The sequence below is a fragment of the Mya arenaria genome, chromosome 6 (assembly GCF_026914265.1).
Source record: "Mya arenaria isolate MELC-2E11 chromosome 6, ASM2691426v1".
Taxonomy (NCBI): domain Eukaryota; kingdom Metazoa; phylum Mollusca; class Bivalvia; order Myida; family Myidae; genus Mya; species Mya arenaria.
The window spans coordinates 48,898,470-48,970,558 of record NC_069127.1 but is presented as its reverse complement, the minus strand read 5'-3'; the positions used below and the strand labels follow the sequence as shown (position 1 = coordinate 48,970,558).

The 72,089-nt window shown below is 36.6% G+C and overlaps 2 protein-coding genes and 1 long non-coding RNA gene across 3 annotated transcripts; all 3 read left to right on the top strand.

Annotated features, from left to right (window-relative positions):
- The first annotated feature begins 32,903 nt into the window (after window positions 1-32,903).
- Window positions 32,904-37,087, top strand: LOC128237854 (zinc finger MYM-type protein 1-like). Its single transcript, XM_052953434.1, has 4 exons — window positions 32,904-33,181; window positions 33,927-34,889; window positions 35,040-35,934; window positions 36,866-37,087. Exons 1-4 carry the CDS (start codon window positions 32,904-32,906, stop codon window positions 37,085-37,087), a joined length of 2,358 nt encoding a protein of 785 aa, XP_052809394.1.
- A 13,565-nt stretch (window positions 37,088-50,652) lies between these two features.
- LOC128237853 (uncharacterized) lies at window positions 50,653-60,284 on the top strand. Its single transcript, XM_052953433.1, has 6 exons — window positions 50,653-50,693; window positions 51,325-51,439; window positions 52,973-53,139; window positions 56,855-56,962; window positions 58,164-58,337; window positions 59,367-60,284. Exons 1-6 carry the CDS (start codon window positions 50,653-50,655, stop codon window positions 59,617-59,619), a joined length of 858 nt encoding a protein of 285 aa, XP_052809393.1. The 3' UTR covers window positions 59,620-60,284.
- On the top strand, window positions 53,146-54,873 carry LOC128238492 (uncharacterized). Its single transcript, XR_008261711.1, has 2 exons — window positions 53,146-53,915; window positions 54,662-54,873. It is a non-coding gene; the product is annotated as an uncharacterized LOC128238492 (long non-coding RNA).
- Window positions 60,285-72,089: the final 11,805 nt, after the last annotated feature.

Sequence of the window (72,089 nt, the reverse complement as noted above, 5' to 3'; positions counted from 1 at the left end):
AGCTATGTTCCATGTACTTATGAAACGATAACCATCTGAACGGATATCATTAATTTCCTCCGTTGACACATTTCATATGTTTAGATTTTATCGTTCAAAATAAAGATAACCTTTCAATGCACATTTGTATTATTTTTAAATTCATAGATACATGATTTCATGAGTGTTCGATGCTGTCTTACTATAAAAAGTATTGCTGTATTAAAATCACGAGTTTCTATTTTTAGAGGTATCTGTAATTTATGTTCACCCGATGACACCACCTTTATCTCGGCGTCGTTCTACCCATTATAAGTTGTCTTTGAACTGATCATTTTGATTCAGCACAATGTTTAACATCGTAAAATTTGAAAGAAAAGGGACATCTTGTTTGATTTCATAATGATTACTGTATTGAAGGAATTTATATAAAGTTGATTTTTGGTAAATCCATCTTTAGTTGAAATACAGCAAAATCATGTAGTCTTCATGCGGCCAATGGCTATACAAGGTTGGACATAAACAATGAATATAAATTTAAGGTAGGTAAGAAGACTCTATGTCTGATTGCTTTGCAAAAAACAATTGTTTTCTGTTCATTGTAATTTATCATTAATAGTTATGATTTTAATGGTTGTGATAATAACTTCAATTGAACAGGTGCGTTTCAGATTTGCAATTTGTAAAGGTTCGTGTAAAATTTGTATGACTTGTACTATACCATGCATATTTTGTATATTTATTATTTAAAGGTTCATGTAATTGACTGTGAACAGAACTAGTATACAGCCTTGATGCGTGACGGTTTTGAGTGTCTTAAAACCGATAATGAATGAGCAACCAGTTGTTTTTGTTCCGATGCTGGGCGCCTGCGGTTCGACCGTAAAATGTTACGACACATTTAGAGAGGTAGCTATGCCGTAATGTCGACGTCATTTCTGAAGCTGCACCATACTACAAAAGAAGGTCACATCTATAATCTTCCTGATAGCAATTGATGACAAGTTATACATGTGTTCTCATCCTTTGGTGTTATGTGGAGTATGGTTTTAATCATAAGTTATCAACAGACGGATCATAACAATTTTTAATTATAAAATTCCTCGTAGTTTCCAGTAATACTTTTAAAGACACATCGTTTAACATCATTATACTAAGACATATTTACACAAATACGTAAATTATTTCATTCGAACGCATTTCTCATACCCATGCGCAGCAACAGCTGGAAAAACTTTTATGCTGCAATTGAAAGGCTAAAGAGTATTTACAATATAGTTATTTATGTTATTTTCGGTGATAAGATATTAAGAAACTATTATTGGATGTCTCTTAACAATCACTGTGGCTAATTGACCAAAACATATTGCGCTTGAAATTGAGACGCAACATATAAGCTATAGGCTGCACCTGTTCTAAAATAAGATATATAAACAATCTGGTATTATAACAAGTATGAATTGATGTTTTTTGTTTTGTTTTGTGAACACATAGGCTAAATCTATTTCTAGACTACCAGACATACTTCGATGATACCAGAGAACCTAGTTGAGGCTTAAGTAACAAGAGGATGCATCTGGATGATACCAGAGAACCCAGTTGAGGCTAAAGTAACAGGAGGATGCATCTGGATGATACCAGAGAACCTAGTTGAGGCTTAAGTAACAGGAGGATGCATCTGGTGATGATACCAGAGAACCTAGTTGAGGCTAAAGTAACAGGAGGATGCATCTGGATGATACCAGAGAACCTAGTTGAGGCTAAAGTAACAGGTGGATGCATCTGGATGATACAAAAGAACCTAGTTGAGGCTAAAGTAACAGGAGGATGCATCTGGATGATACCAGAGAACCTAGTTGAGGCTAAAGTAACAGGAGGATGCATCTGGATGATACAAGAAAACTTAATTGAGTATAAACGAACCAGAAGTTACAGGAGAACCTAAAGTTACACGAAATAATATGCTGATGATACAGGACCTAAACGAGTAAATCAATTATAATAGATGATAAAGGTGGTATGACAAGAGTTTACATCTCTTATTACTCTTTTGTAAAATAGTCAGTCAAACAGTGTGTCCTTCGTTCTGTCTTCGATGGTCGACATCGACGGTGTCCTCGTTGTTGATCTCCATGTTGCTGCATTTAACAGTGTGTTATTTTGCCTTGATATTTCAGCTCTTTTCGAAACAATGAAATCGCGATTCAAACTATCCGGAAATGGATAGTCTTTGTAGCGATCGATTTCTGTACGAAGTCTGGCTTTCAACGGCATCCTTTAAAGAGACTGTAGATGCGTAACCCATCGTGCCAAGCTATGCTTTGGGTATTGTGAAATCAGTTTAGCCATTATCATATATGGCGGTTACCCTCACAAGTCGAAGCGATTCTTAGGTCTACTATCTTTTATAAATGGACAGTTATTAATCCCCCCCCAGGAATAATCAGGGTAGGAAAAGTATTCTCTCTCTCTCTCTCTCTCTCTCTCCCTCTCTCTCTCTCTCTCTCTCTCTCTCTCTCTCTCTCTCTCTCTCTCTCTCTATATATATATATATATATATATATATATATATATATATATATATATATCATATTTATAACATTACTCGAAAGAAACTTATCAGCACTTTTATACCAAACTGTAGTACTGAAATATAACGTCATAACGTATGAAGATATTTCATCAAAACAATCATACAACATACTTTCTTAACGTTATTGTTATTGTTATAACTACCCGATTAATTGATTTAAAGTTTGATATAATTATTGTGTGTTATGTATTATGTGTTGAAGATTTGTAAACAGCTCAATCAAAATAAAATACGCTATTAACTTAAGAATAATAACATTTAAATATTTCACTTCGCATTTGTTCGCAAGTGAGTTTAACAGCAAACTAATTGAGATTAAAATATCTGTGTTCGTACGATTTGAACGCAAAACTAATTAACCAGTATTTTAACCGTAATTTAAAATGAAATTTAGTTGGGAAAGAGGACGGTTCAGAAACGTTCAGAAGGGATAGGTCCCGTCAATAGCTTTCAATCCTATCTCATTGCCAAAGCTAAAGGTTTGCGTAGTTGTTATTAGACGCGAATAGAGGAATTGATATTTGAGAGGTACGTAATAGGTCACATCTTAATTGTTGATAGCAACCAGACGCGCAACAGCTGCAACTTATGAAAAGATTGTTTTATTCAATGTTTGCATTGCACTGACAGACAAATACACAAATTAGCGCACACCTGGTGTAGGATGCTGTGATGAATCCTACATTAAACGTTTGTATTGCTTTATCTTTATTTATCCAGCAATGTAGTAATAATTGCGTAATACATGTATTTAGCAAATTTTGCAAGCATTGTGCTTATTTTGGTATTATCTTTTCGGAAAAAGCATTTATTCGTTTGGCTAAATTGTAAACATACACCTTATGTTTTCATGTTAATATAAATACAACGTACAAAACAATGCAAACTAATCTAGCAATAGCCTTGAAGAAAGTTTATGTTTTTGATATTACAAGGTATTGGTTTGCTATTAAGAAGATATGTAAGGTTTTGCTAACACGCGTTATGCGCAGCCTGGAGACCACTTTTATTTGATAATGCATATTAACAATATTAAACGGCTAAGCGTTTGAAACTAATTCGTGTCTGCTGCCCAAGCCCCTTTTTAAATCTACCGGTATGCCTGGACAGCATAAATAAATAGATCGGCAATTAGAAAACTTCTGTCATTTCATTTGACAAAATACAACTTCAAACACTAACATTTGTAATTTATACTTATAAGTCCAAAAGTAATTTGTTACTGGATGTAAAGTTAAGAATGTTTGTGATTTGGAAACCGAAATTAACACACATGAAATAACAACTACACGGACAAACCCGGCAGCCAAAAAAACTGACGATGACATTTTATTTATACAAAATCAATGTATTTTATGCATGTTTGAATTTAACTGTCTGACATATACAGCTGTTGCAACTAGGACTCAGCGATTTTGAGGCTTACGAATAGTCGATTTTGTACATACTTTTGACGATCAGATATTTGGAAGAATAATAAAAATGCTAATGCGTCAGTAATTGCTTATCACCACCTTGTGTAGTTCAAAACGTCAACGTGAATACAAGCTTCTGTGTGTGTATACCATTTTCTTATTTATTTTCTACGCATACCTGTCGTAGTTTTATTTTGTACTTCATGCACAATGAATAAAAGTTTAGATGCTTTCGTGACAGAATCAGACGAAGAAGGCAGAAGAGATCGTGGTTATGTCGCAGGTCTGTAGCTATGAAATGAGATACTACGAACAACGTAGGAGAAACGCAGAAGTAACTTGTGAATATGAATTGAATTGTGTACTGTTTGAGAATCGTCGGGAGAATTACACCAAACGTCTGTTACCTACGAATGGCATGGCATGTTGTGTGAGTATGTTGTGTAAATGTCCTAAGATCATTTCGTACGATATCAACACAACACTAGAAGAGTAGTAGAATTCTCCGTGAAATAAAGCATGGTAGTCCGAAGTTCAAGCCATGACAGAGTTTTCGTCATGAGACACCTGTTTTCACCTACAAGAGCGCAAGATAATACTAATGTGAAAACTAGCCAAGGAATCACATACTATTTTGTCGTGAGCCTACTTATTCTTGTTTATCTAAGCAGGATGTGTTGCTTCTGTAATTTCCATTGTATTATTACCTCTCCTGTGGCTTCCCTGATAGTCCCCAACACGTATTGAAATAAATATTAAATATTTCGATACTGAAACGTACTTTTTATGACCCTGCTTAATTAAAAGCAAATATCAAAAACCCAAAGACAATTGGACGACCTAACGAGGAACACACAAAGCAGTATTGCCACGTGCCAGTTTCTACAAATCATTTATATTAAGTATTGGCTTGCCCTCTCTAAATTACAAAGGAAACGCTGGTTGAGCCAATTTTTGAGTACTTCACCTCACCTGTATCCCAGCATCTTAACAAGCCAAAAAAAACAACCACTTACTGTTGTTTAGAAACTGTAATTGCAAGATGTTTTTAAAACATTTCTTGAAAATATTTCTAGATGTTTTGTAAGCAAAACCAACTTCCAAAATATGAGACTAGCTGTCCGCCTTGTTTTATTTAAACGGTTTCGATGATTTACAAACAAAAGTATTATCACCGAATGCACTAAGGCACGGACTTATTTATAATTGTCGTCGTTACCATTTAAAAATATTCAATGTCCGTTTCTTCGGTTGGTTCACTTTATGATATGTAACGTATAACATTGGTAACGGGTCATGATTGGTCACGTCGGCTTAATTTAAATGTATTAGTTATTTTAACTCTGTGATATTCGTTTTACCTTGTATAGTTCTTCTTCAACTGTGTTATCGAGGCAAACGTTTGCAGCTGCCGTTTCGTTTTTCAAAAGTGCATCAACAGCACTCACAAGCAAAAACAAATGGTAATAGTTTAATTTCCTACGTTTGAGTAAAACGAATTAGAAGGAAAATAATTTCCCTTGTTTATAATGAAATAACCGCCAGGTGGCGATTGATAAGCACGAGGAATTCGTGCGAATATGAATGTAAAGGCATTCAGCTTTGGGGAACCGATCCGTTCACATCGATTCAATTGATTGTTAAATTTTACAAAAAAATGTTTATTGTGAAAGGCTTCTGTTACTATGCAATTTCATCATATGAATGATTAATATGTTTTTCATTTATCTTCAAAGAACATAATCATGTAATATACATTTGTATAACTTGATAAAGTACGTATACATGAATCATTAAAATGATATGTTTTCTATACATCTTTGTTAAGGAAACTATGGGTGATGATGCCCGACATCTAGTGGTACGAGACAAATCCTGTAAATCTGGATGACAAACGGGCAGAGGTTTCTGAGTTTTCCCCAGAAGGAGGGTTTTATCTCAGTTTTTCCTCGGCCAGTCGACCACGTCTGTAAGCTCCATTTTTGTCAGGCAAGTTGTTACCAAGAAATACTTGGCTCATGTTGCTAGTTCATGCTGTATGTGTTTATCGGTTTCCCAAGTGCTTTACTGAGACTTCATCGGTTTCCCAAGTGCTTCACTGAGGCTTCCAACAAAATACCATTGAAAAGTATTGATTTTGTTGTTTTCTATAGGAGGTTATAGAATGGTATTCACGGAAAAAAACGTTTAACAACTTCTAAATTTTGAAATGTTTGGCTTTGATAAATCGACATTGAGAAAAGAAAACAATCAAAAAACGTGAATGGGTATGAGAAATATAATACTGGCTTGAATTTCAGGATATTAATTCCTTCTATGGTGCATGTGGCTACTACTTCTTTTCTTTGCTCCTATGATGGCCCTGATGTTTTGGTTCAACTCATGGGTACAAAAGAAGCTTGTCAACCATTGCTCATGTAAGGAACGTACAACCCGGTAAGAAAATTGTACATGTTTTAGGCGACGTCTGATCTCCGTATGTATATTTTTACTTCTTCACTTGGCAATACACAATAGGAAATACAAATGTATGCATACGCTCTGTAAAAACAAAGTTGATTTGTCATACTGACAAGTTCACAAAATATCGTTGAAGTAAAATAATTATGAAAAAAGACTTAAATGTATTACAATACCGATGAAGTCAACTGGATGTCATTGTTGTTTGCAAGTTGTAAAAAAACCCAAGTCGTATTAATAAGTGTCACGGTGAATTGAAATGATTTATGAGTATGTCGAAATAAACTTTGTCATGCTCATTTAGATAATACTGATACAAGGTCAAAAATAAAATCCTGGACATTGCGGGTAGAACATCATATTGGCACCTAAATACCAGGAAGAGTAAACAGACACTTTTACAACGATTTATGTCAAAACAATTGCATTACTGACAGGTTAACAAATATCAACATTGTAAGCACAAGTTTACTAGCGGTCATATATACCATCCTCTGAAAGAGGTCAGGTAATATCCATTTACTCGAATAGATATACTTGTTCCGTTTTTGTTTTGTTGTTTTTCTTAAACGAACTCCTTCACCTGTTGATTTTGTTTAATAATAATAACTTCAATGTGATACAAAATGTAAGATATCCAGAGAGAAGTTTTGGGGTAATTCTGAATCATGTAAAAATGCCGGGAAACGGGTAAAGTTAACTTCTTACAAAGACAAATTAAGTCCAGCCGATGTAAAGCTTTTAAATAACAAATCCAAATACGTTCGGTTAAGCCTTTTGCTTTCAAACAGGATCTTTCTTGATCTTGGGTGAAAGGCCTGACAGCATTTAACATGATAACTTGGTGTCAGATTTAGACGATAATGATTATTTACCAGATATATTTACGGGAAGGGCCTCCCAAGATAAAGTATGTAATACAAGGGGGATTCGCATGCTTGATTTTTGCAAGGCCACCAATACGCGCATTGTCAACGGGAGATTAAGTAATGACAATAACAAAGGGGCATACACATATTTAAGCCATAATACTTGCACTACTATCGACTACCTGGTATGTAGAGAAATTGATTTTACATTGTTAAATCAGTTCGATATAAACCCGTTTAATATATCTAGTGACCATGCACCGATCGCGTTTGATATTAAAGTACATACATGGACGGTCAATGATGATACGCGTGATGGGACCGATGAAAAGCGGACATACTTTAAATGGTGCGAGGAACACAAAAAAATATAAATTATTTAGACGGGATCTCATAGCGAGCCTAAATAATATTAATAATATATTCCATGACGCAGATTTTACTCAGCACCGCGACGTAGATAAAGTAGTTGATGATTTCTCATCTACAATACTTAAAAGCGCGGAGCCATACTTTAAAAAAGAATATACGCAGAGCAATGGTAATAAAAGTCGCCACATGCAAAGTAAATGGTTCGACCATGATTGTTATATTGCCAAACAAGTATATACGGACGCACTAAAGAATTTTAATCTTAATAAGTCGGAGTATAATAGAGCATCGTTAAACGAGCATAAACGCGCTTATAAAACGCTTATCAAAAAGAAAAAGCGAGCGTATAAAACCCGTAAGGCGAAGGAATTGTATGACTTGAGAAATAAACGGCCGAAAGATTTCTGGAATCATTTTAAATCTAGGAATAATAACAGTACTGGTAATATCGATACAGATAGTTTCAATGAATATTTTTCCGGTTTGTTTAATGACATACGCGCAACACAGATTGACGAAATAGATGAATTTGTTAATAATTCCGATTTTAATATTGGCGATCCCAAATTTGAAGAATTAAACTCTCCTTTAACGGCAGAAGAAGTGAGATCGGCAGTTAAGGGCCCTAAGCGGAATAAATCGGCATGCCATATAGGCAATCTATTAAACGAGTTTTTTATTGAAACTATAGATATATTGGTTGGTCATTAAACCGATTTGTTTAATGTCGTACTAGATAGTGGTCACTTTCCGTTGTCCTGGTCATATGGCTATATTGTCCCAATATATAAGAAAGGGGATATGAATGCCACCAATAATTACAGGGGCATAACTCTTGTCAGTAACCTGGGCAAAATATTTACTAGTATTTTAACCAAACGAGCTGAAACTTGGTTCGAAGACAATAATCTGTTATCAGACGCACAATTTGGGTTTAGAAAAGGGTCCAGCACAGAAGATGCAATATTTGTCCTTCATAATCTTATTGAAGACACACTTTGTTCGAAGATGAGGTTACCTTGTGCGTTTATTGACCTTAAAAAGGCATTCGATTCTGTTTATAGGAATGCTCTTTGGTATAAGCTTTTTAATATGGGACTTGACGGGAAAATACTTCAGAGCAATGTACTCTGTGGTCAAATCATGTGTAAAACATTGCAATTCCTTCTCTGACTTTTTCGACATTTCAATCGGCCTAAAACAGGGCCTAAATAATTCACCGATATTATTTGCGTTGTTCTTAGAAGACCTGGAATTATATTTACAATCCGATATTGGAAGTGGATTGTCACTATATGATTTATGTATTATGATATTGCTATTTGCTGATGATATGGTCAATTTGGTAACTCTCCAGAGGACCTACAAACTAGTTTAAACAAATTATATGAATACTGTCACACTTGGGGTTTACAAGTTCATATTGTCAAAACTAAAGTGGTAGTATTTCGAAAGAGAGGCCCAACAAGACCCAACGAAACTTGGTACTATAATAATGAACCCCTGGAGATAGTCGACGATTTTAATTATTTGGGTGCTGTTTTTAACTATACTGGATCATTTGTTTTAAACAACCAGTATGTAGTGGGTAAAGCACTAAAGGCGATGAACGTATTAACCAGAAATATAAGTAAATACGATGTCCCACCTAAAATAGCGTTAGAACTATTTGATTCCTTTGTCGGGTCTATTCTTAATTATGCATGTCCGATATGGGGGTTTATGAAGTCCAAGGACCTGGAAAGAATACACCTTAAATATTGTAAATTTCTACTTGGTGTCAAGCAAACAACGTGCACAGCAGCAGTCTATGGCGAATTAGGACGCTATCCATTATATATTACCCGATATTTAAAAATAATTAATTACTGGTTCAAGGCACAAGATTCCAATAATATATTGCTTACATCCCTTTATCGTAAATCCCTTCAGTCGTGTGAACATGGACGCAAAAACTGGGCATACAATGTTAAAACATTACTAGAGGGATATGGATTTTATGATGTCTGGTGCAACCCATGGAATTATAATGTTAAAACATTTGTTCCGCTATTTAAACAGCGCCTTACTGATACTTTTTTACAGAAGTGGCGCGCGGATATTACTAACAGTACAAAACTTAATACTGTATTTTTACACCTCCATGATAAGTTTGAAATCGGCAGTTATTTAAATTTGCTATATAATAAGACATCTAGAAAATATCTTACCAAATTACGTGTGTCAGCCCATTGTTTACGTATTGAAACCGGAAGATATGGGGCAAATAAACTTCAAAGAAACGAGAGAATATGTTTATTGTGTGATGCACAGGACATTGAAGACGAATTTCATTTTGTTTTAAGTTGTAGTCGTTATAACGATCTAAGGATACAGTACATTAAACGATATTTTAGAATTAGACCAAATATGTATAAGTTTATTGAATTACTCAACTGTTCTTGTAAAACAACTATTGTTAATCTTTGTAAATACTTATTATTTGCTAACGATAGACGTAATACAATCATTAATGATATAAATGAGTAACCACCTTTATCACCATTTACATTTCCACTATTTAGCTATTATTTTGTGGAATCAATTACTTTATATTACTATAATTTAGCTTATTGATACATTGTTAACAATCTCCATATAACAATATGATATCTACAGTTTATTGTTTACTCTATTATCTAAATGTACCATCTTTTACACGTTGATCACATATTATGACATTTGTCTTTTCTCTGTACGAATACTGTAACGAGATGCTTTATGCAAAAGTTGAAATAAAATCTGTTCTGTTCTGTTCTGTTCTTGATCAAGATAATGTAAGATATTATCATTGGTTTATTTTCTAAAGAATATAAATAGCAATTACGTACTTTCTTCCGATATTACTGGCCGACGTTAGCGCCGTTAAGGAGTATGTATTTATATAAAGTGTGCGAGGCGACACAAACAATTTTGCTGTTGTTTTTTTTCTTTCAGAGATCTCCCAAGCCAGGTTCTATGGGCGGACTGTGTAATCATTGTTTTTGCCCTAATGATCAGATAAGTATTGGCCTGGCGCGATTCATTGTTGAGCACGTCCATAACGTTCGAGCTGAAAAACAGGTTCTCGTTGGACTGGTCGTCATCAAATCAGACAAGTGTCTGATACGGAAGTAAGCAGACTGTATGCGGAGTTAAATATCTTTTTCTTCGAAACTGCAGCTAGCGAGGCGCGGGCGAGTGTTTGGGATGTGTTTGAGACGCTTGCGCAGCAAGTACGGACTATCTTTACAAAGACGGAGAAATTTATGAGTGACAGGAAAGGTCATCATTAAGAATAAAGTTAAAACACAATTTAGATTTGCAGTTTTAAGTATTGAATGTGCATTCAGACTTGAGACTTGTCGTAAATCATGGTACCAAAAAGATAAAACATGAATTAAACCATATATATTTGTAATATCATTACTTAAGTACAGCGGAAATGCTCGCTGCAAAAATCACTGATGTACAAGAAAATATCTCCGACGCGTTCAATGACAACATCTCGTGCCAGCTGTGCAGTTCTGTTTGCGTTTTAGCTGCCAAAATAAGTCTACAGTAATTTACAGCTGGCTCGCATATGTGGGACTAATTCAATTTTCATTTTTAAAATTAACCCGGAATTCATTCTAGAACGAATTCTTTGTCAGCACTATGTATATGCGAAGTCAAAATATAGCTCTGTTTTACTAAGTCATTTATTTATAAAACTGGTTAGTGTAATGCAATGTCGTCAACACTTACGAGTTCCAAGCAAGGTAACCTTTTTAATTTCAAGAAAATTCAATGATCCCCAAAATCATTTCAATGCGTAACTGCCATATGGACGAGTTCCGATATTTACAGAACCTTTTTAGACTGTCAATTCCATATGTACTTACGGAGTAAACAATTTATAGGAACTGCAAGGCGGGCCTTTTCTTATAAACACATTCAGAGCTATAATGTCAGTATATATTTACGCAATGCATACTCTGACTCTACCTCTAATCCCATGTTTAATATTTATAGGCTTTGAAAACTTGTCGTTGCTTTGCATAAATGCTCTACTAATTCCATGCACAATTAACCAAGATCGATTTGTTAACAAAACGCTGTGAAGTTAAACGCTTGTCTTTATTCCTATATAGTAATTGTACTCAAACGGTTTAATAACAGGTTAGATTTTTTCATGTCTCACACAGTGAAAAATAATCAGATATAATCAAATTAAACAAATTGTGGTAAAAAAGTCGGAGATCATACATATTTGATAAATTATACGAACACGTGCATCCCGAAAAACTGCTTCGTTTACGTGTATTCGCCAAAAAAAATTTTGCAAAAAAGTTCCTGATGATGTAGATTTTATTTTATGGATAGTTCCATGCAGAACCCATCACAAGAGGTCAACCAAATGAGGTCGAACGAATGAGACGAAATAATAACATCATTATTCAAACTGTTCTTTGCAATTTATTATACATACGAGTGGAAAAATGGTATTTTGGATACTAATAATATCAATTGTTCTGATTTTTCTGTTAGTTGCAAATCCTATGGTATGACCGTGAATAGACAGTCTTTATCCTTGACGAATAAAAGGTAACTGCATATTATGCAGTCGCGGCGTTTTAAGGATAAACATTTTTTGTGAAACAGAGATTATGAAGAAAGTTATGATAACTTCTATTTAATTACTTTCGTTGGCACCATGTTGCGCAAGAGGGTAGTCTAGTATTTCGTTGGAAACCGGAGGTGGGAACCGAGTGCACTAACCACTGCGCTAACCGGTTTACTAAATGGTAATTACTAGAACATTGTACCTTCTTCAAAAATCGAAACCAAGCACTTTTAAATGTTGATAACTACCAGATACGAGCCAGCTGCAACTTATCAGAAGGTTGTTGTATATACTGTTTGTTTTACTGACAGACACTTTTACAAATTAAAGAACACTTGAAATGTTGAACATATTTTTTTGTATTGTTTTTATCGTTTGGATGCTTTATTTATCAACAGACGGAGCAGAGTGATATATCATTGAATTTAGTAACAGTGAAAGAACAAAAGATTTGATTTACCGTAAAGCAATGACGACAATGTGGATAGAGTATATAAGCTGTACATTTCGACAGATGGTCTTGACGTTTATGAATTAGATTATTCTCTATTTCCCCGATTCTTAAATTGTTCGTTTTTTAGAACTTGGTTCAATTTTCTAAACATGTCTTTATTTCTGAATTCATGTATGAGCCCTTTGCCGAAGCGTTTGGCAACACAACTGATACAAGGTGTTTTGTGTTTAAGCAAGGTGAGCCATTTTTTCTTTCCACATTCGTCTAAATATGTAACATTTTGCACTCAAAAGTTATTGTTTTTGGACAGCCATTCTTTGGATTCTAATATGAACACTACTGCGGCATTATTCCTCATTCAAAAGGGTTGGCATTATTCAACAGTGAACCCCGTGTATTGCAATATTTAACTCATGAACTCGCATGTCATAACACTTTCAAATTATAGAACTACGTTCAATGCCTTATTGAATGATTTCACTGGATATAATATGACTAAATTGTTATCAGAATCAACTATTCAACAATCAACACTCTTTTTAATGTTTCACGCGAGATTGTTTTCAGGTGTTATACTCATACATGAACCCTTAAATTTAGCAATGTTTGGGGAGTAAATTATGCGTTTTATAGATACTGTTTCTCGGTAATAGTTTAAAACAGGTTAGGAGTTTTTCACTAACAAATGTTAGTTTTGTGGAAATAGAAGTGTACAAAACTAAATGTGCTCTGCCCAAAGCCCTATCCCGGTGTGGGCATTTAGACCATGACAAAGTATATATGTTCCCGTCATCCCCTGTAGTACTTCAATACGTTGCTGTAAATTTAGGTAATTATATTAATATATTTATATGTTGTACCAGGATTTTGCAGACCATTAATTTATTAACGACTACAAGGCTATTTGATGACTATCTTATCCCAAGCTTGTAAGTATTCAAAACAAGAACAAATATGTTTGTAACTGGGCATTTAATGAAAATGTCAAAAAATATATTTGTACAAACAATATGGTACACATTGATTACTTGTCCGGCGGCAAAAATCCACCAGCCAGATACAAACACAGATAAAAACAGACACATTAGACTTAAACAAAACCCCGACGTTAAACTCGAGAAAACAATTATCATTCAAAACAAGCATGTATGGCAAATGCAAACAGACTGCAAATAGAGTAAAAGTTATAGGACCTCCATACGAAATTTATGTTTAATTGTGGAAAAATAAAATTGTATCGGGTTCATGCGATGTTCATTCGCGGAAGACAAAGAAACAGTGGTGAATGGTATTCATTAGCTGCATGGGTATAGCACGTAATGACTGTCAGGTAATTTGATTGGTTAATGCTATCTGATAAATATAGACAGATACTTTAGCCCGACCACACGACAAAAAACGAAACCAATGAAATCGTTCACCTAGCAAACTACATAAATACAATTAAGCGTCATAACAATATATATATATATATATATATATATATATATATATATATATATATATATATATATATATATATATATATAACTATTCTACAAATATTCGAATAAATAAATCAAGTCGTTTCCATGTCTTAACAGCGATATGAGATTCCAAATTCAGGGAGCATCTTATCGGGTGGATGTTTGGATCCTTCCGGTACAGTGGACGCTAAAACATTTGAACAGAGGCATCACCACATGTTTTCATATAAAGTTTATATATAATTAAATCAAGTACAATAAAAATGCAAACAAATATTAAACATATAAATAAAATTGCTTATAAAGTACTATATTCCAAAACAATCATTATTTTTTTACCGATATATATATATATATATATATATAATTATATATATGAATTATGTTTCAATACATATTCTTACTTCATCCAGTCCCGCCTTGAGCCATCGCCTCATTGGTGGATTGTCATCAGTAGCCAATTCCACTGCAAGGGGCATCTCTTCGGGTAGATGGTTGGACCCTTCCGGAACAGTGGACGCTGAAACATTTGAACAGAAGCAGCACAACACTTGCCCATATAAAGTTTGTATTTAATTAAATCAAGAACAATAGTAATTTGAACAAATATCAAACATATGAATAAAAGTGCATAAAAACTAGTATTATCCAAAACAAGAAAAAAAATCAGGTTTTCTTAAGCCTTTCCAAGTGATGAATATAGTATTAATAACATTCAATCTAAAAGAAAAGGAAGCCACATCTAGAAAAACAATACTATATTCGTTGAAACACACAAACACTGAATAAACATTTTATGCTAGACGGGTTCGGTTAAAGAGATCTTGGGAACAATCCTGGTGCCTTTTAACATGTTCACTGTAAGATTTTAAAAACCAACAGAAAATGCCTATTCATTCATGTGTATTTCTTCTTCTTCTTCTTCTTCTTCTTCTTCTTCTTCTTCTTCTTCTTCTTCTTCTTCTTCTTCTTCTCACCCCTCTGCATCCTCATCACTATCATCATCGTCCTCACCTGTCATAAACTTCATCTGTCAATATCTTCATCTGGCATCATCATCATCATCATCATCATCATCATCATCATCATCATCATCATCATCATCATCATCTGCAGCAGTAGCAACACCACCATCATCATCATCATCGACAGCAACACCACCACGACCATCACCAGAAGCAGAAGCATTCTTCTTCTTTTTTATCCTCATCTCTCTGATCCTTATCTTCACCATCATCAGCAGAAGGAGCAGCAGCAGCACCATCATCATCAGCAGCAGTAGCAGCACCACCACCATCATCACCAGGAGCAAAAGCATTCTTCTTCTTTCTCATCCTCATCTTCATCCTTATCCTCACCCGCCTTTTCATCCTCATCTTCATTCTCCGAATACAAGACCATAATCACCGTCCATTACATATTTAACACTAGAACTATCACTAACTGTACGCATTTTACATTTCACTATTATCATTATTTTTTATCAATATATATTTTAATTAGGTTTTAACACCTATTCTTACTTCATCCAGTCTTATTATGAGCCATCGCCTCATTGGGGGGGGGGGGGAGTCATCAGTAGCCAACTCCACTGCAAGGGGCATCTCTACGAGTGGATGGTGAGACCCTTCCGGTACAGTAGACGCTGAAACATTTGAACAGAAGCAGCAGCACATGTCCCCATATAAAGTTCATATAAAATTAAATCAAGTACAATAATAATAATACAAACAAATATTAAACATATGAATAAAAGTGCATATAAACTAGTATTATCCAAGATTAGATTAATTAACTTTGAATGCCCCATCTAATAAACAATACTATATTTATTGAAACACACAAAAACTAAATAAACATTTTCTACTACTCGGGTTCGGTTAAAGAGATCTTGGGAACAATGCTGGTGCCTTTTCACATGCTCACTGTAAGATTTCAAAAACCAACAGAAAATGCCTATTCATTAATGTGTATTTCTTTAAAAAAGAAAAATTGACTTATTGATTGAAACAGAGTTTCGGACTTTCAACAAATTCTAAACAGCGCGCAAAATGAAACATAACTTTGTTGATGGTGTTGTCCACTGCAGCAGAGGAAGCGAACTCCAGTGCTAGTAATGCCTCATCCCGCCAACCTGGGTAAATTAGATTAATTAACTTTGAATGGGCAAAACTTGAAATGTATTAACGAATCGATTCATCAGCTTTTTTGCAATGTGAATATCTTTCTTCTTCTTCTTCTTCTTCTTCTTCTTCTTCTTCTTCTTCTTCTTCTTCTTCTTCTTCTTCTTCTTCTCACCCCTCTGCATCCTCATCACTATCATCATCGTCCTCACCTGTCATAAACTTCATCTGTCAATATCTTCATCTGGCATCATCATCATCATCATCATCATCATCATCATCATCATCATCATCATCTGCAGCAGTAGCAACACCACCATCATCATCATCATCGGCAGCAACACCACCACGACCATCACCAGGAGCAGAAGCATTCTTCTTTTTTATCCTCATCTCTATGATCCTTATCTTCACCATCAGCAGCAGCAGGAGCAGCAGCAGCAACATCATCATCAGCAGCAGTAGCAGTACCACCATCATCACCAGGAGCAAAAGCATTCTTCTTTTTTCTCATCCTCATCTTCATCCTTATCCTCACCCGCCTTCTCATCCTCATCTTCATTCTCCGAATACAAGACCATAATCACCGTCCATTACATATTTAACACTAGAACTATCACTAACTGTACGCATTTTACATTTCACTATTATCATTATTTTTTATCAAAATATATTTGAATTAGGTTTTAACACCTATTCTTACTTCATCCAGTCTTGCTATGAGCCATCGCCTCATTGGGGGTGGAGGGGGGGGGGGGGTCATCAGTAGCCAACTCCACTGCAAGGGGCATCTCTTCTGGTGGCTGGTGGGACCCTTCCGGTACAGTAGACGCTGAAACATTTGAACAGAAGCAGCACCACATGTCCCCATATAAAGTTCATATAAAATTAAATCAAGTACAAAAATAATACAAACAAATATTAAACATATGAATAAAAGTGCATATAAACTAGTATTATCCAAGATTAGATTAATTAACTTTGAATGCCCCATCTAATAAACAATACTATATTTATTGAAACACACAAAAACTAAATAAACATTTTCTACTACTTGGGTTCGGTTAAAGAGATCTTGGGAACAATGCTGGTGCCTTTTAACATGTTCACTGTAAGATTTCAAAAACCAACAGAAAATGCCTATTCATTAATGTGTATTTCTTTAAAAAAGAATAATTGACTTATTGATTGAAACAGAGTTTCGGACTTTCAACAAATTCTAAAAAAGCGCGCAAAATGAAACATAACTTTGTTGATGGTGTTGTCCACTGCAGCAGAGGAAGCGAACTCCAGTGCTAGTAATGCCTCATCCCGCCAACCTGGGTAAATTAGATTAATTAACTTTGAATGGGCAAAACTTGAAATGTATTAACGAATCAATTCATCAGCTTTTTTGCAATGTGAATATCTTCTTCTTCTTCTTCTTCTTCTTCTTCTTCTTCTTCTTCTTCTTCTTCTTCTTCTTCTTCTTCTTCTTCTCACCTGTCATAAACTTCATCTGTCAATACAATATCTTTATCTGGCATCATCATCATCATCATCATCATCATCATCATCATCATCATCATCATCATCATCATCATCATCATCTGCAGCAGTAGCAACACCACCATCATCATCATCATCGGCAGCAACATCACTACGACCATCACCAGGAGCAGAAGCATTCTTCTTTTTTATCCTCATCTCTATGATCCTTATCTTCACCATCAGCAGCAGCAGGAGCAGCAGCAGCACCATCATCAGCAGCAGCAGTAGCAGTACCACCATCATCACCACGAGCAAAAGCATTCTTCTTTTTTCTCATCCTCATCTTCATCCTTATCCTCACCCGCCTTCTCATCCTCATCTTCATTCTCCGAATACAAGACCATAATCACCGTCCATTACATATTTAACACTAGAACTATCACTAACTGTACGCATTTTACATTTCACTATTATCATTATTTTTTATCAATGTATATTTGAATTAGGTTTTAACACCTATTCTTACTTCATCCAGTCTTGCTATGAGCCATCGCCTCATTGGGGGTGGAGGGGGGGGGGGTCATCAGTAGCCAACTCCACTGCAAGGGGCATCTCTTCTTGTGGCTGGTGGGACCCTTCCGGTACAGTAGACGCTGAAACATTTGAACAGAAGCAGCACCACATGTCCCCATATAAAGTTCATATGAAATTAAATCAAGTACAATAATAATACAAACAAATATTAAACATATGAATAAAAGTGCATATAAACTAGTATTATCCAAGATTAGATTAATTAACTTTGAATGCCCCATCTAATAAACAATACTATATTTATTGAAACACACAAAAACTAAATAAACATTTTCTACTACTTGGGTTCGGTTAAAGAGATCTTGGGAACAATGCTGGTGCCTTTTAACATGTTCACTGTAAGATTTCAAAAACAAACAGAAAATGCCTATTCATTAATGTGTATTTCTTTAAAAAAGAATAATTGACTTATTGATTGAAACAGAGTTTCGGACTTTCAACAAATTCTAAAAAAGCGCGCAAAATGAAACATAACTTTGTTGATGGTGTTGTCCACTGCAGCAGAGGAAGCGAACTCCAGTGCTAGTAATGCCTCATCTACCAACCTGGGTAAATTAGATTAATTAACTTTGAATGGGCAAAACTTGAAATGTATTAACGAATCAATTCATCAGCTTTTTTGCAATGTGAATATCTTCTTCTTCTTCTTCTTCTTCTTCTTCTTCTTCTTCTTCTTCTTCTTCTTCTTCTTCTTCTCACCTGTCATAAACTTCATCTGTCAATACAATATCTTCATCTGGCATCATCATCATCATCATCATCATCATCATCATCATCATCATCATCATCTGCAGCAGTAGCAACACCACCATCATCATCATCATCATCGGCAGCAACATCACTACGACCATCACCAGGAGCAGAAGCATTCTTCTTTTTTATCCTCATCTCTATGATCCTTATCTTCACCATCAGCAGCAGCAGGAGCAGCAGCAGCACCATCATCAGCAGCAGCAGTAGCAGTACCACCATCATCACCACGAGCAAAAGCATTCTTCTTTTTTCTCATCCTCATCTTCATCCTTATCCTCACCCGCCTTCTCATCCTCATCTTCATTCTCCGAATACAAGACCATAATCACCGTCCATTACATATTTAACACTAGAACTATCACTAACTGTACGCATTTTACATTTCACTATTATCATTATTTTTTATCAATGTATATTTGAATTAGGTTTTAACACCTATTCTTACTTCATCCAGTCTTGCTATGAGCCATCGCCTCATTGGGGGTGGAGGGGGGGGGGGGGTCATCAGTAGCCAACTCCACTGCAAGGGGCATCTCTTCTTGTGGCTGGTGGGACCCTTCCGGTACAGTAGACGCTGAAACATTTGAACAGAAGCAGCACCACATGTCCCCATATAAAGTTCATATGAAATTAAATCAAGTACAATAATAATACAAACAAATATTAAACATATGAATAAAAGTGCATATAAACTAGTATTATCCAAGATTAGATTAATTAACTTTGAATGCCCCATCTAATAAACAATACTATATTTATTGAAACACACAAAAACTAAATAAACATTTTCTACTACTTGGGTTCGGTTAAAGAGATCTTGGGAACAATGCTGGTGCCTTTTAACATGTTCACTGTAAGATTTCAAAAACAAACAGAAAATGCCTATTCATTAATGTGTATTTCTTTAAAAAAGAATAATTGACTTATTGATTGAAACAGAGTTTCGGACTTTCAACAAATTCTAAAAAAGCGCGCAAAATGAAACATAACTTTGTTGATGGTGTTGTCCACTGCAGCAGAGGAAGCGAACTCCAGTGCTAGTAATGCCTCATCTACCAACCTGGGTAAATTAGATTAATTAACTTTGAATGGGCAAAACTTGAAATGTATTAACGAATCAATTCATCAGCTTTTTTGCAATGTGAATATCTTCTTCTTCTTCTTCTTCTTCTTCTTCTTCTTCTTCTTCTTCTTCTTCTTCTTCTTCTTCTTCTTCTCACCTGTCATAAACTTCATCTGTCAATACAATATCTTCATCTGGCATCATCATCATCATCATCATCATCATCATCATCATCATCATCATCATCATCATCTGCAGCAGTAGCAACACCACCATCATCATCATCATCGGCAGCAACACCACCACGACCATCACCAGGAGCAGAAGCATTCTTCTTTTTTATCCTCATCTCTATGATCCTTATCTTCACCATCAGCAGCAGCAGGAGCAGCAGCAGCACCATCATCAGCAGCAGCAGTAGCAGTACCACCATCATCACCACGAGCAAAAGCATTCTTCTTTTTTCTCATCCTCATCTTCATCCTTATCCTCACCCGCCTTCTCATCCTCATCTTCATTCTCCGAATACAAGACCATAATCACCGTCCATTACATATTTAACACTAGAACTATCACTAACTGTACGCATTTTACATTTCACTATTATCATTATTTTTTATCAATATATATTTGAATTAGGTTTTAACACCTATTCTTACTTCATCCAGTCTTGCTATGAGCCATCGCCTCATTGAGGGTGGAGGGGGGGGGGGGTCATCAGTAGCCAACTCCACTGCAAGGGGCATCTCTTCTGGTGGCTGGTGGGACCCTTCCGGTACAGTAGACGCTGAAACATTTGAACAGAAGCAGCACCACATGTCCCCATATAAAGTTCATATGAAATTAAATCAAGTACAATAATAATACAAACAAATATTAAACATATGAATAAAAGTGCATATAAACTAGTATTATCCAAGATTAGATTAATTAACTTTGAATGCCCCATCTAATAAACAATACTATATTTATTGAAACACACAAAAACTAAATAAACATTTTCTACTACTTGGGTTCGGTTAAAGAGATCTTGGGAACAATGCTAGTGCCTTTTAACATGTTCACTGTAAGATTTCAAAAACCAACAGAAAATGCCTATTCATTAATGTGTATTTCTTTAAAAAAGAATAATTGACTTATTGATTGAAACAGAGTTTCGGACTTTCAACAAATTCTAAAAAAGCGCGCAAAATGAAACATAACTTTGTTGATGGTGTTGTCCACTGCAGCAGAGGAAGCGAACTCCAGTGCTAGTAATGCCTCATCCCGCCAACCTGGGTAAATTAGATTAATTAACTTTGAATGGGCAAAACTTGAAATGTATTAACGAATCAATTCATCAGCTTTTTTGCAATGTGAATATCTTCTTCTTCTTCTTCTTCTTCTTCTTCTTCTTCTTCTTCTTCTTCTTCTTCTTCTTCTCACCTGTCATAAACTTCATCTGTCAATACAATATCTTCATCTGGCATCATCATCATCATCATCATCATCATCATCATCATCATCATCATCATCATCATCTGCAGCAGTAGCAACACCACCATCATCATCATCATCGGCAGCAACACCACCACGACCATCACCAGGAGCAGAAGCATTCTTCTTTTTTATCCTCATCTCTATGATCCTTATCTTCACCATCAGCAGCAGCAGGAGCAGCAGCAGCACCATCATCAGCAGCAGCAGTAGCAGTACCACCATCATCACCACGAGCAAAAGCATTCTTCTTTTTTCTCATCCTCATCTTCATCCTTATCCTCACCCGCCTTCTCATCCTCATCTTCATTCTCCGAATACAAGACCATAATCACCGTCCATTACATATTTAACACTAGAACTATCACTAACTGTACGCATTTTACATTTCACTATTATCATTATTTTTTATCAATATATATTTGAATTAGGTTTTAACACCTATTCTTACTTCATCCAGTCTTGCTATGAGCCATCGCCTCATTGGGGGTGGAGGGGGGGGGGGTCATCAGTAGCCAACTCCACTGCAAGGGGCATCTCTTCTTGTGGCTGGTGGGACCCTTCCGGTACAGTAGACGCTGAAACATTTGAACAGAAGCAGCACCACATGTCCCCATATAAAGTTCATATGAAATTAAATCAAGTACAATAATAATACAAACAAATATTAAACATATGAATAAAAGTGCATATAAACTAGTATTATCCAAGATTAGATTAATTAACTTTGAATGCCCCATCTAATAAACAATACTATATTTATTGAAACACACAAAAACTAAATAAACATTTTCTACTACTTGGGTTCGGTTAAAGAGATCTTGGGAACAATGCTGGTGCCTTTTAACATGTTCACTGTAAGATTTCAAAAACCAACAGAAAATGCCTATTCATTAATGTGTATTTCTTTAAAAAAGAATAATTGACTTATTGATTGAAACAGAGTTTCGGACCAACGCGTCCGCTTCAAGAAGTAATGTCATTATTTATTGTAGGTCTTTGTAACATAAAGTTGCAGGGTTTGATGGTTCATGCTCTTCAGATTGAGTTACATTTGCTTATGATGATCTTATGTGGAAATAAGCTGAACCTGTTCGTCAAAACAATTACCTTTCTGGTAACCATGTGTTTGATAAGTTTAAATGCCTTTTTTTATTGAAGACCAGATTCTTCCTTTATTGAGGATTTGGTTTAAATAAACATTAGTGAAAGCAAGACTGATCAACTACGATATCATTTCTAGAACAAGTCCTTGTTGTGTTCAATAAATCAATAAAATTTGTATTATCAGATATAATGTCTCGTAGCAGAGGTAAGGACATTTTGCATAAAAAGCTTCAAGCAATTGATATAAGTGAATGTGTTTGTTTCATTTACATTGTATTGCGATCGGGGGCCGGGGTGATGCTATGACAGATGCTTATATTGGTGTCTCTGAAAGATTGTATAAAATTCATGGTAGGTAGAAATCTGAAAATGCAAGAAGTTTTTATCTCTTAAAATAGGTATATATATTTAAATGTAACACACTTTTTATATTGTAATTTCGATATATTTTTGTTAACATTGACTTATTATTTCACTGAAAACAGTTGTGTCATACAACCTTGACCATCATCATCACAAACGTGATCATTTAATGCAAGATTTCAACTCGAATCGGAGCAACTCCACATCTCAACTTACTGTATTGTAAGCATTATCAAGTTACAATATTTCTTTCAACATATTTCTTTCAGCTAGAATTGCAAAGTAACTAAACTTATTTCTTATGCCCTTTCCACATATAACCTCAGACCTTTTTATTGAGTTGTGCAAATCACTAACACAAGCGTAAATCAATTCATCACTTATCTTAAGTACGTTGTTATTTAGATTGTTTTATTTTTATTTGAATCAAAGCTTAAACATTTTTCCTTTGCATCTTAAAACACGAATTATATGTTTTATTTTCTTTGCTCTTTGGCACATCGGAATCGTGTCTTCCTATTGAAAAAACATATACATTTCTTAGAATTCGTTTGTTGCACCTGTTGCTTTATTTGTTGAAAATTTTGCTAAATGACTCATCGTGTTCATGTGTCGATATTTATTTGATCTGAAACATAATCTAACAGATATCTAACTTTACATGTCCTTTATCTATTCGATACTCGAAATACACAAATCCAGATTGCACAATTATATGAGATATCTAAAGTTCAAGCCGGCTCGGGATTATCAGTCACTTATCAATTTCGACAGGTAACAGAAACTAATCATTAGCTTTTCATTCAAAACGTAAGCAGATATTAAGTTTTCATGCTTCTACATACATGATCAATGGGTAATAAATGAAGATGAACAATATTGTTGGAAACATTTAATAGTTGTCACAATATAACAGCGTTGAAAGTACTTATAATTATAGTCACAAAAGGTTTCGAACTGAATTACTCGAAATATTTTGTATATACTATCTAACACACATAGTAAATTATAGCTTGATGGAGTTAATCGAATGGTTGTTATTGAACGTCTCCGTCTTACATTACCTGGTATCATATTCAACAGATTTTATACTGAAAACCAGAACTGTCACCGTCAGTGACGAATGCCCACAGACAGTCGGCGTGTATGACTATAGTTCACGTTAATTATTCCTGAATGTTCATATATTATGCCACTGTGGTCATAGAAATAGGAGCAAGATCAACACACCTTTTTCTTCATTATAATTCGTCTAAAACTCTCCTTGAAAAAGATAACTTCAAAGAATGTAACGCAATAAATTAGTTTTTGTTTTGTTAATTCGAGTTGATGTTAGAAAGTTGGTCAATTTAAATAATGTTTTTAATAGGTTAGTCATTTCTTAGAATTTGGGGACAGTCAAAGGCTTTCAAGAGTACTAACACATATTTAACATCATGTAAACATTGGTCTACTAAAAGGTAGTAAAATGTCCGCCTTAGAACGGCCCGTACAAACGTTTTGGCAGTACTGATCCTGCATAGACAAACATATCCAATGCTTTGAACAAAATTCAAAGCAGAGCTGCATGTAATAATTACATCATTTTGAATCTCACACTTTAAGGCACCTGTGCCATTATGTTGCATCTGCAATTCCATCCGGTTCTGGTAATTGTTTTCGTCGGAAGTGAAATTCATTAAAATGTCCACACACTTCCTTAGAACTCTCAATTACGACGATGCGACAAACGAAAAATGCAGACCCACATTTTTATATAACTATAAAACACGCCGCTAACAGGCCTGATTACACCATTTGTTTATCGTTCGGCATCAAGCATAACTTGATTACAGGGTAAAGCTGTTATATCAAGCAAAAAAAACGTGGATTTTTTCATATATATTCAAAGCGGGGACATTTCGAATAAACTTATACCAGCTGGCATCATAAACAGTACGCAATTCTCGTAGTTTTTCTTACTTAATATTTCTGGATAGTTATACTATCTATTTCGAACCTAACAGCTTTACTGGTCAGTTAAAGGAGAGCGTATATAATTTTGCAAGTTTAATTATCATTATTTTGTGACACTCATTAGATATGTAATTAATCTCGATCTCACTATATTTTGTCGTTCGCTCGTTAATAAAATGGCCCCATTATAATTAACATTACTTAATAAACCTTTGTAACACTTATTGAATATTGATTTCAAGGTTTAATTCTTACAATATTATTTCGTTCGATTTTTAAAGTTTATCACGAAATGAATAATTTATATCAGTAAATATATCAGTAAGATAGTAAAGTTATCAAAGTTTGTTTATTTTTCATTTTGCAATAGAGGTGGAAATTAAATGTTCACTCTTCTTCTGTGTAAAAGTTTGTGTTCTTGTGTACTTGTACCACTGTATTTCATTGTATGTTATCTTTTGTATGGCTATGATGTTGCCACAACATTAATGCTAATAAAACTTATGTTATGTTATGTTATGTTAAATATTTATCATAAACGTTTGTTCATGTTTGACTTTACATTAATTAAATGTCATTTTAGTATATGCTTTGCGGACGTCTGTAGATGAATTAAATAAAAGTGGCGTTCCAAACAGTGAAATAACAATTTGATTTTTTACACTGTTTTGATATCCTTTGTATACAATTTGGCGCGCCTTTCTCGCTTTTCTGAAAAATCACAATTTACTGTCATTTTATATCCTTTTAGAGATAGCAATGCCAAGCAATTGTTCACGAAATTGATATCCATATACTTTTTAATTTTAGTTTTTTAATAACTAGGAAAATAACGTTTATATATAATTTCTTACATATTTACTAGCTATCAACTTGCTATCAACTTTCCCTCTCAATATAAGTACTGCTGTTTTTCAGATCGTATGTAAAATGTTCTTGTTATTTATACCCCATTCAATTTTCTGCTGAATTGTCTAGTTTTATTGAAATTAAAAATAATTCAAGTCCAAGAAAAAGCTAGTATTTTCCAATTATCTCTGTCGGTAAATGATTAATATCATTAAAGCTTACAAGCACAAAATATTTCTGGAATTTATCTAAAAAGACAGTTAAAACTTTTCATGCTCATTTCACAAATAATCTATGGCATGGTTTATCAGTTATTTATTGATCATACTGAGAAACAAACACAGATATGCATGTTCGCTATCTCTTGATTAGTTTCTCTGCCTGGGGCCGACTTCAATAACTTAGATCTAACTAAGTTTAAGAGTATAACCTCCACCTCAGCGCTTTGATTGGGCTGTAAAAATAACTGGCCGGTAACCTGAATGTAACCACTGGGCAAATCTAAGGATAAGGATAAGAACTGTATTGAATACTGCCCCTTAAGGCTTATCAGCAGAACCACTTGTTAGTTGATGTCAAATTAAAGCCATTAAAATAACCCCTCTTATTTAGAATGCAATATGTATGTATTGAGTTGTAATCTATGTGAGATATTACAGAGTAAATGTAGATACATGTACATTGTATTTTACTATATCACTTTAATTGTATTTATTTATTGGTATTTTTATATGAATAGTATTCTCAAAAATATCTAATTGAGAAATACCCTTATTTACCAGATATCCAAAGGCACATCTTTACATGAGATAATTGAATTTTCAAGCAACTCGGGCTTATCAGCATCTTATCATTTTCTTATCAGCATCATTAACGATGTTGTTGGAAAATTTGACAGCTATTGGTTATTAATTGTGTAGAGGGTGATGGGTAATATAGATAAATGAACACTATCGTTGAAAACATTATACAGCTATCCTACATTACAAAGTGTAACAACATGCATTGCCTCATATGCATACTATCCATGTACTTATTTTTGTTTAATAAAGTCTCGAACTGGTTTACTCGAAATACGTTCGAATATACTATCTAACACCCATTACTAAATAATTGTAAAGGGTAAATAACCAAATGATGAAAATAATCATATCATTTTCATTTACACGATTAAATAAGCAAAATTAGCAGATTTTATACTGAAAAAGAGGAAATCATTGATAAATATGTGAATATTAATAAAGCTAAGGTTATGTTTAAGCAACCAGACTAAGGCAAGGCGATTATACTAAAAAGATCATTTTAAGACGAATCATCGTCGAATGACCGCCATTAAATGCGGAAATCCAGTTTAAGTGTTTAGGCAGATTTTGTGTGGCCATAATTATGGTCTCAGGGCTATCCAACCAAGCTTATGTTTATTAGTTTTTATTGCAACTTGATTTGTTTCTGTACTTTTGAAGCATTAACATTGTAAGCGATTTAATCGAACAAAGTAAACAAAATATGAAAGCACCATATGGATATCCTTTAAACAACTCAGATCAAGGCCTACTTTTGTTCTCGAAACATTCCCTCATGGCGTGCAGCTGTTAACACGAATAGCTTTATTTGTCATGTTTTGCACCAAAGTCAATGCAATACTGCACGAAATAAAATCATGTGTATGCACGTACACCTTGCACTGCTTCTAAAGTTTTGTTTGTGTATTAATAATATGTTGCTTAAGTTTATCAGAGTTCACTGGCTGCACAATGACCTCACCCTATTGCGCCTAGCCTGCGGTATCAATGCTCAAGGTAATATCTTCCCTAGTTTGTTAGGATTTATGCCAAACTGCACATGCTAGCATTGAAAGAAGCAATGTGCAACGGCAATGAATTGCACTGTAAAACGTTACACAATTTAGAAGACGGTTCGAAGAATATACGAGACCGCCTCACATAATTGCACGTCACCTTCTGTCGCGTGCTTACATCTTTGCAAAAATACTTCTTCAAAGGTGGTCCAAAGTACAGACAAGTTGGGAAAGGTGAATGTACATAATGTATACCAAACTATAACAGAGAAAAACATTGGTACAGTTCCGATTACTCTGTCACAACAACTGTTTCGACTATTAAACGAAAGGGCCACCCACTGTTATACTTCACCATAAAACACTTCGCTAACAGGGCATCTTATTACGATGATATTGTAAAATCTATTATTACCAAGCATGGTTTCATTGCAAGACATAGCTGTTATCTCAAGTAAACAGTTGTGTTTCGTAATGTTCAATTTCAGAAGCGGGGAAATATCGAATAAACTCAATCATAACCTGACAAAGCATCTGGCACCATGCACAGGTTATATTGCTTCCACATTAGCATCTAAGGATAAACAATATTACTGATTGATCTTGAAACGGAGGCTTTTTACTCTGGGAATTACCATGCAAATCATTGGCCAAATATTGCAATAACAAGCGTCATAACAAAGGTGTTACGTTGAGTGCTCGAAAAACTCTTTGATTGAATACATCTGAAGTTTCTCAGTTTCAAGGCGATAAACGCTTTTATCTCAAAACGTTCGTTAATGTCAATCTGAAATATATTTGTGAGTTGACGGGTTTGTGTCCCAATGCCGTTAGGCCTCATTGTCGGCATTATAAATGGTAAAATATGTGTAATCATATAAAAATATTTACATCCGTACTTGATTTTCTGAACGATAAAAATTGAGTTCATTTTGCATGAACCGGTCGACCTTTCGTGAACGCTCTGATTGTGCGCTGGTGAATCACCGCGCGTAGTGATCTTCACTACGATCTACTTTATTGCTAAATATAGCAGGGCACATGTTCTGTTGAATGCCGGCTTGTTTACATGTTTCTTTTAATCTTTTACGAAGAATTTAAATGAAAAACATTATTTTCTAGAAATATCTTATGAAAAATGCTTAATTTTGCATTTGATAACAAAAGAACACGCATTGAACAAATAATAAAAACAAATTAAAATTGACGCGGTTTTTACTACGATTCCTCTGCAACAACTGTGAAAACAAAAAGGGCTGATGATTCTGAGGTCGGCGATTTCTTTCTAGGACAAATGTATGATCCATTATCGGATTCAGGCAATGAATATCTTTCTACGATAGAATAAGGCGATATCTTCCTCTACATTTAAATAGTACATGAAATGATTGGAGACTGTCAAAGTGTCATGTATATTCACGAGTTCAAACAAACGTCTTAATGTGGACAATTCGAAAAGACTACACATCACAGCACTTCAATATCTTCGCAATTCTTAAAGGACAAAAAAAAAATGAAATTGAGCCGTTATAATTACCTTGAACTGAAAGTTATCTATTAAATCACCATGACCACATTTTTAATGCCCATTCACATGGGTCATGCATATGTAAAACAGGAGTTAAAATGTATCGAAAGTTCTGTCGCTTAAAATGAACATATTAACAAAATCATTATTACCTCCACATATTCTACAGAAACTACCAAATGATTAAAAAATATACTTAAGATGGACTATTTAGTATGCGGGAGATAAAAAACACCAAGGGCAACAAGTTCTCTTACCATTTACATTCGCTCTACACGTTTTGTTCCCCTTCGTTGTAATTAAAGACTTGTTCTCAAACACCATTAAAGCGAATAAGATAAACAAATAAAATAGAAAGATATGATTATATTTGGTTCTTGATTATATCATTCCAGATGACAGATAAAGATACGGAATATGGACCTCAGGGGGATCAAAGCAGTATTTGGAACGCTTCTAAATTAATCCAGCGGAATAACTCACTCAGCTAGTTAATGGTTATAGACCACTTATAAAATTTCCTATATATTCTATAGTGAATTGGCCGATTTGAACGCGAAGTGACATTGCGTACTAGTGTTTACCTTATACGGGAAGAACAATCCACTTGTGTACTAAAGCAACATCAAAAATTCAATAAAGTTTCTTATAAGAAAAATAAATTTGATTGAACGTAACCGCATGATATGTCAGTCTCCAAATCCGGAGTACGAGTACAAACAATGCGGTGAAAATGAAACAAGAAAATATATACAGCATGTTCAGCAAGTTTTTGAAATCACAAACCATTCATGCTTAACATCTATAAAGATGGAATATAACCATTGTCTGATTTTCTAAAGCCATATTTTGATTCACTGCCATGTGTTAATTAAAGCTGCACTCTCACATATTGACCATTTTAACAACTTATTTATTTTTTGTCTTGGAAAGAGCAAATTTTTGCGTAAATATCTGCAAACCAATGATATAAGATTGCTGACAAAAACTCAGATCGTCATATTTCCGTTTGAAAATTAATGTTTTATGGCTTAAACCGTTACTAACGGTTTAAGAAAAATGCATACATTTTAAATTATTGAGCTTGTATATAAAAATCTGCGATCTGATTTTGTCAGCAATCTTATATCACTGGTTTCCTTGGATTTTCGCAAAAATTGGTTCGTTCCAAGACAAAAAGTAAAAAAAGTTGTCAAAACGTTCAATCTGTGAGAGTGCAGCTTTAAAAAGAAGAAAAAAGCATGTAGCACTGAGTATTCGACATTTCCGAATTGTTTGAATCTGTCATTTCAGCTGACCTTTTATTTATCGTTTTGATTATTATCTATTATTTACATGTGTCAACAAATTCGGATTTTACATGTATTAAAAAAAAATGAAAATTTAAAATTTTAGAGCTCATAAGAAATAGCCACCCCTACAGTGAAAACTAGTTTTGCAAAAAATGCTTAAACTTAATTTTTACTTGAAAACAAGTTTCTGTTTTGACAGATTAGGCTAGTTTAAAAAAAACTGTATGGCATTAAAAGACACGAATTTGGATTGATTCCTGCAAGGAACCCCTTTGGTATTTGAAGACCACATTGCCATAGTTTTTACAAATAATTTCAAAACTCGCATTAGTCGTTTTAGGTATTCCGAGTTGACCCTCAAAGGTTACAGAACAGTAAACAAATTTTCTGTATATTCATATTAAGTAAAATGACCCTGATTTCTGGTGTTTCGCAACCCTCAAAACCATATATGGGAAGATAGCTCCACGGTGTACTTAATATTGACCAGCATTAGAAAAGAAGTAGTATAAGAAAAAAATGGTTAAAATATAATATAATGATTAATAAACTGTAAATGTATCATTATGATGTTGGGGCAATTGTCAGTTTGCCAATGCAGTATTTTTGAAAAGCTATCATTTTAAGATGCACTCTTACTCCCAAATAAGATTTACCACAATTAATACACTTGTTTTAATATACCAAAAAGGATTAATCAGTGTAAAAAAAAATAAAATGGTTCTTATGAAGCATACCGAGTTTAATTCGAAAGAAAGGTGCAGAAAACACGGTATGTCTACCTTACGAGACTATAGTAAATCACCCTAAATCTTTTAGCACTCACCAATCATTTCATGTTTTTGTGTGTTCAGCTACTTAATATATGGTTATAATTTTGTTATCAGTAATAAATATTTTCCATCAATGCATCATTTAGTAAATAGTTAAAGGTTTATCACTCATAATTTATGATTGTTATACATCTGTATGTATTGTTTGTGAATAAGAGTGTCACTTTACGTGGTAGTTTTATGAAAAGACAAAATATTAACAGGTATCGATACTATTTTTATAAAATTATCATGAAAATATTTAATAATAAGACCTGTTTTTTCCGTGTTTCCCAAGCACGAGCATGTTTATCTGATTGGCACTGCTGGCGTGTTTACTGTCCAGCCCCGTCTTCGGGCTCCGCTGACTACCGCCTCTTTTGTCCAAGCCTAAGACAATGGTGTAGATTAAATGCCTAGCCTCAATGGTATAAATAACATGAATTGCTTTAGCTATCATCTATGTATTAGAAACTTTTCAAACAGTTCAACGCCTAACACACACTATACGCTTTACAATTCAAAATAAACATTTTTGCTTAACTTATTCAATATTGATTTCAATATTCTATATATTTAGTTCAATTCAATTTCGTGATATGTTTCTGGTTCGATGTTTCTATTAAATTTAATATTCCAAATTAACATCTGATATAAGTAAATTTGTATCCTAAAAGTCTCATCGACGTTCATATGGAAATGTATCGCTGTGCTATACAGTAACATATCTAGTCAACACATTAATTGAAGACAATCTTTGAATGTTTACTGTTATATCACAAACACTGTTTATTCGAAAATAAAGCAATTTCTTCTAACAATTACTTAGTTACATATAAATTTTAAATGTCATCATAACACGTAGTTTGATTACGGTATACCTTCCAAAATAACAAGACGTCAAAACATCTTACTGAGTATTTGCCAAGCAATTGGTCACGAATAAAGTCTGAGTATTTGCCAAGCAATTGGTCACAAATAACGTCTGAATATTTGCCAAACAATTGGCCACGATTACGTATGAGTTATTTGCCAAACAATTGGTCACGATTACGCATGAGTATTTGTCAAGCAATTGGTCACGAATAACGTCTGAGTATTTGTCAAGCAATTGGTCACGGAAAACGTATGAGTATTTGTCAAGCAATTGGTCACCAGGCGCGTAGCTGCCTTTACGCCAAGACGCCCGGGCGTGCACATTATTTTCACGAGTTTACTTTTATTGAATAAATAAAAGTATTTTTTTTTTAATAATTTAAACGAAAAAAGTGTGTAATACTTAAAGTAAAACGGCACATCAGGTCAATTACACGCCACTCTGGGTGACCCGGTCGATAACTGTGTCATACTATGACGTCACAACTAGTATGTCATCCACTACATATGAAAGTGACGTCAATATATTTTTAATATTTTATTAATTCATGGCGGTCGTCCTCGGGCTGTTGTAAAAAATGAAAAAAACAAAACCTATGACACTGGACAAAATGTTCAAGCGGATGTTTGAAACCGCGACAGCGACTGCGTGCCCAGAAGCAACCGGCACGGCACCTTCGGAGCATGCAAACAGCATGGACCTAGATCTATCTGCCACAGAATCTGACAGCACCAAACCTGGACAGGCTCAGCCAGTTAAGTCTACCCACAGTGGTCCTTCATATCCTGATATAGCTACTGCGGCAAGTGGAGAACTTGAAGCAAAGTGGAAATGGTCGATATTGAAAGACACATGGACTGACTGCCATATGTTCAACTTTCCCTCAAGGTAGGTTGTGTTGTCTTTTGAATGCAAAAAAATACAATTAAGTGACACGCAGATTTAAAAATCCCCAACTCAAGTAAAAATTTAAAATGCAAATTTCCAGTTTATTTTCAATTATACTTCATTGCAACATGGCATGCTTGTGTAAAACGTTGTTTAACATTTGAGCATACACAATTTCATTGAAGTGTTGTGGGTAAAAACCGAGAAATCTGCCTTTGAATTTATCACTCTAATTTGAGATTTTCCTAAGAAGCTTTATGAATACGCCCCCAGTCTGACAGACCTTTAAATCTCGATCACGTCGTCGATATTAGTTAAGTATGTAACATATATGTTTAGTCATGTTTTTTACCCTTAGCCGGGCGGCTACGAAAATTGTCGTCTGCTAAAAATATCGTCTACTTCAATTTTAAATATCGTCCGATTTTCTTCAAATTTGGTATACCCTTTTTCTAGTATTAAAAAAAAACTTGGATCCAGATGAGATACTCGGCGTCTGGTCTGGATTCAAGCTGTTTGAGTAAGCATGAATAGTCGCGAATAGCAGGTACAGGGTTAGGTAAACAAAATAGTGTAGACCCTAGTTGCATTATATTTTAAACATTTATAGGTTATGGTAGTTGCATCAAAAAAGAGCTTTGGTAAATTTATAATACAATTTACCGGACACTTCTTGGTGAAAACTGTTCCTTGATAGAAGTCAGAACCAGGTCAACTAATACATCTTTTGTTTTCTCTTTTGTAGAAGCATCCATGGGAAAATGAGAAAGCTGTCATCAAGCTGGTTGACAGACCACCCCTGGCTCAGATACTCGATTTCTACAGATGCCTTATTCTGCGCCCCCTGTTTCGTATTTGGACGGAAAGATGCGAAGGAGAAAACTTTCATCAGTACACCAGTGAAGGATTGGTCCAACCTAGCCAAGTACGTCAAGAGGCACGAATTAGCAGAGTCAAACCATCACAATGTTACAGCTATGGCGGAACATTTTCTTGATATACAATCAGGTAAGATGGAACCCATCACAAGTTCTGTATCGGACAGTCACAGACGCCTAGTGGAGCAGAACCGCCATATTCTCAGGAAAATTATAGAAGTAATCGTCCTTTGTGGTAAGCAAAATATCGCTATCAGAGGTAATACAGAAGAACGAAGCAATTTTTTAGCCATACTGCATTCAAAGGCAGCAGATGACCCTATCCTAGCACAGCATCTAAATGTTCCAGAAAATCGTAGGGCAACATACACATCGCCCGACATACAGAATGAACTGATCTGTTTGTGTGCTGAGCAGATACAGATCGAAATTGTGCAGGCATGCAATGATGCAGTCTGTTTCGCTCTTATAGCCGATGAGTCGACCGACAAGTCAACAAAAGAACAGGTGTCCGTGTGTCTGCGATTTGTCCAACGTGGAAGCGGTTCCCAGCAATTTAGAGTCCGTGAAGATTTTCTTGGATTTGTTCAAGCAAGTAGAACAACTGGCGAGGTACTTGCAGAACTACTCTTGACCTCTCTTGAAAATCATGGAATCGAAGTAGATAAGATGCGGTCTCAGGCTTATGATGGTGCCGCAAATATGTCTGGAAAGCACAGGGGCGTACAGGCACGAATTCGTCAACGGGTGCCGTCTGCGCTGTATGTACACTGTAGAGCCCACTGCCTCAACCTAGCAGTTATGCATAGCAGCAAGGACCCATGCATAAGGTCAGTGATGACAACTGTGCAATAGGTAGGGTTTGCATTTGATTATTCGGCCAAAAGACTAAACTTCTTTGTTGATGAACTTGCTGCTGACCAAGACGCACAGGAAAAGCTGAAGAAACGCACCAAACTGAGAACTCTGTGTGAAACTAGGTGGACTAGCCGAGCCGATGCCCTCTCAACGTTCAAGTCAGCATACAGCGTTGTTGTTCATGCCCTTGAACAGCTACAGGAGGATGGCGATGACAAGGCAGGCCAACACTTGGCGTCGATCATGAAGTTTGACTTCATAATCGGACTGGTCGTTGCTGAGCACGTTATGCAAAGTACAGTTCCGTTGTCTTATCTTCTTCAGGCAGTCGACTGCGATTTGCTTGAGGCAACGCGAGAAAGTCAAACCCTCATCCGCCAGTTTCAAAACGAAAGGGCAGACCCTAATGTCTGGGAAGCATTGTTTCAGAGCGCTAAAGATATTGCAGCAGAATTTGAGATTGAACCTTCAATGCCCCGTCTTGCTCAACGCCAACGAAACCGGGCAAACCCACCGGCCAATGATCCACAACAGTATTGGCAGCGAGCTCTCTACTTCCCTTTCTTGGACCATTTGTGTCAAGAACTTAGCGACAGATTGATTGTGGCCGAGGAAAGATTCCGTGCACAGTACTTGATTCCATCCAAGTTGAACCTTTGCACAGACGGAATGGTGGATCTCATTTTTGCGGGGTATTCGGTGGACCTACCTCAGGGAAACCAGTCATTCCATAACGAGGTTAGGCGGTGGAAGGCTAGATGGCAATTGATGGATGAAAATGACAAACCAAGCACATTGGGTGAAACTGTAGCATCAACCAATCCGGATCTTTACAAGGGAGTTTATACAGTACTCACCATTCTTCTGACCATGCCGGCATCATCTGCTACTGCTGAACGGAGCTTTAGCGTTATGCGCAGGGTGAAAACCTACCTGAGGTCGACGATGCGGACAGAGCGCATGACAGGACTTGCCCTGATGCACGTATATCGGGATGTTAACATTGACATTGACCAGGTAGTGTCTAAATTCGCTGGAAGCAAAAGCCGAAGGCTTGACTTTGTTTAATGAATGTGTTCACAAATAAATAAATCAGATGTGAAAAGAGAAATTTGTTTCAGTATTTTAAGGCAATAATACGTTTCCAAAATGCGTCAGATGTCACCATTTACATTCAACAGTTTCAAAAAATTCCGGAGGGGCATGCCCCCAGACCCCCCTAGCACTTCGGCGGCTTCGCCGCCTCAATGGGCGTCCACATTGATTTTGATCCAGCTACGCGCCTGGTCACGAATAACGTATGAGTATTTGCCAAGCAATTGGTCACGAATTACGTCTGAGTATTTGTCAAGCTATTGGTCACGAATAACGTATGAGTATTTGTCAAGCAATTGGTGACGAATAACGTATGAGTATTTGTCAAGCAATTGGTGACGATTAACGTCTGAGTATTTGTCAAGCAATTGGTGACGAATAACGTCTGAGTATTTGTCAAGCAATTGGTTACGAATAATGTCTGAGTATTTGCCAAGCAATTGGTCAGGAATAACGTTTGAGTATTTGCCAAGCAATTGGTCACGAATACCATCGATCCAGATGTTATTTACTAAGCATCATCCTTCAACCTTAACATAGGTACTACTTCTTACAGTTCTAGTGTAGAAGATTTCCTATGATGTATACCCACTGAAATATCAAGGTTCTAAATCTGTTTCATATTCATATCGACGGAAACAAATAAACGCTCAGAAACAACTAGAATTTTCCAATTACTTCTGCCAGTTAAGATTATTATCATTTTAGCGTTCAAGTACAAATTATTTGTTTAATTTATCTTAACAATAGAGTAGTTTTTCTTTTTCTTTTTGCAAACATTGTATCACTTGGTTTATCTGTAACTCATAGATTCTTAACATCTGAAATTATTTGATTCTCTGTTTCTTTTCAGAAGTCCCCCGTGTGGTCTGAATTCCGAGCGCATTCCTCGGCTGCTTCAGCGGAGTTGTGCTTTGATGGGCCCGAGACAGCCCCATTCAGAACCGGAAGTAACATAGAAGCATTACAGGATGGATCACAGGATAGTTGCAGAATTGATGCGGATAGTTTCTACAACCCTGGGTTGTCTGTGACTTCAACAACCGTGATAGGTGGATTTATAACTTTACTTTGACAATCAAAATAATGAAAAATGTCCAGCAGTTGCTTGGATTATAAATTTATAATATGGATGTACACTAAATCAGTAAAATTAGTCATTTTATGTCAAGCATCTATCATGTTAATCTATTCATTTTAGTTTGATTTATATTCCTACGTAATGTGGTCATTAATGAAATACTAAAATAATAATTCAATTAATTAAGTTAACAGAAGTCGAGATAAGCATTTGTTCCATTGACATATACAGTCAAAACTCGCTATGGCGAAGTCGCTGGGACCTTGGGAAATACTTCAGATAACGTACATTAGATGTAACCGAAATTTAAAAAAAAATGCATAACTAAACCCAATCCATTCAAAAAAAGTTCGACATAACCAAAACATCAAGATAAGAGAGTTCGACATAACCAAAACATCAAGATAAGTGAGTTCGACATAACCAAGACATCAAGATACAAGAGTTCGACATAACCAAAACATCAAGATAAGAGAGTTCGACATAACCAAAACATCAAGATAAGAGAGTTCGACATAACCAAAATATCAAGATAAGAGAGTTCGACATAACCAAAACATCAAGATAAGAGAGTTCGACATAACCAAAACATCAAGATACAAGAGTTCGACATAACCAAAACATCAAGAAAAGAGAGTTCGACATAACCAAAACATCAAGATAAGAACCAAAATATCAAGATAAGAGAGTTCGACATAACCAAAACATCAAGATAAGAGAGTTCGACGTAGTGAGTCACCTAGTTTTCACCCGTTTGCGGATTTATGAAAATGTCTTTCCTCGAGACAGCCCCGTTTACCCGAGATGAAGGTTCCACAATCTTTGCTACGTGGTCCACGAGGTTGAGTACCGAGTTCTCTGACTCATCGTGGTCCACGTTGTCGAGTACAAAATTTGCGGACTCCTCGTTGTCCTCGTTTCGAATACCGAGTTTTCTGCCTCCCCATGGTCCACGAGGTCGAAAACCGAGGTTTTGGACTCCTCGTGGTCCATATGGTCTAGTACCAAGTGTTCTGAATCCCCGTGGTCCACGAGGTCGAGTACCGAGTTCTTGGACTTCTCGTGGTCCACGTTACCGAAAACCGAGTTTTTGGACTCCTCGTGGTCCACGTTATCGAAAACTGAGGTTTTGGACTCCTCGTGGTCCACGTCATCGAAAACCGAGGTTTGGGACTCCTCGTGGTCCACGTTATCGAAAACCGGGTTTTTGGACTCCTCGTGGTCCACGTTATCGAAAACCGAGGTTTTGGATTCCTCGTGGTCCATATGTTCTAGTACCAAGTGTTCTCAATCTCCATGGTCCACGAGGTCGAGTACCGAGTTTTCTGACCCCTCGTGGTCCACGAGGTCGAGAACCGAGTGTTCTGAATCCCGTGGTCTATTTGGTCGAGTTGCTAGTTTTCTGACTTGTCGTGTGCACGTAATCAAGTACAGAGGGCTTTGACGAAATCCTCGCAACCCCCCCCCCCCCCCCCCCCAACTAAGTCTCATCACAGGACAGCTAGGGGTACACCCGCGGTACGTTTTAACTTGATTTACCATTGTTTCATTGTTCAATAATATCAATAACAAAAATATTAATAACATATGGTGGAAGTAACGTCTGTTATTTATCTTGTTTGAAATGTTGAAGCAATGATTGTCATCAGTAGAGAGGTTGTCGACCACTTTGTGTAGATGTGTACGTGTACGTGCACTTATCTTTTAGACCCGTTAGTCTTGAATTTGTTTGATATTTTGTTTACATTTGTACGCGTGTTTTCACTTTAAACATACCTAAATCACGTTCTACTCAAAAAGTAATTCACACTTATACAAGAGTTGTGTTTCACGAACTCTTCGATATCATTCGAGGTATACACATTTACGATCAAGAAGTTTTGATAAATCGCATCCCATTCTGTTATACATAATGCATGATTAATTAATAAAATAACGTTCAAATCTTGATGCAGGAATAAAACAATATTGTATGTAACATGTTACGTTTAATCTTACAACGGTTAATACTCATAATAACATGTCTGTTTTGATATGGTAGGCATCACAGTAGTCAACCTAAATGGCCGTCAGCGAGTCTTTTGACGATTTTGTTTTACTATGGCAGACTCATGACAGGTATACATAATAAATGTCAAAATAATAATGATAACTATCCCTGATCGCTCATTATTGTAGCTAGGCATCACAGCAACAGGGTAGGGATGGAGCCTCGATGACTGTTGGCAGACTTAATCAGAATCGACAAATGGGAGCTGACGGGGATCCTTGCCATCGCCACGCGCAGTGAGCCTGACGATAAGAGGTCAGAGTATGTGGTTTCCGGCTGCGTGAGGATTTTTGTCTGTATTGAGTATAGCCTAGATGATGATGGTTCCGATGGCCTTGTTGCAATGAATACGGGTGTCGATAGGTCCTTGAGAAACTCCGACTGTTCATCCTGGAAAATGGGTTGGGTACGGAGGAACTCCGGCAGTTCAACCTGGAGTGCGGTAAGTTTCAGTCTATGTGATCAAATTGTCCGCAGTATCCGTTCGTAGGTATACGCAGTCATATAGATACAGCGTATCTGACTGTTTGTGTGTTCTCCTTATAAAAAGTAACTTTATTTGAGCCTCTTTATGTTATGTTTATTAAAGAAATTATTACGCTATGCTTCGTAATGTTTCAGATTTAAGTTGCTGTATTATCTAGCTCGTTGTGAGACTGATAACTGAGTCTTGAGTTTTGTAAGTTGATCGGCTTTAAAAAACGATTGAGCGTTGCTGGCATCCGATTGTGGATTTTCGTGTTTTGCTGCAATAACTACAATGATTTCCGATAGGCAATCTTTGCCTCGACATACAATGTCTGACCATACTATCACTGCCGATGTATAGGTACGATTAACTCTGATTGATCATACACGACACAAGTATCCGTATTGCTTGAATACCGTATTGCCACTATAACCTCCAAAAAATGAACCCCAGCCGGACATCGAACCCCGGACCTATTGAGCGACAGGCAGACTCCTTGTATATAACCACAGGACACTACACAACCCTAGCCGGAGATTGAACCCCGGACCTATTAGGTGATAGGCAGACTCCTCTTTTACCACCATAGGACACTACACAACGCTAGCCGGAGATTGAGCCCCGGACCTATTGAATGATAGGCAGACTCCTCTTTTATCACCATAGGACACTACACAACAATAGCCGGAGATTGAACCCCGGACCTATTGAGTGAAAGGCAGACTCCTCTTTTACCACTTCAGGACACTACACAACCCTTGCCGGAGATTGAGCCGCGGACCTGTTGAATGATAGGCAGACTCCTCGTTTACCACTTCAGGACACCACAAAACCCTTGCCGGAGATTGAGCGCCGGACTTATTGATTGATAGGCAGACTCCTCGTTTACCACTTAAGGACACTACACAACCCTAGCCGGAGATTGAGCGCCGGACTTATTGATTGATAGGCAGACTCCTCGTTTACCACTTCAGGACACTACACAACCCCAGCCGGAGATTGAGCGCCGGACTTATTGATTGATAGGCAGACTCCTCGTTTACCACTTAAGGACACTACACAACGCCAGCCGGAGATTATACGCCGAACCTTTTGAATTATAGGCCGACTCCTCCTTTACCACTATAGGACACTACACAACCCTTGCCGGAGATTAAACGCCGGACCTTTTGAATTATAGGCCGACTCCTCTTTTACCACCATAGTACACTACACAACCCTTGCCAGAGATTGAACGCCGGACCTTTTGAATGATAGGCCTACTCCGTTTTTACCTCTATAGGACTCTACACAACGCTAGTCGGAGATTTAACCGCGGACCTATTGAATGATAGGCAGACTCATCTTTTACCACTATAGGACACTACACAACCCTAGCTGGAGATTGAGCCGCGGACCTATTGAATGATAGGCAGACACCTCGTTTACCACTTTAGGACACTACACAACCCTAGCCGGAGATTGAGCGCCGGACTTATTGATTGATAAGCAGACACCTCGTTTACCACTATAGGACACTACACAACGCTAGCCGGAGATTAAACGCCGGACCTATTGATTGATAGGCAGACACCTCGTTTACCACTTCAGGACACTACACAACCCTAGCCGGTGATTAAACGCCGGACCTATTGAATGATATGCAGACTTCTCGTTTACCACTATAGGACACTACACAACACCAGCCGGACATCGAACCCCGGCCCTTTTGAATGATATGCCGACTCCTCGTTTACCACTATAGGACACTACACAACGCCAGCCGGACATCGAACCCCGGACCTGTTGAGTGAAAGGCAGACTCCTCGTTTACCATTATAGGACACTACACAACACCAGCCGGACATCGAACCCCGGACCTATTGGATGATAGGCAGACTCCTCTTTTACCACCATAGGACACTACACAACCCTAGCCGGAGATTGAACCCCGGACCTATTGAATGATAGGCAGACTCCTCTTTTATCACCATAGGACACTACACAACGATAGCCGGAGATTGAACCCCGGACCTATTGAGTGAAAGGCAGACTCCTCGTTTACCACTTCAGGACACTACACAACCCTTGCCGGAGATTGAGCCGCGGACCTATTGAATGATAGGCAGACTCCTCGTTTACCACTTCAGGACACCACAAAACCCTTGCCGGAGATTGAGCGCCGGACCTATTGATTGATAGGCAGATACCTCGTTTACCACTTCAGGACACTACACAACCCTAGCCGGAGATTGAGCGCCGGACTTATTGATTGATAGGCGGACACCTCGTTTACCACTTCTGGACACTACACAACCCTAGCCGGAGATTGAGCGCCGGACCTATTGATTGATAGGCAGGCTCCTCGTTTACCACTTCAGGACACTACACAACCCTAGCCGGAGATTGAGCGCCGGCCCTTTTGAATGATATGCCGACTCCTCGTTTACCACTATAGGACACTACACAACGCCAGCCAGACATCGAACCCCGGACCTGTTGAGTGAAAGGCAGACTCCTCGTTTACCATTATAGGACACTACACAACACCAGCCGGACATCGAACCCCGGACCTGTTGAGTGAAAGGCAGACTCTTCGTTTACCATTATAGGACACTACACAACACCAGCCGGACATCGAACCCCGGACCTGTTGAGTGAAAGGCAGACTCCTCGTTTACCATTATAGGACACTACACAACACCAGCCGGACATCGAACCCCGGTCCTGTTGAGTGAAAGGCAGACTCCTCGTTTACCATTATAGGACACTACACAACACCAGCCGGACATCGAACCCCGGTCCTGTTGAGTGAAAGGCAGACTCCTCGTTTACCACACCAGGGAACTACACAACACTAGCCGGGCATTGAAATCCGGACCTGTTGAGTGAAAGGCAGACTCCCCGTATATCAATACAGGGCACATCACAACCTCACACTATTTTCACCTTTACCTAAGTAAAAACAAAAACAAATTTATTAACATTATTGCTTGGTTCCCCGTCGATCTATGTCACCAGCACAATTGGAACTATTCTAGTATCACGTTCACCGTGTTAAACCTTTTCTAAGAAAGTGAATAAAGTTATGGTAGCAGAACTATCTATATGCAGCATCAGTAGAAATAATAGTATGAAGCAATGGCATTATAGTGGCTCAAATAGAAACACTTCAATAGCTTTTTAGCTCAACTTTTAGATTCGATGATTGTCCGTCGTCCGTCGTCTGTCGTCCGTCCACAATTAGTTTGCTAACACTCTAGGGGTCACATTTTTGCCTCAATTGTCACGAAACTTAGTCAGAATGTTTGTCCCAGTAACTACTTGGACGAGTTCGAATATGGGTCATCTGGGTCAAAAACTAGGTCACAGAGCCCAAACATGGAAAAGCCTTGTTAACACTCTAGAGGTAACATTTTCAGCCCAAATATCCTTGAAATTTGTCGGAAAGGTTGTTTTAATGATTTCTAGCTCAAGTTCGAATATGGGTCATCTGGGGTCAAAAACTAGGTCACCGAGCCCAAATATGGCAAAACTTTGTTAACACTCTAGAGGTAACATTTTCAGCCCAAATATCCTGGAAATTTGTCAGAAAGGTTGTTTCAATGATTTCTAGCTCAAGTTTGAATATTGGTCATCTGGGGTCAAAAACTAGGACACAGAGCCCAAATATGGAAATACCTTGTTAACACTCTTGAGGTAACATTTTGAGCCCAAATATCCTGGAAATTTGTCAGAAAGGTTGTTTCGATTATTTCTAACTCAAGTTCGAATATGGATCATCTGAGGTCAAAACTAGGTCACCGAGCCCAAATATGGAAATACCTTGTTAACACTCTAGAGGTCCAAATATCCTGGAAATTTGTCAGAATGGTTGTTTTGATGATTTCTAGCTCAAGTTCGAATATGGGTCATCTGGGGTCAAAACCTAGGTCTCAGAGCCCAATTATCGAAATACCTTGTTAACACTCTAGAGGTAACATTTTCAGCTCAAATATCCTGGAAATTTGTCAGAAAGGTTGTTTTAATGATTTTAATGATTTCTAGTTCGAGTTCGAATATGGGTCATCTGAGGTCAAAACTAGGTCACCGAGCCCAAATATGGAAATACCTTGTTAACACCCTCGAGGTAACAATTTCAGCCCAAATATCCTGGAAATTTGTCAGAATGGTTGTTTTGATGATTTCTAGCTCAAGTTCGAATATGGGTAATCTGGGTCAAAAACTATGTCACAGAGCCCAAATATGGAAATACCTTGTTAACACTCTCGAGGTAACAATTTCATAAATCAGAGGAGCAAAATCTCTGTTATTGCCCTTTAATTATCAACAAGTCCATAGCACAAAGTTTTACTGAGGTGAGCGATAAAGGGCCATCTTGACCCTCTTGTTTTACAAAAAGCATGCATTTAAAATCATTTACAGTATGATAGTTTGACCTAGATTTTTAGTTTGGCTTTACGTACTATAACGTTAATTATCTGTTCTCTTTATCATAACGTTTTTTTAATGTTTAATGACTCTTCCTAATATTCAATTTTACCCTGACACTCTCTGTATGTATTTAATTTTCTTTCTTGTACCGCATTTAATGCTGCCGAGCTTGCAGACTCCATTTGACAGACAGGTCATCTTTACTACACAGCTGCACGTAAGGTTGATGGTCTCAAGCCCTTGAAAAAGCAGAAAAATAGGTAGCTTTACTATTTTCTTTTGATGAACTTAAAGGTCCCAAGCCCTTTGAACAGGCAGAGGAAGAGGTAAGTTGTATAACTAAGCTTGAAGGTCCCGAGCCCTTTGAAAAGGCAGAGGGAGAGATATTATGTATAACTGTGCTTGAAGGTCCCAAGTCCTTTGAAAAGGCAGAGGGAGAGGTATTATGTATAACTAAGCTTAAAGGTACCTAGCCTTTGAAGAGGCAGAGGGAGAGGTAACTTGTATATATAAGCTTAAAAGTACCAAGCCCTTTGAAAAGGCAGATGGAGAGGTAACATGTATAACTAAGCTTAAAGGTCACAAGCCCTTTGAAAAGGCAGAGAGAGACGTAACTTGCATTATATAAGCTTAAAAGTCCCAAACCCTTTGGAAAGGCAGAGGGAGAGGTAACTTGTATAAATAAGCTTAAAGGTCCCAAGCCCTTTGAAAGGGCAGAGGGAGAGGTTATTTGTATAACTAAGCTTAAAGCCCTTTGAAAAGGCAGAGGGAGAGGTAACTTGTATAAGTAAGCTTGAAGTTCCCGAGCCCTTAGAAAAAGGCGAAGGGTGAGGTAGCTTGTATAAATAAGCTTGAAAGTTCTAAAACCTTGAAATAGCAGAGGAAGAGGTCACTTGTATAACTAAGCTTGAAAGTTGCAAGCTCTTTGAAAACCAGTGGAAGAGGTCACTTGTATAATTAAGCTTGAAAATAACAAGCCCTTTGAAAAAGCAGAGGGAAGGGTAACTTGTATAACTAAGCTTGAAGGTCCCAAGCCCTTTGAAAAAGGCAGAGGGAGAGGTAACTTGTATAACTAAGCTTGAATGTCCCAATCCCTTTAAAAGCAGAGAGAGATGTAACTTATATAACTGAGCTTGTAGTTTCAAAGCCCTTGAAAAAGCAAAAGGGGAGGTAGCGTTCTTATCTTCAGCTGATGAGCTTAAAGGTCCCTAATCCTTGGAAAGGGCATAGACAGAGAGAGGTAACTTCATTAACTTTTATTCACGAGCTTGTACGTCCCACGTCATTGGAAAGGTAGAGAAATGGGTAACTTACATAGCTGGTAGTGATGTGCTTCAAGGTCCTTGGAAAGGCAGAGAAGGAAGAAACATCAATAACTTGTATTGATGTGCTTCAAAGTCCTAAGAAAGGCAGAGAGAGAGGAAACATCAATCACTTGTATTGATGTGCTTCAAAGTCCTTGGAAAGGCAGAGAGAGAGGAAACATTATTAACTTGTATTGATGTGCTTCAAGGTCCTTGGAAAGGCAGAGAGAGAAGAAACATCAATCACTTGTATTGATGTGCTTCAAGGTCCTTGGAAAGGCAGAGAGAGAGGAAACATCAATCACTTGTATTGATGTGCTTCAAGGTCCTTGGAAAGGCAGAGAGAGAGGAAACATCAATCACTTGTATTAATGTGCTTCAAGGTCCTTGGAAAGGCAGAGAGAGAGGAAACATCAATCACTTGTATTGATGTGCTTCAAGGTCCTTGGAAAGGCAGAGAGAGAGGAAACATCAATCACTTGTATTGATGTGCTTCAAGTTCCTTGGAAAGGCAGAGAGAGAGGAAACATCAATCACTTGTATTGATGTGCTTCAAGGTCCTTGGAAAGGCAGAGAGAGAGGAAACATCAATCACTTGTATTGATATGCTTCAAGGTCCTTGGAAAGGCAGAGAGAGAGGAAACATCAATCACTTGTATTGATGTGCTTCAAGGTCCTTGCAAAGTCAGAGAGAGAGGAAACATCAATCACTTGTATTGATGTGCTTCAAGGTCCTTGGAAAGGCAGGGAGAGAGGAAACATCAATAACTTGTATTGATGTGCTTCAAGGTCCTTGGAAAGGCAGAGAGAGAGAGGAAACATCAATCACTTGTATTGATGTGCTTCAAGGTCCTTGGAAAGGCAGAGAGAGTGGAAACATCAATCACTTGTATTGATGTGCTTCAAGGTCCTGTGAAAGGCAGAGAGAGAGGAAACATCAATCACTTGTATTAATGTGCTTCAAGGTCCTTGGAAAGGCAGAGAGAGAGGAAACATCAATCACTTGTATTGATGTGCTTCAAGGTCCTTGGAAAGGCAGAGAGAGAGAAAGGAAACATCAATAACTTGTATTGATGTGCTTCAAGGTCCTTGGAAAGGCAGAGAGAGAGGAAACATCATTAACTTGTATTGATGTGCTTCAAGGTCCTTGGAAAGGCAGAGAGAGAGGAAACATCAATCACTTGTATTAATGTGCTTCAAGGTCCTTGGAAAGGCAGAGAGAGAGGAAACATCAATCACTTGTATTGATGTGCTTCAAGGTCCTTGCAAAGGCAGAGAGAGAGGAAACATCAATCACTTGTATTAATGTGCTTCAAGGTCCTTGTAAAGGCAGAGAGAGAGAGAGAAGAAACATCAATAACTTGTATTGATGTGCTTCAAGGTCCTTGGAAAGGCAGAGAGAGAGAAAGGAAACATCAATAACTTGTATTGATGTGCTTCAAGGTCCTTGGAAAGGCAGAGAGAGAGGAAACATCATTAACTTGTATTGATGTGCTTCAAGGTCCTTGGAAAGGCAGAGAGAGAGGAAACATCAATCACTTGTATTAATGTGCTTCAAGGTCCTTGGAAAGGCAGAGAGAGAGGAAACATCAATCACTTGTATTGATGTGCTTCAAGGTCCTTGCAAAGGCAGAGAGAGAGGAAACATCAATCACTTGTATTAATGTGCTTCAAGGTCCTTGTAAAGGCAGAGAGAGAGAGAGAAGAAACATCAATAACTTGTATTGATGTGCTTCAAGGTCCTTGGAAAGGCAGAGATAGAGGAAACATCAATCACTTGTATTGATGTGCTTCAAGGTCCTTGCAAAGGCAGAGAGAGAGGAAACATCAATCACTTGTATTGATGTGCTTCAAGGTCCTTGGAACGGCAGAGAGAGAAGAAACATCAATCACTTGTATTGATGTGCGTCAAGGTCCTTGGAAAGGCAGAGAGAGAGGAAACATCAATCACTTGTATTGATGTGCTTCAAGGTCCTTGGAAAGGCAAAGAGAGAGGAAACATCAATCACTTGTATTGATGTGCTTCAAGGTCCTTGGAAAGGCAGAGAGAGAGGAAACATCCTTAACTTGTATTGATGTGCTTCAACGTCCTTGGGAAGGCAGAGAGAGAGGAAACATCAATCACTTGTATTGATGTGCTTCAAGGTCCTTGGAAAGGCAGAGAGAGAGGAAACATCAATCACTTGTATTGATGTGCTTCAAGGTCCTTGCAAAGGCAGAGAGAGAGGATACATCAATCACTTGTATTGATGTGCTTCAAGGTCCTTGGAAAGGCAGAGAGAGAGGAAACATCAATCACTTGTATTAATGTGCTTCAAGGTCCTTGGAAAGGCAGAGAGAGAGGAAACATCAATCACTTGTATTAATGTGCTTCAAGGTCCTTGGAAAGGCAGAGAGAGAGGAAACATCAATCACTTGTAGTGATGTGCTTCAAGGTCCTTGGAAAGGCAGACAGAGAGAAAGCATCAATAAATTGTATTGATGTGCTTCAAGGTCCTTGGAAAGGCAGAGAGAGAGGAAACATCAATCACTTGTATTGATGTGCTTCAAGGTCCTTGGAAAGGCAGAGAGAGAGGAAACATCAATCACTTGTATTGATGTGCTTCAAGGTCCTTGGAAAGGCAGAGAGAGAGATAGAAAGCATCAATAACTTGTATTGATGTGCTTAAAGGTCCTTGGAAAGGCAGAGAAAGATAGAAAACATCAATAACTTGTATTCATAAGCTGGAAGGTCCCATGTCCATAAACAGAAGTAGAGGTAGCTTCACAATCTTATGTTAATGAGCTTGAAGAAACCAAGCCCTTTAACATGCAGCAGGAGGGGTCACTTTTATAGATGAGCTTTATATCCTAAGACCTTGAAAAAGCTGAAGGTGGAGTAGTTTGTATTAGAAACAACCTGTATTGAGTAGGTACCAACACACAGTTAAGGGACTTTTCTTTTCTTGAAACTTCAAACAAAACAACAAGTTGTTCCATTCGTTTAATCATGTTCATGTTGTTTTTTTTCTTTTAAATATTCATAAAGGATACCGTACCCTTCTACTTTTCGACTATTCACCACGATTAGTCATTTGTAACGTTAATAAATTCTACAAAACATGTTCGCGAAATTTATTTAACGCCCCTCGCGTAAAAGGTTTCATGCAAAACAGTTTGCCTCGTTAATTATATCCGACGTCACGTACCGTTCTATCATAAAACATAACGCGTTAATTGAGACATCAACGTGGAGTTCATTGAAATTTAGCCACAATTTACGTAAACAAATTAATTTAAGCGTTTATGTAACGGCAATTTTAATTCGCTGTTGCCTTAACTTGTGTTTCCTGCAGTAAAAAGTTCATGTTTATAAAATTTAATTTAAAGGAAGTGGAGGATACTTAGACAAACGCAGTACAGAAAAATGGTAAGACTGTTTTATTGTCCAATTCTTATTTCAAAATTAAAGTAAGAAATTTGAATGCACTTTTAGAACGTTAAAGAAAGCTTAAGGATTTTGCAATTAAATTTTGTATATTAAATCATATCATAAATCAGTTATTTGTTTGTTATTGTGCTAGTTAAGGTGTAACGATTTGCTCACTTACTTGAATTTAATTTTATTTTAGCACTATCTTATCAGTGACACTCTTATTCAAAATCTATACATGCACATGTAAAACAAACATAAATTTTGAGTAATACAACCTCAACTACTTACTAAATAATGCATTTATGGAAAATATTAATTACTATTAACAATATTATAACCGTGTATTTTATAACTGAAACGCAAACATATTTAATGATTGGTGAATGCTAAAATATTTACTGCGATCTACTATGGTCTCATAAGGTAGCAATACCGTGTTTTCTGCACATTTCTTTTAAATTAAACTCGGTATCCTTCAAAAGCATCATTATTTTCGACATTGTTAATCCTTTTTGGTATACTAAAACAAGTGTATTAAATGTGTAAAATCTTATTTGGGAGTAATAGTGCATCTTTAAGACATTTATCATGTGATAGTTATTGTTAAATGGGTGGGGTTGGGGGCGGCTGTTTGCATGTAAAACACTAACACTCTTGTGTATATGACTTTGCCTCTGTTTTACCACGTGTCAGTAATCAGTAAGTAGGTAACTTGTTTATCATGTGACATGTGCAATTCAAACTGAAACAATTACAATGAATTTACAAAAAGTTGCACCCATATAAGTCACTAAGAGCTGAGAATATTTAGTATAATATACAAACGTTTAACTCTGCATAGTGGACTATAGAATTAAGATATGGTTCATACAAATCATATCAATATTTAACAAATTTGAACCTGAATAAATGATACTTCGTCTTCTCATATAAATAAACTAACACAGTTTTCGGTTAGAGTGTCCGGTTAGCGCAGTAATTAGCGCACTCGCTTCTCACAAAGGCGACACGGGTTCCATTACCAGCTTGGGCGCATGTGAGTTTGGTTTGTAGTCACCAAGCCGGACAAGTGGGTTTTCTCCGGGTTCTCCGGTTTCTCACACAGCATAAGACCACATGCTCGCGTAAAAGAGTGCCAACGGGAGTGATTGGTATAATGTTGGTATAGCTTGTTTCACAATCTTTCTTAAATCAATATGTTTAAACTATCACATTTTTCAGTGAAATAAAGACTCGCAGAAACCATTTGTTTAAAACCGGTTATTATTGATTGGTTAATATTTATCCAATAATGACTATTGACCAATAAAACTAATTGGATTTACAAACTTATCAAAGGATAGACATCGGACATATATTATCTTTATTTTCAGCCAAAAGTAATTTAAACATGTCAAAGAAACAAACGGTCATGTATACAGTTTATACAGCATTACAGTTTTTATATTATGAGACACCAAGTTGTCACACGAAGATCACGATGTCCATGTTATAATATTGTTAGATATATAGCAAATACTTTTAAATGAGTGAAATCCTTCTGAATTTGTGGCTATTACGCTAAATGTGATGTACAAGCCATTATATTCAAGACGTAAATTTTCGTGGCTCCTTGCAAAAAAACTTGCAATAGAAATTTTATTTTAAATGCCTTAAAATGCAGATAATACAGGTAAGACCAAAAGATAGCCGAAAAATATTACAAAAAAGAAGTTAATGTTCAAGCTGTCTTATTGGTATTAGTATTAAAGATAGCACACATGAACACGCGAGAAACATTTCATCTTCAATTTGACCAAGTATGCATACTGTTCATGTCCACTGATCTTATAGAATGGGGGGAGGGGTATTATATTTACCATCGCCATCGGTTAGTACCCATTCGGCGAGCACCATTGGCCCCGGTTCATGCTGAAGGGTGCTCAGATACACCCGTTTTTAGCTAACGGGTAGAATATATGCGATATAATTAATACGATATTTCTATTTAAACAGTTTACGCCAAAAACGAACCCAGGCCTGGAAATTTACGGTCATAAAGGAACTCGCTTCTGTTTTGCCATCATTTTTTTTTTCGCGGGAATGCATCTGAAAAAAACACACACATATATTATAATTAATTTACTTTTTTGATACCGAAATTGCAGAAAAAAATCAGGGGAGGGGAATCACAAAAGTCGTCCATGTTTACTTTCTCTTTCTATAAAGAAGAAAAAAGGAAATAAAATACGCCAAAAATGCACCATTTCTGAATGTTAAAATTTTCTTGGTGAAGTACCCTCAAACCCCCCTATCAACATTTTTATCCATATAAATTTTGGTTCTGAGGGAGGGGCACAATTCAAAAGGTTACGCCCCCTAACTTACGCCCCCTCTAACGTGGAATCTTGTATACGACCGTGTAATTTACATTACCCTGTTATACTGTTATATTAGTTGGACTTTGAATTTGATCAAAAATGGCAAATAATTAATATATACCAATAGGTTATAGCTGACATTGGTAAAATAATTTACCCGTGGTGCAATCCGATTGGTCTTACGGAATAGTTGTTTCACTAAATAATGAAATAATTGAAGCTTCAGGGACAAAACATGCCAATACCTTCAATCAAATGATAGCGTGACAGTACACAGGCGATTACTCGAGGAAACCCCGGACCAACCGAAAGACTCGAGTTATCCGGAGTTTCGAGTAACGGCGAGTTTTTCTAGTCTAGCGTCATTTTTGAATGATCATTTTAGTATGTGTACTCATTGTTAAAGATGCCCTCTTACTCCCAAATGAGATTTGCAACAATTAATACAATTGTTTTTATATTTCTTAAAGGATGAATAAATGTCGAAAACAATGATTTTTATGAAGGATGCCGAATTTAATTTGAAAGAAATGTGCCTAAAACACGGTATTTTTACCTTAGGAGACTATAGTAGATAACATTAAAACTTTAAGCATTCACCAATCATTCAATATTTTTGCGCTTTCTGCTGTCAAATACACGGTTACAATCTTGTTAACAGTTGTTCATATTTTCCATAATTTCATTATCTAATAAGAAGTTACAGGTTTATCACCCAATATTGATGTTTGTTATACATGTGCATGTGTTGATTTTGATTATAATTTGTCATTTCAGTTTTGAAATTTAATGAATTTTAATAAATAAGTTTTCGCAATGTCAGTAATCATACTGATAAGATTGTCTGCTCGGCATAAGAACCCGTTGGCATGCCAAAGAACTAGGTATCATAATAACTTGCGTCAGAAGAGAGACTTAAAGCTGCACTCTCACGGATTGGACGTTTTGACAACTTTTTCATTTTTTGTCTCGGAACGAGCAAATTTTTGCGAAAATCCATGGAAACCAGTTATATATGACTGCTGACAAATAATTAGATTGCAGAATTTTATATTCAAAGTTCAAACATTGATGTTTTATGCATTTTCTCAAACCGCTAGTAACGGTTTAAGCCATAAAACCTCAATTTTCAAACGGATTTATGAAAATCCGCGATCTGATCTTTTGCCAGCAATCTTTAATTATTGGTTTGCAGATATTTACGCAAAAATTTGTTTTTTCCAAGACAAAACATAAAATAAAAAAAGTTGTAAAAATTGTAAATCTGTGAGAGTGCAGCTTTCAAAAAAACATTTATGCCTACTTTTCAATTCTGTAAGTGTATATTTTAATTCCTAGTGGGATTTATTTATTCTTGCTATCTTATCTTATACTAACTAATAACGACTTTCAAAATTATGTGTTTACTTGCTATTATAAGTTTTTAACTTAAATCTGCACTCTCACAGATTTACCATTTTTACGACTTTATTATATTTTGTCTTGGAAAGGGCAATTTTTAGCGTAAATATCTGCAAACCAATGATATAAATTTGCTGACAAAAACTTCGATCGTAGATTTTCATATTTCCGTTCAACAATTAATGTTTTATGGCGTAAACCGTTACTGACGGTTTAGGAAAAATGCATAAAACATCAATTTTTGAACTTCAATATAACATCTGCGATCAAATGTTTTGTCAGCAGTCTTATATAACTGGTTTCCATGGAAATTCGCAAAAAGTTGATCGTTCCAAGACAAAAAAAATAAAAAAAGTTGTCAAAACGTTCAATCTGTGAGAGTGCAGCTTTAAACAGCAAAATAAGTACTGGTTAAGCCAGATTGCTCTGCAATTATTATTTCAAAACTTAGCATATGAATATTTCAGATTCAGCACGCTGTCCTCGTGCTCGGAGCGGTCACTGTGGTGCTTGCCTGTGACTTTAGGTACGAACTTTCACCGTTCTACTGGAAAAACCAAGAAAATGTGTGCAGTGATGACCTATGCATAACAAACCCAGATATCCCAGCCTGTGATGATCTTACCTATGACCAGTAAGTTGTTACATTTTAAGGATATTTTTTTACGTTTCATAAGGTCTGATACCGAAAGATTTCTTGTGTAATATGAACTCATGTTGTGTGTAAGGTGCACTCATGCTGTGTGTAAGATGAACTCATGTTGTGTGTAATGTGAACTCATGTTGTGTGTAAGGTGCACTCATGTTGTGTGTAATGTGAACTCATGTTGTGCGTAAGGTGCACTCATGTTGTGTGTAATGTGAACTCTTGTTGTGCGTAAGGTGCACTCATGTTGTGTGTAATGTAAACTCATGTTATGTGTAAGGTGCACTCATGTTGTGTGCAATGTGAACTCTTGTTGTGTGTAATGTGAACTCATGTTGTGTGTAAGATGCACTCATGCTGTGTGTAATGTGAACTCATGGTGTGTGTAAGGTGCACTCATGTTGTGTGTAATGTGAACTCTTGTTGTGTGTAATGTGAACTCATGTTGTGTGTAAGGTGCACTCATGTTGTGTGTAATGTGAACTCTTGTTGTGTGTAAGGTGCACTCATGTTGTGCGTAAGGTGAACTCATGTTGTTGGTAAGGTAAAACTCATGTTGTTGGTAAGATGTACTCATGTTGTTGGTAAGGTGAACTCATGTTGTTGGTAAGGTGAACTCATGTTTTTGGTAGGGTGAAACTCATGTTGTTGGTAAGGTTAACTCATGTTGTTGGCAATGTGAACTCATGTTATGGTAAGGTGAACTCATGTTGTTGGTAAGGTTAACTCATGTTGTTGTAAGGTGAACTCATGTTGTTGGTAAGGTGAACTCATGTTGGTGGCAAGGTGAACTCATGTTGTGTGCAATGTGAACTCATGTTGTGGGTAAGATGAACTCATGTAAGCGTAATATGAACTCGTGTTATTTACAATGTGAACTCATGTTATGTGTAATATGAACTCATGTTGTGCGTAATATGAACTCATGTTGTATGCAATGTGAACTCATGTTGTGTGCAATGTGAACTCATGTTGTGTGTAATATGAACTCATGTTGTGCGTAATATAAACTCATGTTGTGTGCAATATAAACTCATGTTGTGTGCAATATGAACTCATGTTGTGTGCAATGTGAACTCGTGTTAGCGTCATGTGAACTCATGTTGTGTGCAATGTGAACTCATGCTGTGGGTAGGATGAACTCATGATGTGCGTAATATGAACTCAGGTTGTGCGTAATGTGAACTCATGTTGTGTGTAATGTGATATCATGTTGTGGGTAATGAGATATTATGTTGTGTGTAAAATGAACTCATGTTGTGCGTAATATGACCTAATGTTGTGTGTAATGTGAACTCATGTTGTGTGTAATGTGAACTCATGTTGTGGGTAAGATGAACTCATGTTGTGTGTAATGGGATCTCATGTTGTGTGTAATATGAACACATGTTGTGCGTAATATGAACTCATATTGTGCGCAATGTGAACTCATGTTGTTGGTAAGGTGAACTCATGTTGTTGGTAAGGTGAACTCATGTTGTTGGTAAGGTGAACTCATGTTGTTGGTAAGGTGAACTCATGTTGTTGGTAAGGTTAACTCATGTTGTTGGTAAGGTGAAACTCATGTTGTTGGTAAGATGAACTCATGTTGTTGGTAAGGTGAACTCATGTTGTTGGTAAGATAAACTTATGTTGTTGGTAAGACGAACTCATGTTGTGTGTAATGAGATCTCATGTTGTGTGTAATATGAACTCATGTTGTGCGCAATATGAACTCATGTTGTGGGTAAGATGATCTCATGTTGTGTGTAATGATATCTCATGTTGTGCGTAATATGAACTCATGTTATGCGTAATATGAACTTATGTTGTGCGTGATATGAACTCATGTTGTGCGTAATATGAATTCATGCTGTGTGTAATGTGAACTCATGTTGTGTGTAATGTGAACTCATGCTGTGTGTAATGTGAACTCATGTTGTGTGTAATGTGAACTCATGCTGTGTGTAATATGAACTCATGTTGTGCGCAATATGAACTCATGTTGTGTGTTATGTGTACTCATGTTGTGGGTAAGATGAACTCATGTTGTGTGTAATGAGATCTCATGTTGTGCGTAATATGAACTCATGTTGTGCGTTATATGAACTCATGCTGTGCGTAATATGAACTCATGCTGTGTGTAATGTGAACATGGAATCCATTATATGTTAAATATTTGAATAAACAGAATGTGACCGTAAATGTCAGGCCCCGTTATTAAAAATACTCATTTTGGTAAATGGTAAAGCGAAATGAGAGGAGGTACAGTGTACTATGACCATAACCTATTTTTTTGCAAATAACAGAGTTATTGCTCTTTGTTTGTGTTTCGTTGTTGTCAAACCTTTGTCCGGACAATAACTACTGGATGGAAATTTATTGAAACTTTACATAATGGTCAAGCACACAGAGAAGAAAGTGCAGTGAACAAGAAAAATAACTATTTTAGCCAATTGCAGAGTTTTTGCCGTTTTTTTTTATCTTGTCCGGAGCATAACTGAAAACTACTGGATAAAAGTTTGTCAAACTTTTGTCCGGAAAACAACTACTCGATTATATTCATTGAAACTTTAAACAATGCTACAGCTCAAAGAGAAGAAGTGCAGTGAACAAGAACCATAACTCTATTTCAGCCATTTTTAGATCCTTTTGATATTGTGTATAGCATAACTTGAAAAATACTGGATAAAGTTTGATTAAACTTTATACAATGGTAAAGCACAATAAAGGAAAATGCAGTATACAAGAACTATAACTCTGTCTACAGCATTGTTATTGTTATTCATGACTTGTTAAGAAATCACTGCCATTTCTTATGAGGCAACGCTCTGGGATATTAATCCCATTCAATGATAGCTCTAGAGTGTGTCTTAATTTATGTCATGTTCAATGTTGACTTTTTCATGTTTATTGTCACCTATGCGAGTAATGATCCATGTCGCCTGTTTGTGCCATGTTTGTGTTCGCCCATTTGCGCCATGATTCATGTCGCCTATTTGTGCCATGTTTGTGTTCGCCCATTTGTGCCAAGATTTATGTCGCCCATGCGAGTCATGATTTAGTTCGCCTATGTGTCGCCTATTTGTGCAATATTTGTTGTCGCGTATGTAAGTCATGATTCATTTCGCCTACTTGTCGCCTATTGGGTCATATTTCATGATGCATATGTTAGTCATGTATCTTGTATGCATATGTTAGTCATCTTACTTGTCGCCTATGGTGTCATATTTCATGATGCATATGTTAGTCATTTTTCCTGTCGCCTATTGGGTCATATTTCATGATGCATATGTAAGTCATTTTTCCTGTCGCCTATTGGGTCATATTTCATGATGCATATGTAAGTCATGTTTCCTGTCGCCTATTGGGTCATATTTCATGATGCATATGTAAGTCATGTTTCCTGTCGCCTATTGGGTCATATTTCATGATGCATATGTAAGTCATGTTTCCTGTCGCCTATTGGGTCATATTTCATGATGCATATGTAAGTCATGTTTCCTGTCGCCTATTGGGTCATATTTCATGATGCATATGTTAGTCATTTTTCTTATCGCCTATTGTGTCATATTTCATGATGCATATGTTAGTCATATATTTCTTGTCGCCTATTGTGTCATATTTCATGATACATATGTTAGTCATATATTTCTTGTCGCCTATTGGGTCATATTTCATGATGCCTTTTTGCGTCATATTTCATGTTGCCTGTTTTTTGTAGGGAGTTCCTAATGATGACTGCAAAAGCGCACGTAAAAGCAAACGTTACATTGGAGATGAAGGTCATGTCGGAATACTTCAATACACTTATACCGGGACCGGCAATAAAGTGAGTTCATCGCACGTGTGTTTCAATTGGTTTCCACATACAAAATTGTAAATGGTTGATGTCTAGTGGCCTCCATATCAATTTGGTTGCTTTTAAAAGGCACAAAAATGAAAAAAGTATGCAATTTTTAAGCTTTTTGAGAACTTTCAAAATGAATGTTTATATGATAATTCACAACGAATGTATCACAATTTATTATTAAACTCCGAGTCTGAAAAAATGTTTTATCATATATGTATTGTAACACTGCTTTAATTAGAGTGATGAGTTAATTTTAAGATCTCTAAACAGTACTTGAAACGGAAAATGCTAAAAATAAGATTAAGAAGGAAATCCATCGTCCGTAATCGTCTGTTAATATGCCTACGATATATAAACCATTACAATACACTGAAATGTAAAGGTGTTTTGTTTTATTTATATGGAAAATCTGAACGTAAATTGATTTAGATTTTCGTGTCAATTTAGATTTTCGTGTCTTAAAGTTGCACTCTCACAGATTGAACGTTTTGAAAACTTTTTTTTATTTTTTGTCTTGGAACGAGCCAAGTTTTGCGAAACTCCATGGAAAGCAGTTAAATATGACTGCTGACAAAACATATATCGCAGATTTTTATATTTAAGTTCAAAAATTGATGTTTTATGCATTTTTCTTAAACCGTAAGTAACGGTTTAGACAATGGTTTAGACCATAAAACATTAATTTTCGAACAGAAATATGAAAATCTACGATCTGATTTTTTGTCAGCAATCTTATATCATTGGTTTGCAGATATTTACGCAAATATTTGCTCTTTCCAAGACAAAAATAAAAAAGAGTAAAAATGGTAAATCTGCAGCTTTAATATTCGTTTCCAACTTAAAAAAGAACACATAGAAACATTTAAGTTAGCCTACAAAACTGGACGCTTACATAGTTTGAAAACAAAGTGGAAGATATAAAGCAATGCTTTATCTTAATTGTTTCTGAATATTGAACCATTCGTCGTTTCGATTGCAGCCAACGTTTTATACCATCAACGAAGATTGGATCTTCCAACGTTTTATAGTATAGCCAATGTTTTAAATTACTGCCAACGTTTGATCTGCCGGCGTTTAATAATATTTGCCAACGTTTTTGAATCATCTGCCAACGTTTTAAATTACTGCCAAAGATTTTATATTATATTTCATTTTACTTATTGATATCAATTCATTCCAGCTCCAAATTCAAATGTACAGGCATTTGTGAACAAAAAATGCAGAGTCTGAAGTTGAAGAGGATTTTTACAACAGTAATGGTGCAAGATCAGAAGAACTACATGAATACACAACTTATACCAGCACATATGGCGTGCATTGTGATTGGACCTGATATATACTACCGCAAATGCGGGTAGGTACTACTTCACTTATATAGTCCATGCGGTAACCCCGAAACGTGTAGGTTACTGTGATTCAGTTCTCCTCGGCCATTTTCCATCGAAAATAAAGTCTAAAGTATATGGACGGTAGGAAAATTGAAATGTTACATTTAACTACGCTGTAAGTAGATCGTGTAGTAATTTTAATTAAGCAGTTAAATTTTATGACTTTACTCTCGGGAATCTAAATTGATAATAGAACAATACACTGAACATTTTAATCGGCAATCAGTTCGAGGGGTGAAAGCGAAAAGGTTCTAAGTGACATTAAATAAAGAAGCAGATAGAACCTTTTCGCTTTCACCCCTCGAGTTGTAACTAAGTAATACAGAAAACACGTTTAAACTCTACAATGACCTTTTACTATTATTCATCATTTATTATCATTCTACGTACTATTTCCACTTTAACGGCATTTGTCCGCGGTTGTTTTCGATGGAAAATGTCCGAGGGGTTCGTACTGAGTTCATGTAATAATCAAGATTGCCAGGGTCGAAGACAACCCTGGTCACGGAACTGAAGTTGAGATATGAATGCGTGTTCATGGCCCCAATTTCTCGAAACTTTTCAAGCTTAACAGGTTTAAGTAGCTTATTTTAATTAGCTACAATAAATACTTAAATATGATTTGATAAATGACAAACAATACTGATAACAATATGAAATACTTTGTTTTATGCTCATTTATTTCAAATTAAACTCGGTATACAGTTTTCTTTCCATTCATAGCTACCCTTTCCCGTTGGTATAATATTATTTATCGTATAATTATATTATCGCAAACAGTCGAACCCCGTTGGCTCGAACTCACAGGGACCCGCGAAAATATCTCGAGCCTCGGAGATTTCGAGCCAAGCGGGAATCGTTACCTTCAGTATAAACAAATCGGTTCTTAACATCCAGTTCGAGCCAACGGGGAGTTCGAACCAACGGGATTCGACTGTTTAGCAACTGTTTGAATACAAGTAGTATGTGTTTTGATTTTCCGCATTTATTTTCAGTGGTCAATGTAATCTTCCCGATCGATATAACCGCTACTGTCTGCCGGATGTGACGGTGAAAATCAAGGTCTGGGTGTTCTGTCCAAATGTGAGTCCAGGGTGTCACAAAGTAGACTTTGACGTCCCTATCTCGTGTAGCTGTAAAAAAATCGAATGTAACAAAGGTTATGACATCAATAAAGAATGGGATGCCCGACAAGGCGCAGTTAATCCGGGAAATCCCATTGGGGTCGCCATAGGACTGACTGGATGAAAATTCGCCGAAGGAAATCATTTCCAAAAAACATATCTTAAGTTGAATGACTGTTTCTAAAGACTTACCTTTTACAAGAAGGTTGACTTATTCATTGAAATGTGCTATTTTTGCTTAATATTTTACCGAAAAGAACCGTTTTGCATGTTCCTTTCAAAAGCAGTTTTTAAATATTTATTATATATATTATATGGTCTGTTCTAAGCTATGGTGGCATATAACTGCCGTAAGATAACCTGTAAACGTTCGCGGATTGTTTCGTGTTAACCACTTAATTTTCGAGATAACTATCTAGCTATTAAGTTAATATTCGCGAAACTTTTCGGTAAGATAAATATCATAAGACTAAATACTGGCTTGAAAGTGCCCTGAACTGCCACCTGTTTCCTTTTAAGCCGTACAACATTCACAGGTAAACTAGTTATGGTTTGCGAATTCAATTCGCGAACGCTATCAGGTTATCTTACGGTAGTTATATGCCACCATACTAAGCGTATCATAAACAAACGTAAAATAATTCATTGTAGGATAGTGAAGTGAAAACTGACTTGAGCAATAAAAGCTTGCACAAAACAGTTGTGCGTGTTTGCACAAGCATGAACATCCGTTTGATTCATTGTTGCTTTCTTCTCAATTTGTAAAAATAAAAACCAATTGCCAATGTCTGCCCTTGTTTCTTTTATATCCATAATGGCATAGCTAAATCCTTATAATGCAGTTCTCACTAACCCAGTGTGTGTAAACCACGTGTGTATAATTAAGCCTCATACGGAGCTTTTAAACAAAGATAACTTCACTATTTATTCACAATTTTCAATGCAACTTAGCGCGGCCTACGCCGCTTACATAGCCCGAGTCTTTTACTTGAGTTTGATTGAAAGTTTAGTTTATTAAAACACTTCGACAAACCTATTTACAAAACCGCCGTCTGATTTAGCCCTGTCAAATCATTATTTGCGAAAGAGGTTTGTCGAAGTGTTTGACGAAACTAATCACATAATCTAACTCCAGTAATACAAAGAAGGCAGGGCTCTTTAAGCGGCATAGACTTAAATTTGTTTGACTTAAATGGTAAAGAAAATGAAAAGTTATCTTTGTTTTAAGTCATCATTCGATGCAAAATGTTGCCTTTCGACGTAGCATTTATGACGTAATTTATCACGTGGTATATATACACACTGTAACTGCCAATATAGTTAATGTACGGTTTGAGGTGCCATACGTATGTAGTAAATGTAAATATCAAAGTGCTGAGTGCTGCATGAACAGGGTTTTATACGGGTTTTTACCACAATGATTCACGATTATGTGTGTATTAATAAGGTGCTGATATGTAGCACAGTAGTCCCCGTGTAAAACAACCACAGGGGCCGCCCCAGGTTTATTGAAACATGATGGTAAATGACAAATTAATATTTTATTGACAGTAAAGTTAATGTCGCTGTGTAGGCAGGCAAACCAGGATGAAGAATGTAAACAATCCCAGTAAAAGACTCCATTCTATGGTGTTACAATATGAGTTAGGCTTGCCAAGGATTTGTTAACCAGAGAAATAAAAAAGAAATTAGTTGATCATCCTGGGTGAATTTAAAACATACACTAAAACGGTTTCCGGTTGGTAATTAGATGTTGGTATAAACTTAAAGACTATACCAAAATTATTAAATTGAAAACGATCCTTTTCAGGGCCACTTTTAAATTTTTAAATAGTATCTTAAAATGATATATACATTTTTTACATAAAAAAATGGATTCTAACCCGGGAAGAACGACAAATAGATAATAAGCGACGGCTGGTGAATTATTGAAACAGCATAGAAACAAACTCCACGAAGCTTTCCTCCCCGCACATGTGTGGGGTTTAATAATAGAAAATGAAAATATAAAAAGGGTGAATGCTTGTGATATTCCCAACCAAGAAAATGAAATATATACTAATCAAACTTTACTCATTAGCAAGAGTTTGCCTATGTTTGCCTTGTTATTCACAAAACAACTTCAAAAATACAACAAATTAAAGAAGAATAGTTTCTTGATTAAAATGATCAAAAAAATGAAACACCTAAAAAAGTTGTTAAATCCGTGATCTTTTTTCATATGTACACCAAACCAGCCAACAAATATAATGCAATTCATTTCAATGAAATGCCATTTTAAAAAAATACACAAACATCCGTCTATAAGTTCACAATAAAAAGTATATAAAATAAATTAAACAAAATTAGTCTTGAAAAATCTTTAATTTCAAAACTTATTTTTTGCCCCATCTTTGTCTATATGGTCAGCAACTCTCTTATAGTAAATATCGTCAGCTAACTCGTCAGCACTTTAGTACGTGCCTGTCAAAATGGCGTGCGTTTGTTATTTCCACGTGGGGATGAAGAGATCATTTTGTCACGTGATTGAATGATGCGCTTTGAGTGGATAGTAATAGTAATTCTTTGTTTACGTTTCGATGTGCATTCATTTTTGGGCGCAGGGATACTACTTTTATATTATCTTTATCTAAGTTCAACAAATTAAATGATTAAAATAGATATTGCGTTATGATTGTTGTTTGCTTTGTCAAATCTAGCTCGGTTATTGGAAACATAGCTTGAAATTTATATAGTCCGCACTTTCTCAAACTATATGTTTGGTGGTAAAGAGGCAGACGACACTTATTACTATTAATAGGCATTTTAGGTTGTGAGTGTCCAGCTTGTGGCTACACTGAACAAAACAACCCTGTTCAAAAATTGTAAATCTTCTTAGGTGTTCTCATTTTTGTGTGGGCCTATGACGATCGAGGATTTTTAAAATTTTATATTCATATACCTGATGTAAATTGATTCTGACGAATGCACCAATAATTGTTTCTTAGAGTATATTTCATTCCAGCACACCGGATTGGCATTTCCGTGAATTCAGCCGTGCTGGAAAATTCCATCTAGCATCCCTCTATGCCAGATGAGTCACGCGCTGTGACGTAATACTTTTTATTTATTTTATTATACACTTTAAGTGACCATTATTATGCGATTTCAATAGATGAGTTCCATAAACATTAACTTGACAAAAATATATCTTCAAAACAAAACAAAATAACCTTTAAAAGACTCACGTCGTAGGAACGTATTGACGTATGCAGTGAATACAAATTACTGCGCGTCATGACGTCAGTAAACATCATCGCACGCGCTTATGGTGAAATGAACAAAATGTGCTTTTTATGTATTTCCTTCACAAAACAATCTGATCCAAGTTCCGGATAGAAAAACCCGCGGACACGCTGCGTTGCCGGTAGCTCGGCTTAGCCTCGTTACCTGGCAACGTAGGTGCCCTCGGGTCGGATTTTTCTATCCGGAACGGAAACACATGACATATATTATTATTATTCCATCTTTTTTTCCACCAAGGCTTACTTGTAAAACTAGCGTCAATACTGAAAGGTAGCAGAGTTTTACTTGGTGTGTGCATTTTTGTGTGTGCCAGTGACAATCGAGGGTTTTTAAAAATTTCTGTTGATTTATTTTACGTAGATCGATTGTTATGCACCAAATAACAACAATAAGTTATGGTCCATTTTTGACGATCTACAGAGATGGCTACTTCGGCCGAAGGCTGTATTTTCTGTAGATCGCCGAAATTGAACTCTAACATATTTACGTAGTTTTTGTGAAGCTTGTTTATCGACTGACCATCCATTAATGTTGAAAATAAATATTTCAATAAATATATCAGACCTATGTTTTCTTGTTTGAAGTAAGTACATTTTATTTCCTGAAAAGCCATTAGACTTTTCAAACGTAATGAGAAAATTTACGTAATATGGGTTCAAACATCAATGGTTGACACGTAGTGTTTCGCTTTGAATGTAAATATTTGAATAAAGATTCTTTTACATTATTTACTGTTTATGAGGTAAATGGTAATACTATTTTTCAAACGATTAATAAAGCAGATTGCTCAATCAACTGCTTTCGTACAAAATCAAGCAAAACGAAAACAAATGCTCAAAAATTAATTCGATTGAATCTTTTTAATACCTTTTCAAATTGATTTACTTTGTCATTCGAACTAACCGGAAAAGAATACACAACAATCAATAAACTAAAATACCCCACCAAAACTAATCTGAATGCGAAACACGTAAAGTGTATAATAATAAAGCATGAGGGTTGCAAAGGAGTATGTAAGAAGGGGGTACATGTATATATAGGTTATCTACTATTACTTTGTTTTAGCTCGATTGTGACGAAAGCTGATAGCTTATAGAATCACCCTCGTGCCAATTTCTTGGACAAAACTAGTACCGGTGTAGAGGTCATGAGAAAGTGTCCCTTGTGTGAATCGAACCAACAACCTCTTTGGTGTCAAGTTCTAAAAAGGGTGTTAAATGAAAATACAAATACATCTCCGAAATAAAGTATTAACGAATCAGATAATTCATTTGAGATCATATGGAAAACTATACAACATTATATTTTTTATAGATAGTTAGTTTGTCAATTTAAGTTTACAGCCCATGAGTAATACATATTTCAAACAATAATATAGAAAATAAAACATTTACGCTGTGCAAACTAATAATACTTAAAACTTATCGTATATACATGTTTCATATAAATGTATTTCTATTTCCAATTATACTTACACATACACAGTGTACATAACACTACGGTACATTTACCGGTATATATGTATTACAAAACCAATGCACTATTTTATCTTTCATTCTTCGGTAACAAGTTTTTACATTCAATTGCTCATACTAAGCCCGTGTAATGTCAAAACACATACTCTTCTCGGTTATTGTTATCATAGCCATGTCCATCATGACTTTTAGAGTGACTATGACATAGCAGATAACCATTTTGAAAATTGTCTTTTATCCTAGACATTCATCCATACCCTGGTATCCTATAGGTTATGAATACGCTGGGGTGCCGAGGATGCCCATCCACTGTCTTGTTAAAAGTGCATATGAAACAAGGGAGAATGGTGATGAAGATGTCGAACATGGCCTCCACGACGGCCATATTAGATTTCATGTCTTGAATCTCCTCGTTTTCTCTGATACCGCTATGTTACAAAACGAACGACCGTTTCACCAAGGTGAATGCTTTGTGATACGTCCCATTTTAGCCCCTTCGCGGAATAAAACCTGATTTTAAATCAGCATCCCACAGATATACCGTTTTAACAACTTTTTTTTTTTGTCTTGGAAAGAGAAAACTTTTGCGTAAATATCTGCAAACCAGTGATAAAAGATTAGTGACAATAGATTAGATCGCAGATTTTCATATTTCTGTACGAAAATTAATATTTCATTGCTTAAAGCTTTACTAACGGTTAAGAAAAATGCATTAAACATCAATTTTTGAACTTAAATATAAAAAATCTGCGATCTAATTTTTGTCAGCAGTCTTTTATGACTGGTTTCCATGGAATTTCGTAAAAATTGGCTCGTCCCGCCCCTTCCCTTCTCTTCCCTTCCCTTCCTTTCCTTCCCTTCCCTTCCCTTCCCTTCTCTTCTCGTCCTTTCCCTTCCATTATCGTCACCTCACTTCCCTTCTCTTCTGATCAATTCCGTTCTCCCTTCCCTTCCCTTCCCTTCCCTTCCCTTCTCTTCTCGTCCTTTCCCTTCCATTATCGTCACCTCACTTCCCTTCTCTTCTGATCAATTCCGTTCTCCCTTCCCTTCCCTTCCCTTCCCTTCCCTTCTCTTCTCGTCCTTTCCCTTCCATAATCGTCACCTCACTTCCCTTCTCTTCTGATCAATTCCGTTCTCCCTTCCCTTCCCTTCCCTTCCCTTCCCTTCCCTTCTCTTCTCGTCCTTTCCCTTCCATTATCGTCACCTCACTTCCCTTCTCTTCTGATCAATTCCGTTCTCCCTTCCCTTCCCTTCCCTTCCCTTCCCTTCCCTTCCCTTCCCTTCCCTTCCCTTCCCTTCCCTTCCCTTCTCTTCTCTTCTCTTCCCTTATCTTCTCTTCTCTTCTCTTCCTTTCTCTTCCATTCCCCTCCCTTCCCTTCCCTTCTCTTCCCTTTCCTTCCCTTCTCGTCACGTAACTTCCCTTCTCTTCTCATCACCTCCATTCTCTTTTCTTCCCTTCCTTTCTCCTTCCTTCCCCTTTCCCTTCTCTTCCCTTCTCTTCCCTTTCCCTTTTCTTATCTTCTCGTTACTTCCCTTCTCTTTCCTTCCTTTCTCTTCCATTCCCATTACCTTCTATTCCCTTCCCTTCCCTGCCCTTCCCTTTTCTTTGTCGTCTAATCACTCCATTCCCTTCCTTTCCCTTCTCTCCCCTTTCCATTTTCTTCTCGTCTCGTCGTTTAATGTGTGTCCCAGCCCTGTGAACGCTGACGTTTGAACCGGAAATTTAGAAAAATATCAAAATGTTTGAAACAGTGAAATATCATTTTTATTTCACTGATAAATCTCTATTAACAACCGGAAAACATATACTAAATGTTGAAATATGTGTAGTCTGTTTCTAATGTTATGTGACGTTGTGTGTCTCTCGTTTTGTGACCGTTAAGTATTTACTGTGTGCCTCTTAATGTTATGCACCAGTCAATTGTAACCACGCCCCCCCCCCCCCCCGGTCCGGGGGTATACCGGGGATAGCCGGGAAAATGGACCGTGTTGTTACCTTTCAGGTGGCCCCGCGGTACCGGGTGAATGCGGTGGTTTTGTCTTTGCGCCAAAAATCGCCGGGAATGGGACTTACTTAGAGTCCTTGGAGTGCGGGGGCATTTGGCGGGGATTTAACCAGCAGTTTGTCCCCGCAGGACGGGGATCTTACCCGGGCTTAGCTGGACCGAAAGTCAAAGTCCCCGCTATTCCCCGGACCTGGGGGAGAGGGGCGTGGTTACAATTGACTGGTGCATAATGGAGTATTGGACTTGTCCCTGAAGTTGTCATTCTATACATTTTTTGTTGTACAGTTAAATGTACGTATGTTCTCCCGCTTTATAAAACACGTTTACTCTGTGACGATTTACTCTGGTGATATGAATGCGTCATTTACCTTCATGTGTGTTTTTGTACATTTTAACTACTAATCAACCACTAATTGGTTAATCATTTTATTTAGTTTTTTATTTAGAATATATTTTATTGAACCATAGTTGAAACATCATACATATTGCAAAGAATCCGAAATTTACTTATCAAGTGTAATTTTTAGGTTTTAACGTTAAACAGGCTATTAGCATGTATTATTGATGATGCAAAACATCCGAAATCATATGTCTCAATTTGAATCATTTATCATCTTTCACATCATTCAAACTTAAAAGTTAATGATGTTTTCCACAAAGTTTATGCTATGAATCATAGGGAGCTGTTAATCTCAATAATACTCTATCAAAACCATTAAAAGATATCAATAAGGTACATTTAATACATGAAGCGTCTACAACGCTTTAGTTAATTAACAAAGTTCACTATCCAAAGATTGTTTCCAAAGTAATGGTGGCGTTTTCGTTGTTGAAGGCGTTGTCCGCCGTTTTTCATTGATTTTCGATTACGACTTGGTAATATTGATTAGAAAAAAATACCAGGTCTTGTTTTAAAATAATTTATAGAATCATATAAATATCCAGCCGTACTTTTGAGCATGTTTGGAAATTCAAATCTGACCATTTTTTGGTCTCGGTAATGCATCTGAAAACACTTATACACTTATATTACTATTTGATACCGAAATTGCAGAAAGTATAAAAATAGTTTGCTTTTAGTGGGATGCGAACTCACGCCGATACAATTAAGGCAAAAAATTAAAAACTGGCAACAAAACCTAACGCCCACATTTACTTAATACAACTGCAATGATAACTTAACCTTTAGGTCATTTGTTGAATCAACTTACATGAGCTAACGCTATTTAAAATCGTGGACTTCAAATATTTGAGCATATATCAACATTTGTTGAAGATTTCTTGTTATCAGTATTTTAGTTTTAACACACCTAATGATTTGCCACAGATGATTTCGTCATACAAAAATGTGCATGTTAAAAGAATATGAGCAAGTCCTTTTAAGAGAGAGAGAGACTTTTTTGTCCGCGATTCAACGCTTAAACGTATTTTAAACAGTTTGGCCATTCGAACCATATATGTGGGTAACATTTCCTTGTGATTTGAATGAAAATTTATCTCGTTATGCTAGACCCTTGATGCATTTGCCAAATCAGCGGCGGATCCGTTAGAGGCTGAGTAATCTAAGACGTGCATTCATAATATCTATAAAACGAAAAATAGCGCTCTAGGGTGCGGTGGGATATTAATACCCATGCTTCAGTGTGTGTATACCACGTGATAAATTACGTCATAAATGCTACGTCGGAAGGCAACATTTTGCTTCGAATGATGACTGATTACAAGGATATCTTTTCTTTATCACCAACAATTTAAAGAAACAAATGGCAGTTTAGGCCACTTAAAGAGCCCTGGCTTCGTTTTATTGCCGGAGTTTGATTTGAAACACTTTTACAATCCTGTTTCCAAAATAATGCGTTGACAGTGCTCCATCAGGCGGCGGTTTGTGAAAAGGTTTGTCGAAGTGTTTTAAGAAATTAAACTCTCAATCCAACTCTAGTAAAAGACCGAATGCGGGGCTATGTAAGCGGCGTAGACTGTGTCATGTTTCATTTAATATGTTGAATAAATAGTAAAGTTATCCTTGTTTAAAGTTTTCATTTGAAGCAAAATATTGCCTTATGAAGTAGCATTTGTGACGTACATGTAATTCAAATGGTGTACACACACTGTGCTTGTATCAGTCTGCAATTGTTCACTCCGGTGTAATTCACGCATAATGTTCTACCATATTGACATGAACTTTTCACTTGGACAATTTGAGGGGACACTTATGTCCCAACCCCACCCCCACCCCTACCCACCACCATTTACCTACACCCATCAATCCGCTACGGTGCAAGTTGCATGTATATGTGGAGGTCATGAGATTGACAGATAGATATATTCGTTTATTTCCTCGTCTGCCCTGTTATGACAGTGTTATGACAGTTCGTACATTTGGCGAAATCTGAGAAATAGCGAGATGCATTACAATTAATCTTTTATGTTACGCAATTTACAAATTACCTGATGTGTCATATGATATAGTTTATATCATTGTGGTGATAATGGCCAAATTATTCTTTACAGAACGATTCATTGAAAGCATAAATTAAATATCATTATATGTCAACGGCAATAATTAGCATTTATTTATTTTTTGTTATTATTTGCCACATAAATCATAAGAGAAAAACTGATATTTCCTCTTGATATCATGAAAACATTGTTAAAGTCAACAGGTGTATTCGTCTGAGCATTTTTAAATGGAAAGCTGTAAGTTCCGATTGTATTTTCATAGAAAATCCCCGCAGGTCCGCAATTACACAGGCCCACAAGTCCGCAACGCCCCACTTAGCTAGCCCGCTGAAGCGCTTTTCATACTCTTAGGCTCCACCCACCTGCACAGAGAATGATGGTTATTCAACATTAACCAAAAAAAAGGCTCATCTAATTTTCTGAAGTTTTGTTTACTTCCAGTTATAAATGCTGTCGAACTCAGTTTAAGGCTCGAACTCTCCGAGACCGGCGAAAAAACTCGATCCTCGGAAAATTCGAGTCAAGCGGTAATGCTTAACTTCAGTATAATGAAATAGGTCCATTACATAAAGTTCGAGCCAACGAGGAATTCGAGCCAAGCGTGTTCGAGCCAACGAGTTTCGACTGTATGCCTGAAAGAAAACTTGAAGTTGTGTTAGCAATGAAAGAACCCTTGGAAAGCTCTGACGATAAAGAGCAAGCAATCGTGGGTGAAATAGTAATCAAAGCGCGAGGCGCTGAAAGACTATCTGCGGGCAAATATGTGAGAGCTGCAAATTTTATTTGAATTATGGGAATGGGTGAAGGGCACATTGATAAAAGTGAAAAATGTGTCGAGGGCCAAGAGCGCTTTTGCCCACACTGGGCGAGGAAACAACCACATCTTTACCTATTTTATGGCGTCTTGTGTCATTTTGTTTATGTAAATGTCACTTCAATCGTCGTTAACCCCCCTCCCCATGTATTTAATGTGACAATGCATGCAAACGATTTTTCGTTGCTTTTATTAGATATCATACGATAGGAAAATACAATACATCATATATCATTTCCTTTAATGAACATACACATTTTGTCTAAGGATTTTTTTTTTTTTTACAAACAACTTCAGCAATAATTCCATTCAAGATGCACAGCTTATCACTTATGTCGACGTATCCCCATGTATTTAAAGATATAACCAGAGGCGTAGCCAGACTTTACCGAATGTTACGCACTAAAGGGGTAGGGAGTGGGATGGGGAATATCCCTGTAGCCGGTTGGGGGTTCGGGGGGGGGGGGGGGTCTACCCAGTGGAAAACAATGGAAAATGGAACGAACATGTTGAGCTCTGAGGTGTATTTGGAGGGATTAATAGGTTCGAGTCCGCCGACTTTGTAGTTACCAAGTGATTGATTTTGGCTCAGAAAGCGATCTATCGCAGGGAAGCAACGTTTTCTTTGGCTGCTCTTCCTTTTATTCTGATATCAATTTTTAGCTTAGCACTCGACCTTACGCACATGCGTAAGTGCGTAACGCTGGCTACGCCCCTGACAATGATTTTCAGTGCTTTGATTATATATCATACGTTATGCAAGTTTTATGAACATACACGTTTTAACTGTTAAAGGAAAATAATTTTATTTTTACGAATAACTTTAGCAATAATTCCTATCCGATTGAAAATGCAGAGCTTATCAGATGGTCGTTTTCCCGCGGTGAGGGCAAACATGTGGTCAGTTAATGTATGTTGAAACTATTTTTAGAAAATCAGTCAGTTAATGTAGTTGAAACTATTTCTAGATTATCGGAAATTGTCTGTTCTAAGAATGGGAATATGATTGTGCCTTTTCAATTATTATTGATAAATAAATGTTATTTATGTTTAATGTAAGTATCTGTGTAGAAATAATACTAGTGCTGTTGTGAATGTTTCGCACTCTTTGGGTGTTTTACAGGTTAAATCCGAACTACTTTGCTTCATCAAAAGTATGCATAACTCACTGTCGTATCAGAGAATATGCGTTAAGATAAATTGGAAGGCTATAATGTCCAAAACTATGCCAAGAATACACCGGAACGAAGCTTCTACGCAAAAAATGTGAACATCTTCTTAGAAAAGTATACGCCTAAAAATCATAGAATGAATAGTATTTTGTTTTTGTATAGCAGGCAAATCATAGTATTTGAAGCATTAGCAACGCGAAACCTGGGATACAACTATTTTGACTTTCAGACAATCATTTTTGTTTCTTATCTCATAAAAGCCGGTTATATTAAAAATACACCCTTACAAATAAGCGTGCTTCATGGTCACACAAGGTTATAATAACAAACCCTGCAGGCGATGGTACACTTGCGGTCGGTAACCTTCCTACCAGAGCATCTATTATTTTGACCCACACTAATCTGATAAATATATAAATATAACGATCTATAAATAGTTATACTCTGCTAAAAATAAAACGCCGGAATACAGAAATACAGCGCGGAAATAGCCGAACAAGCAAGAACTCATACTCGGATAATCAATTTTTATGGTTTCGACGTCATTCTGCTACTAAACATAGAGCGCATTGAGACCAAAAAATGGGTTAAAACGACATGAATAGAAGTAGTTCTTTGGAGTTTTCGGTCTTAAGACTACCTGCGCGCATGCGCAGATAGTCTAAAAACCGAAGTACGCTTCATTGTCTTTCTAAAATCTTTGTCATCTAATTGCGTCACCTATTTGTAAACGTTTTACAGATTAGGCATCCTAACGTGTTTTTAAAAAATAAAGATAAACAAAATTGATAGTTGAGAAAACATTCTGATAACCAGTCAATATTGTTCTATGACAAAGGTAAAGACAACACAGCTTCAATTCAGTTAACAGATATTCAGCTCGCCAGTCAACGGCATCATACGCCATTCCAGTGTATGTATACCACGTGATAAATTACGTCATAAATGCTACGTCGGAGTGCAATATTTTGCTTCGGATGAAGACTTTAAACAATGATAACTATTCATTTTCTTAACCATTTAAGTCAAACAAAGGGCAGTCTATGCCGCTTAATGAGCCCCGCCTTCTTTGTATTACTGGAGTTTGATTATGTGATTAGTTTCGTCAAACACATCGACAAACCTCTTTCGAAAAAAAAAGATTTGACAGGGCTAAATCAGACTGCGGTTTTGTAAATAGGTTTGTCGAAGTGTTTTAATAAACTAAACCAGTGTATGTATACCACGTGATAAATAACGTCATAAATGCTACGTCGGAGGGCAATATTTTTCTTCGGATGAAGACTTTAAACAAAGATCACTTCACTATTTCTCCACCATTTCAAATGAAAAATAGCCCAGTCTACGCCGCTATCAAAGCCCCGCCTTTGGTATTTTACCAG

Coding starts and splice junctions, on each gene's coding strand:
- LOC128237853 (XM_052953433.1), top strand. CDS start 50,653: ATGCTGAAGGGTGCTCAGATACACCCGTTTTTAGCTAACGG. Junction 56,963..58,163: donor ATACCGGGACCGGCAATAAA/GTGAGTTCATCG, acceptor AATTCATTCCAG/CTCCAAATTCAAATGTACAG. Junction 58,338..59,366: donor ATATACTACCGCAAATGCGG/GTAGGTACTACT, acceptor ATTTATTTTCAG/TGGTCAATGTAATCTTCCCG.
- LOC128237854 (XM_052953434.1), top strand. CDS start 32,904: ATGTTCAAGCGGATGTTTGAAACCGCGACAGCGACTGCGTGCCCAGAA. Junction 33,182..33,926: donor ATGTTCAACTTTCCCTCAAG/GTAGGTTGTGTT, acceptor TCTCTTTTGTAG/AAGCATCCATGGGAAAATGA. Junction 34,890..35,039: donor AGCAAGGACCCATGCATAAG/GTCAGTGATGAC, acceptor GTGTGAAACTAG/GTGGACTAGCCGAGCCGATG.